Here is a 67,211-nt window from a genome sequence, read left to right as displayed (position 1 = left end):
ATCAATAAGTTCATTAAGGGTTTTTTTTTTATTGCTGTATGAAGAAATAATTGAAGTGGAGGTGGTTCACCCTGCACTTTTTGCAAAATACATAATTAGGAATACATAGATTCTAACTACTTGGCCCCGCTTTTTTTTTCCTTTTTTTTTTTCTATTTACCAATGAAGTGGTACCACCAAATGCTGTTAAGGGTTTACTTGTCAGGCGATAATACCAGAGGGCTTTTTGTTATTGTTATTGTTTTTGTTTTTGTTGTTTTTTGTTATGTTTTTTTCCTTCAGGTGAAGAAATTCGGAAGTGCATTTCAAAATTGCGCCGAAGGGTTTTTTTAATGTTATTTTATTATTTTTTCCCTTGTGAGCTGATGAAACCCGGAAGTGGCACCAGAAATATGAATTGCCCCCTCCCCCCCCCCCCGCCCCACACACACACTTTTAAAAACGCGGCGCCGGCCCTGACTATTAGGCAAAGGCTATACTATAATAGGTGTTACTCGTTGTTGAACCGTTTTTACAAACCCCAAAGAATTCAAGTTTAGATTCAGAATTAGATAATATTAGACCTGTTTCCTTTTGAACACTCATCTTCCACGGCAGCAAAACCAACAATAAGTCTCCCTGTTACAGCACTGATGTGTTACCAACACCAAACGAGAGGTCACCCTTTTTACCCTTCAAAACTTAACCCTTTATAAATATTTTCCCATGCAACAGTGCAGGCGCGTGGACCGTTATCTACAGGCCTAAGCAGGAGGTTCATCACCCGCTATTATATAAAAGTAACGATGGTAGTTAACTGTTTTGATTATAAGAATGATATTGTAGTGATGATCGATAAAGCAGCTATACTAGACACTATATAATCATAATATATCTGCAATGAATATCATTCTAATTATATTTTTGTACATTTTTGAAAAAAAAATAAAGGTAAAAAACTTATGTTCAACCATCGAAATTATTTATAAGCACCTAACATAATTCAGTAACACGAAACAAATCGAGCATGCCTTCTGTATTATAGGCCTATTACACTTAGGCCTATAGAGATGGTGATCATAGAATCATCTTCAAGGATGAGATCACTTCGAGGAAAAGCTCGTAGGGGTGCCAAGTATCGCATGATCTTCTTTGTTACGAAATCGGTCATTTCGTCCCAACGAATTGACAATTTTGTAATAATTTCATGACGAAATTGTCTTTTTCCCCCGATGATGAGTGACCAGGGCTGGCCCCTTGTTTTTGAAAGTGTGTGTGTGTGTGTGTGTGGAGGGGGGGGGGTGAGTCAGGGGGCAGTTTATTATTTTGGTGCCACCAGGAAAAAAAATATAGCCTTCAGCGAAATTTTCTGGTGCCGTCAGGATAAGAAAAAATATAATTATATATACATTATATATATATATATATATATATATATATATATATAGAGAGAGAGAGAGAGAGAGAGAGATAGATACATACATATAATTGTTGAGATTTAGCCAAGTAGGTTTGCTTTTTTGAGATTTATAGCCAATGAATTTTCCTATTTTATTTTATATTAATCAATATTACGATCAGAAGCAAAGATAGGAGAGTGAACTTATAATGTGAAGATTTGAATTGAGTTGAAGATGTATTGTATCAAGGTACCGTTATTGGCAATAAGGCGTGAAGAGATGATTATTTTAAGCCACATTCACAGTTAATTTGTATTTCCTGATAAATACTATATGGTGACTGCAATTTCGAATAGCTAGCTTATGTTCTAGATGAGAGAATTTGAAATTTAGAATTACAATCAAAAGAAAGCATTGTAGTACAGGATTGTAATAATAATTTCAATTTGATTTATCCAGCTAATCATAACTGAGTCTTGGGCCTAGCCAAGGCTTCAGTGTTCCACGAGACTGGCGTCTAAGAATCTGTAAAAGACTGATACTGCTGTTAAGCCCTATTGAGTAATAATTTGGAAGTTTTACAGAATATCTTATGCAAGAATTTATTATATTACCACAAACATATGAAATATTTATTCTAAGTTTGTTTTCAACTTCGGATGAAGTACAATATGTACCTGAAAGTGAACTGTTTATCAAAATTTCGAACCAATGTGTTTTGTTGTGCTATATGTATCAGCACAGTTGTATTGTAAGTAATGGTAATATCTGATTCATGGGAAAATGTAATGTATGCAGTAATTTATTATTCAGTTGGTTATGATTATACATTAATATACCTATTTTGTGTATATAATTATGATGACAGTCTGCATTTTTGTTTCCGTAGTTGTTGTTTCATTTATAATAATTACTAGCGTTTCATGACCTTCAATCATAAATCTTGGTGTTTACAGTACAGAGATTGACATTGAGATAAAAGTTATTTGTAAATGTTAAACTTTGTTTTCTAGTTATTGTCCATTAGGCATTGTCACAGAGGTATACAGAGTTAGGATGTTAGTGAATAACTGAGGATACTGAGTAGCTGAGTATTTTATCACTTCACAATAAACTGAACGTAAAAGCAATAGGCTGAGTTAATTTCATTTTTGATGATTTAAATTCAGAAATAGGGAATTATGTATGCTTACCTCAGATTGCTATCAATTCAAAAGTACGAAATTGTGTGTACTGACCAGAAATGTAACCGTAATGTATCATGATGTACTTAATGATTGTTCCTTCCTGTTTTCCAGGGCTTTTCGCGACTATAATGCTTCATTACTAAATGAGCAAACTACGAAAACATCGTTTGTCTGCTGCCCTCATAGTTATTTTGTCCTACCCACGACATTTACTCCCCAATTTTAGGTCAAAATTCTCATCATTTGAAACAGCTTTTAATTGCACCTTTTATTAAGAGGGTTTACATAGTTTCCAAATATAATGCTATTGATTCAGTAAATGCAAAAAGGCCAGTTTTAGTTCAGTTTCAACTTCAGTCTGATTTTAGTTCTAAATATTTCAACAGTCAAGTACAAGATAACATGACGGATACCCCCCCCCAATAATATGACCCTATTGACAGCAGAACATCAAATTTATTATCAACGACGACTGATCCATCGAACAATATATCGAAAGGGAACATGCAGCAGAATGTTGTGTGAAAATGTGCTTGGGTCTTTCAATGGTACTGAGTTATTAGAAAATGTGTATTGACATTTTTGTTACATTCGCGATGATTATGAATTGCGATTCGAGTAAGTTAAAACACAAATTAATCATTCTGTTGTGTGAGACATAATTATTATCAATTTCATCTGTATAATAACAATGTGACCGTGAATCACAAAACCGACAAAAAGTCGAGCGCCCTGATATAAATTGTATATATATATATATATATGTATATACATATATATGTCTATTATGTTGAAGCAGGTAAGGAGATGCCCTCACCGACACAAGTGGTCCACACCAACCACTTCCGCCCTATCCAACTACTTCCAATCTCCGCTCGCGGCCTACCATTGCTCCCAACTATACACTCCCGGATGTACACCACAATCAACGCACTCCAACAACAATAGAGCACCTGGATTCTGGGTCTCATCAACAACCGCAACCTTACGCAACACTTCGCACACCAGCAGACGACGCCAGCAGTCAGCTCGCTTCTGCCGACGATCTCCACGTAGATCCGCATTCTATACATGATACAGATCGCCTCCTCCCAGGTTACGCCTCACATCTGACGAAGGACAGTCATTCTGCCCGAAACGTCAAGTTCTCCGAGTATCTTATACAGTGGACCCCCGTTATAACGAAGTCCTCGGGACCGGCAGTTTTCTTTCGTTTTATATAATCATATCGAAATTTTGTTATAACCGAACAAGTAAACAATGCAAATACGCGGTGTTGTTAACGTTGCGGCCTGGATCTTTACTTCGTCGTAACCGGAATTTCGTTATAATCATGTTCGGTATGACGGGAGTGCACTATCGTTATTCTTAAAACTAGAGTTCTCGCTTAATTAGTGCTCTTGCTCAATCATTATTTTTCACTCCACTTCTTTCTCTCTCTCTCTATACTGTAGTCTGTTTCTCCTCCAGTATCTTTTTTATTTCTTGCTTCCTTACAACCCAACCAAAACGGTCCTTTTCAGAACCACCTTATTATTACAGTTTCTTTACAGGTTAATTCTGCGGTGTCTCCTCCCTCTCATGACTATACTTTAAAGGGATGGTACAGTTTCGGTTGAGAGGGACTTCACTTTTCCTGCATTTTTTGATGATGATTTCCTTTCTTTGTTTTGTTTAGATAATGAGAAACTTCTTATGAAATATGGAAGAATGTACGATTCTTTGAAGAAATCAAAGCTTATTTGATGAAAATTGGTAATCAAATGACTGAGATATCCAAAACAAAGCGATCCTAATAAAAGATGGGATCCACCTTTTATTAGGACCGCTTTGTTTTTCTTTGTTTTTGTATATCTCAGCCATTTCAAAAACGCCTTCTCTTTCTACTAGCTTTCATTCATTTTTTTTTTCTCTCTCTTTCCTTTGTCTTACTCTATAATAGTCTCATCTCTCCTAGACTTACCTCTTTCCTTCCCGATTTATTCCTCCATTCGTCGTTTTGATTTCGCGTTCCATAGTCCACATCGTTCACCGACTTCGTTTATCCCCCTAATTGGTTTCATGAACCTTCACTTCTCTCTCCTATCTTCATGATTTTCCAACCTTCAAGTTCTCCCTGTACCCCTTCTTTCCATTCGACCTCTTTCCTCCAATGTCCGGTTTAACCTTTCAACCTGATTTTCACTCTATTCTCCCTTGCGACTCTCTACATGACATTGTATATCCCCCTTTCTCCCGTCTCCACTATAATTATGTAACTTCAACTTCCAGCTCGCTTCTGCCCCCCCCCCCACTTGTCACTATTTTCTTCCTTACACGCTCCCTATGCCGCTTCTTTCCTCAGCTTTCCTCTCTCTGAGCTCTTTTTTTTTTCTTTTTTCTTTTTTTTTTTGCCGAGCGACGATCCTGCAAAGGACTACGTACGCAATAAATGATTGAAATTGAAATTGAAATTGATCTAGTTTATTGCCATAAAAACATACAGACGGGTGAAAAGTCCGAAGACTTATAATTCCCGTTTACAAGATACAAATTGTACATTGTAAATACCGTATAATAAAGATGACTTATAATAATACAATGCATAGAATCTCATTTAAAAAGATTAAAATAATAATGGATCGCTACAAACTTTGTTTTTGTCAATCTTTTATTTTTCTTTCTTCCACAAAATAAAACAAATAAAAAAAATAAATTCATGACAAGATAACCCAACAAATGTCATTATAACAACATAGTAGACCGGGGGCCCAGAAGATTTATTCAGCTGAAAAGGGTCACACACTTTTTGATGGTCTCATCATTAGGATGTGGCCAAGGGTCAATAAAATGAATTGCTGGCAAGTCACATCCTGTACCGTAAGCCTAGGGGCCACAAAAAGGGGCTCCGAAAAATGCATTTATTCAGGGGGTCATGGACAAAAGTTGGTGGATATTGTTCCTTTGGGTGTACTGTACCTATCATGAAAACAGCAATGCCAGCTATTCTGTACGGGGCCCCAGACAGTAGCCCCAAAGGGCCCCACCCAAATGGTGTTATTCAGCTGAAAAGGGTCACGGCTACTTTCTTTTGCAATGGAAGTAGTTCCCATCAGAGATATCCAAAACACCAATGCCAGCTATTTTATCCTGTACGGGGCCCCAGACAGTAGCCCCAAAGTGCCCCCCCCCCTCCCCCCTCCCCCCCCCCCCCACATTGATTTTATTCAGCTGAAAAGGGTCACGGCTAATTTCTTTTGCAATGGAAGAAGTACCCATCAGAGATATCCAAAACACCAAGGCCAGTTACTTTATCCTGCACGGGGCCCCAGACAGTAGCCCGAAAGTGCCTCCCCCTCCCCCCTCCCCCCTCCCCACACACACACATTGGTTTTATTCAGCTGAAAAGGGTCACGGCTAATTTCTTTTGCACTGGAAGAAGTATATCAGAGATATCCAAAACACCAAAGCCAGTTATTTTTTCCTGTACGGGTCCCCAGACAGTAGCCACAAAGTGCCCCACCCATATACTGTTAATCAGCTGGAAATGGTCTTGACAAATTTGTTTGCAAAGGAATTACTACCTACTGAACAGAGATATCCCAAACACCAAAGCAAATCGTCTTATCCTCTACGGGGCCCTATATAGGATAAAGTAGCCCAGAAATACCACCTCATACGATTTTTTTTTTTAAAGAGCTGAAAAGAGTCATGACTAATTTCTTTTGCAATGGAATTAGTACACAACAGCGGATATAATGAATAAACCCAGTTATTTTATCCTGTAATGGGGCCTTAGTATTGTGGTCCAGATTCCCCCCCCCCCCCGCACATAATACGATCTTATGTAGCTGAAAACAGCCATGGCTAATTTCTTTTGAGATGGAAGTAGGCCCTGAATAGTACACACCAGATATATACACAAAACACCAATGCATTTGCGTGTGTGTGTATGTCAGACTATGCTTAAATACAGTACATGCGTACTTCTTGAGAGACACTCCAGTACAAATCAGTTTCGTGCTTGTGAAATCATAAACGTGTCAGCTGTATCGATGGCATTTAATGGTGTAGTGCGAACCAGGCACAAACCATCAGACTGTAACCGAAGCTGTCGTATTCGGGTGGTCAATGGATATCCTGACGTTCAAATGGACGAAGATATCGCCATGACATCTTCCAAATTATTCAAAACTATCTTGGAAATATCAGAACAAGGATTAGACCCCTGTAATGTCCCATTAAAAAAAAAAAAAATCGTTTTTTTTTAAATTCTCTGAAACTTAAGGACGTGCAATCATTCATGCCCGTCATGATATATACGAACATACTGTTTTTATCCCCTCACAATTTTTGTGTGCGCTATATACGATGACGAGCTTTTCTTGATACGTGTAATTCAATACTCGTTACCTTAAAGACAGTATTTCCTAGTTGTCTTGTATTTCTCTTTCACAAGCTCGCTCATTAGATGCGTCGCGCATTCGTCATAATTAATGGCCCTTTTTTTTTTTTTTTTTGCTCCAAGAGCTAGAAGGTTGTTCAACTAATCTCTCTTCATCTTTAAAACCTATATTACGTTTATTAAAAAACAAAAGTACATTTCAAATTGCCACAGGTATGTGTCAGTGGCAGATCGGGGGGGGGGGGGGGAGGCGCACCGGGCGCCCCCTCTTTATTTTTGGTTAAAACAAAAGAAATAAAATGCAAAAAAAAAATGGGGGGGGGGGACATGTACCCCCTTAATTTTGCAAAGGCGCATTCCCTCTACGGAATTAATGAATCCGCCCCTGTGTGTCAATGCAATCCTTGCCAGACTAATATTATCATACAGCGGAATTCAGTCAAGACATGGAGATGTTTTTTTTTTTAAAAGACCTCACTACGCTACTCAAGAACAACATGGGAAATTTGAAGACATAGGCCTACTTTCCACTTGCAGAAGAAGAGAGAGCTCGTTGATGAGGACTACAATATTGTACTGCATATCAGGTCGCAAAGGTGTCACAAAAGAAGTTGATAGAGCAACGTCATGCGAGACAAAAATTATGTAACACTAATTCGTGTACAAGAGCCTCCTTAATATAGCTGGAGATATGTCTCTTCCTACATGAGAAGGTCCCATCTCGCTGTGTTCGGAAGTGTCATTCTAACGTGTCTATCTGGTAAATTTTCGGTATGAAATTATTACGTTAGCATATTTCCATTATGCAGTACAATGTATGTTGTTATATTACACTATGAGACTAAAATGACGCCAAAATCGTGTTTACATAATTTGATACTTTAAAAACACATTTTGTGACATGAGTTGCTCTGATGCTTATCTATACGTTTGAAGCTTTTCCTATGCGAAATGAATGTCAAAACCACAGAAAATGATTAATAGAAGGCTAAGACTCATGATGTAAGTGAAGAGACTGCAATTGAGTTGCAAGTATCAGCAAGTAGTAGTGATTAAAATCAGCACCTGAAGTTGGAGTAGATCTCTCAATAGTTTTTAACAGGAAATCCGTGCTCTTGGGTACAAGCCTTTCCATAGTTTGAAACAAATCATGCTTTTGTTTTTGTTTTTACGACAAGGCAGTAACAACGAGTTAAAAGCAAATATGATTATGCATGTAGATGCATTGTATGAACGAAGTAGAAAAAAAAAGTTATGTAGATTTATTTTTGTTTTTCTAAGTACGTACAATGTATATAAATGTGGGACAATTTGTGTGAGAAAAGTCCGATTCTGAGTTTCAAAAAATGGTACAATTCAAAACAGCTTTACACATATGGACATGAACTCTACTTTGAATAGATTGTGATTATTTATGAGTATTATTATCATTATCATTCTTTAGTTGACTAATATACAGACAATACCATACAAAAGTAGAAAATACAATACAAATACATGTAGACTACGTGATCAGTAATGCATACATTCAATTAGTTATACATGCAAACAACAAATATGAACAACACTTCGTTTATATTTTGCCATATATTGTACCACAATGTAAACCAGCCATGTTTCCCTGTAAATCCCTGTTAATGATAAGTAGGCCTATAGGTGATCTCCGTTACGCTGAATTTTTACCGATTTCACATTATCGTCGAAATTGTGTTCTTTTCCAGTAACAAATCATACTGCAAGATAATCAGAAGTGTCATCAATGATGAATAAAATTTAGCGCACATTATACCACATAATAAAACTTGCATTATAACATATGCCTTATTGATGATATGGATACCAACACTGTGTCGTAAGCTTGTAACAATTGATACTATGAAATAAATGTGTAACTGTTTAAAAAAGAAAAAAGTACATAGGTAACTCTATTTCCATATCCAAAAGTGGATATAAACATATAGTAGAACAGCTCTGATATGGTATTTGAAAAAAAAAATGGATATAAGAATACAATGGCCTTTGCCTATACAAAGTGATTTACACATTGTGCGGCGCAAGTAAATAACTCATTGTTATGAAGGGACTGTGAGATGGGAGTATTAGAAAAGATTGAGAACGGCTGTTTCCGTCACATCTTTTTTTATATATATATAAAAAAAAAATCAAAAAATTACTTATTCCGTTGTTTTACGTGTTTAGTTCGGATGCTGTGATGTATGCTCTACGTAGTATCTTAGGATGTGCATACTTTTGCTGCAGCATGACCAATGTCAATAATATCATGCACGAAAGCAAGATATGAGGGGTGAAGGTTGAGGTGTAAATTTTTTTCAATTTGTCTCCCTCTACAAAAATGAAATTATTTTGTACGATCGCAACTGCTGATCTATAGGAGAGAATGACCATGATGACAGGCTCGAGTCCCTTGGTTACTTCTTTCAGACATGTTTGTCAAATTATAGACCAGCAGGGAAACAATTTGAAGAAAATTCACATCTCAATATCATTCACGTCATGTCTTTATAACGGAGTTGGTGTTTGGTTAGATCTTGTTTTTCCGAATTTTTGCATATGCTATATAGAAGTCGGGTTCCTGCATTGTAAATCCCAGCAGAAGTGAACATTGCGTAGAAGAGTATTTAGGCCTATAGGACGTTTAATGTGCTTTAGAGGAATTCAACATTGGCTGCATGAATTATGATAAGGGTATCAAACACCGTTCCTATATCCACGAAGACCATGATGCCTAGTTATTTTCGTCTTCCTTGATGTTGAAGTATGCCAGCTGATTGTCGTCATCGCTCTGGTTGCCGTCATCGCTCTGGTTGCCGGCATCGTCGTCGTTTGGCGCTGAGAGGTTGTTGACCTGTTCCTCCAGGTCACTCAGGTCAAGGTCTCGGATCGTGAATGGCACCTCTTTCCATTTCTTTAAGAGCATCTTGCGTCCCTGTTGGTTTATCAATGTGAAGTTCTTGACAGCAATGAGAGGCAGTTTATGTCCTCTGCAGACCACCATGGTCCCCCATTTCTTTTGGCACTTGCCGCAGAAGATCTCCTGACGGTGTTCCATTCCGTCGAGAATCTTCACCTTCTCATAATCCTTACGCTGGATGCACTGAAGGAATTGATCGTTGCAGACCACGTGATGGGTACCTCTGAATGATCTAATGTCATCAGAAGTGCAAGCCATGGTCAAACACTTGATGCAGTGGAACTTGATGGACATATCGACTCGCCTAGCAGTCTTGGCTTCCAGACTTTTCTTTTTCATCAAGCGTTCCTTCTGGTCTTCTCTCTGCTCCTCTCGTATCTAAGAGAGACAAGACACAATTACGGTTAGAAATAACATCAGACTATATACATGCTTTCGAGGACTCGCTCGCACTATCCGATAGCTTTGGAAATATTAATGCAGTTTAAATTTAGGTATACATAGTTTTGTGAAGGCGTTCGTTTGTTATTTCTTAATTTCTATAGGGTTTTACTGTGACAATAGGGCCAGACCATGACAGTGGTCCATGACATCGTTATTCCGAAGTGATTGCCATGATAACTCTAAAAAGTCCTCATCATTACGACCCTACGAATGTGTATGGGCGAATGACTATCGATTGAGCTGAAAGGAACACCAATTTACAGTGGGGTAAATGGTAAATTAGTAACATGTGCCGTCATTTTTGCTAAAATTATATATACATATATAATTTACATAATATATACATATTTATATATATACATATACATAACTCTCTCTCTCTTTCTCTCTCTCTCTCTATCATTATACATATCCGTTGGATATACATGTACTAGTATAGTTTGTTGAGGATTGATCGCCCTGCAGCGTGAAACCGTCGGTATATAGCGGATAAGACGCCAAAGCACAGGTATGCCTATAGGCCCTACAGATATCGAATCTATGATTGTTGTGTGTGTGCGTGCTTGCGTATGTGTTTAAAAGCCACAATGGGGGAAGGGGTAGAGAGAGTTAGTATAGATGAGGAAAGCATGTATAGTTGTATTGCGTAGCATATAGAGACTTCATGTAGGTCTACGTGAATGGAAATGTATATGTTTATTCCTTCATTACTGGAGGCAAAACGACGCAAAGTATTAACACGTGGCCTGTTTCCGAAATAAATTCTATACCCATTAATACGCTGTCCTGCATCATTTTTACAGGATTTCCATTAATTTTGATTTTCAACAGAGAGTGTGCTTATAAGAAAGAAGTTGGTCTAACAAAAGATGCTTTGGTATCTTTAAATCCGTTCGGCTACATGATACTTTAACCTCCGACAACTGTTCATATTCTTATCATTCGGATGAATCATTCTGTATCATTATGTCTCTACCCTATCACCATGAATGTTATCTATATGATATCTGGCCTGTCTTCGTAGGATATGACATTTGTTCACACATCGATATAACACTGTCACTATACCTTTTGTCTGAATTTCAAAATAAAGTTTGAAATTTGAAACTGTCGATTTACTTTCATGTAGCAGGTTAGCGACTGTTGACAAAAATAAAGAAGAAATTAATCCTTTGGTAAAATCTTGCTGCGCCCGTTTGCATCCAATAGTCTTATTGGCCACTTTTCTCAAAATAATCATAGCTGCCGGTTTTATGTCATTTTCGTTTTTAGTTGTCTTATCATGTCTTATTTTCATAAAGAGTATAATTTTGTAGTTTATCCGTTCTTTTGTAAATTTTCTTTTGAGCAAGACCCATACGAGAACGCAACCGATATGAAAACATATATATTTTGCGTTATCTACAACATACACTTAAATTTGAGAGGAGCAGTCAAGCGGGAAGGGGAAAGGGAGGTGAGAACAAACAGAGTAAGTGAGCGAGATAAAGAGAGAACTTACCCGCCTGGCTAACACTTTCCGATCCATTTTGGCCAGGTTCTGAACCGACTCTTTCATCATGGCGACCCGCATGATGTTTTGTAGTTCCCGATACTCAAGCTGGAGATCAGCATTGACTACAAGGTACGACTTGCCGTTGAACGCTCGACTTCGACCTGTGGGTCACATGTTCAGAATTCGGAGAAATTATATACGTATCACCAAAAGAAAACAAAAACCTACAAAAACCAAAGTGACGTCAACGGATTTTATCTATTATTGCCTTCAAATAAATTGTTCTACATATACTGTGTATTGAACCAGGCCTACGTGTATATTCAGTCATTTTGATGTACATTATACACTTTTTATAAGCCTATGGATTTAATGGTGGGAGCTAAGTGATTTCGGTGAAGTTTACTATGATTTCACGTTTTTCATTTTCTTTTTGAAAAGGCATGCCAAAATTTTCTACAAACTTGGCAGGTATGTTCGCCATCACTTGGCCATTGTGATAGAATATACAAATAGATACGATTCACCCCCTTGACCACGCCCCTCCCCAGTTTGCTATATATGTATGCTTTTCTTCTTCACCTATGTGCAGGTCATAGTCTGCAGGAATGCGTGGAAGGTTAACTTGCGATGCTCAGGTGAGCGCTAGACACCCATGTCTCTTGTTTTGTAAACGATCAATAGAACACTTGTGAGGTGATGATGTAATCAGCTCACCAATTTGCGCATTTATACTGCTCGAGAACTTTTTTGACATAAATATTAGAATCTTTAGAATATCGCAACTTCCTTATTTTCAATCTGAATTTGAAAAAAAAATTGTCATGCTTTTGCTTTTAAATTGCTTGCATTTTTTAAAGTTATTTCAGGTCCAAAATTGTCCTTTAACGTTTTCAAAAATGATTCAATGCAAGTTAAGTTCGTGTTAGGATAGATTCTTAGATTGCAATTTTCTTTTTTCAATTTCAATAACAGCAAACAAACGAACAAACAAACAAACAAACCACAAGAAAAAACAAACAAACAAACAAACGTGGCGCATATTTGGAGGCATGTCCGTCGAATTGGCACTGATAGGTTTTATAGAAGCAGTCAATGGTCCACGGGCAGCGGAATGGGGGGGGGGGGGGCAAAAATGGCTTTCAGAGTGCCGAAGATCCGGAACAGCAACATCAACAACAAAATAATAGTGTAGAACCAAATTACTTGCCAACCACGATCGTTGAAGAAAGACTGATTATGAATCGATTATCCTGATAACATGCAATTACAATCACAACGCGAAAGAAAAAAAAAATGGAAGAAGTCATTTAAGTTTCCATTCTGAAACGCATTCAATCACAAATTTTTACGATCGTATCTCGAGTCGTCCAATTACCCTTTGTCTGCACGTGTCCTACGTCACTGGTCACGTAGTTGTATCTGACTACAACGTTGCACTTCTGGATATCGAGACCTTCTTCTGCTACTGACGTAGAAACGACGATTTTCTTTTCTCCTTCACTGAACATCTTGAGCAATTCAGCCTGTGCGTTAGAAGTCATTCCTGTTGGAAAGACAAACAGACAAAACGACGTGGTCTACAGAAGTACCTGTAGGAAGCCTAGAGCAGTAATGACAGCAAGAAAGTATGATATAAAATGAATATGAAAGTTTTTGAAATTTATTTTCAGAAAGTTAAGAAAGGAGAGAAAAAAAATCAAAGCAGATCAGTCCAGGGTGTATTGTACGGTTTAGCAATTTTAGTGAGGAGTGACATGAGGAGAACATATACAGAAATTGTAAACATTAACCTTTAGAATGTAAATATTTTTAGCTCACTCATAAGAATTCAAATATACCGTGCAGTATTTCTCCGAGTTGTCTGCCGTACTTCGCTATGAAATGGGAGTAGCCTGCGTGTTTTCGACAAGGATTACTAACATGCGAAAGTACTAAGTGTAATATGATGTCCCGAAATAGTGACCACTTTTGTTTGTCCATAATATGTGCGGTTAACGAGAATGAATCTGATGTGCTTTAATAAGAGAACATGATTACGCACCTTGATCACCACTTCCGATAAGGAAACCAGCCTTGAACTGCTGCAAGAACGGTTCTTCATTCAGCCATTTGACCAGAGCCATAGCTGACTGGCGAGTCTTGGTGAAGATGATGGTCAGAGATTCCGGCTCAAGGCGGTATTCGTGCTTTAGCCTTCTCCCCAGCTCGGCCAGCACGGGGTTGCTGCTGCTGCTCTGACGCAGCTCGGAATACTGCCGCAATTCGGGGAGAGCGTCTGTGAAAAATAATAACTCTGTGAAACCTCATTTACTTTGCTGAAAAAAAAGGCTGAGGGATAACACCAAATTATACATAAACAGGCAAAACACAGACACACAGACATGTGACACACACGCACACACACGCACAAACTCACACACATTCAAGAATCCATTGTTGTCATATTACCTTAGAAAAATAGTAATAGTGAACTGTCTTTCCACACCGAACTTCCCATATCACAATTCTCTCGAATAATTATGATATCATATAACATTCTGGCTGTAGAAAATGCCAACCTCTATATATGGCTTCTTTGTAGCAATTGTTGCAGTATACAAACAACAAAGAGCAAAATAGAGTACTACTAGTAAACCTTAAATCTTAGCTGGTCTTTTGTTCTTGTTATCTTCGTAATTATCTTTATTGGCTTAATTATCTGTACAGTACTATACATTGTGACTATACAACATGATGGAAACTTCAAAATGATGTGGGTCCTACCTCTAAACTGCTTGGCTAGAATCACATCAGTCAGGCCCGAAGCTATTTCTCGTTCTGAAGTGGCTAGGAACTCCTCCATGTAGTCAATGGCGTCAGTGGTACGCACATCACGGTTAATGAACAGGCAGTTGTTGTATTTCTGTATATACCATGTGCACAAATGACAAACCTTTAATATTCAAGATACAAATGACAAACCTTTAATATTCAAGATGATAATTATCATCACAGAGTGAAGTCAAGTCACAATCTTTCTCATTTCATTAGTTTTGTCCATACATTAAGGAGCTTTTCCCGACATAAAAGTGAGTGAATTAAAGCGAATCTTGATGGGAATACAAAAATTCTGCCCCTGCAATATCAATAGATTGACACGGAAGCACGCAACTTTGTCATCCTTGATGTAATAATTATTATAAACGCAATAACTACATTCATCATAGGCTATCTGCAGGTGACGAAGTTGAAATACATGTGATAGCACATGCATCAACACGTAACCCATGTTGGTATATCGGTGTATTGGTAAATTGGTGTGATGTTGGTATATTGGTAAATAATTGGTATAATGTTGGTATATTGGTATGTTGGGCCCTATATTGGTATATTGGTATATTGGTACGTTTGGCATGTTGGTACGTTGGTATATTTTGGTATGCTGGTATGTTGGCATATTGGTACATTGGTGTTTTGGTATATTGTTGGACATCGTAATGTGAGGTAGAGATTTCTTCCTTATATTAATTGAGAGTTTATGGGATCTTTTTTGTTTTGTTTAGTTTAGTTTTTTCATTCCATTAAACAACAGGAGTTGAAAATTTCCAGTACTTTTTGTCAAAAACAACAGCTACACAATGTATTTCATTTATTGACAAATTGCCCTACATCGACCTAAATAAGCGATGAATTGACTACTGATCAATTCAGTGCTTATTTACGTCGATGTATAGGGCAATTTGTCAATCAGTTGCAATGAAAACATCTCGACAGAAGAATTTCATGAATTTGAATATTTCATTTATGTTGTGTTCGCGTGCTAAAAACAGAGATTATGTACTGGATTAAACGTCAACTACAAGTTTATACAATAGGCCTACATGTAATTCTTTCTCTCGGTGTTTTTTTTTTTTTCAAGCAGCATCATTGCTTTAAAAGTCTGAAGAAATTTTCTCACCCTGAGGAACTCTACGTAGGTGAGAAGTTTCTGACACTCTTCGCCATCGTTCACTCGAAGTCTGATTTGCTTGGTGAAATCGACCACCCAGTTCTCGTAGTGTGGCTGGCCTCGCTTTGAGCGTGCTGTTGTCGAGGTGCTGTCAGCAGTCAGAAGTCGCGAGCCCTCTACGGTAGCCATCAAGGAAATACACATTTTCAAAGGATCAGTCAAGTGGCGTCAACGAAACCTATATTCTGCTACATTGTGTACCAGTATACCTTGTGAGACGAGGGACCTTCCGGTTTAAGTGTACAAAATTACATGTTGGCCTACTATTTATCACTGGAAATATTCATTTGAAGTTTCTGACATCCAGCTTTGCACCACAATGATTCCTGCTTGTGAGAGTGTCTTACATTTTATTTTATTTCATTCATTCATTCATTCATTCATTCATTCATTCATTCATTCATTCATTCATTCATTCTTTCATTCATTTCATTTAACCACGGTACTAACATCAGCCACGGCTGTTTTTCAGTCAGTCCGTGCAATAAAAACAAGTATACATAACGGGATTCATCATCATAGATACAAAGCAAATATAAACTACATAAAACTACACAAGTCCATCAACATAATATCGTAGGCAAGACACAAAACAGGCAAGACTATCAAATTACAAAATAGAATAACATTTCCATTAAAATCATAAAATTCTTAAAATGATTAATTAAATAATTACTTGCTTAATAAAAACAATAAAATAAGATAAAACACAAAATTACCGAAATAATATCTAACACACACAGTAAAACTATTGATAACAGATTGCTGTAAAACGTACACTGCACATCCCCTCTAACTACCCTAACCTACGCATATACACACACACACACACACACAACTGCAACCCACCCGCCCCTGCATATATATTCAAAACAAATAAAACATATAATCACAAATATTATCTGAACACAAAAAATTCCTTTGCTCTTGCTAAAACACTTTCATCCTCATTTACTCGCCTTTTAAACTCACCCAAATTTGCTACCTTAATATCATCTCTCAAATTATTCCACAGTTTTGTCCCATAATAAGAAATACTCCTTCGTTTCAACTCCGTGCGAATCCGTTCTTCTGAGTTTATACAATAAAATACCATGGTGGACAGTATCGAAGGCTTTTTTTTTTCAAATCTAAGGTCACCATTCCTACCAATCTGCCCTCGTCTATAGAATCTGACCAGTTTGCCGTCACGTTCAATAGAGCTGTTTCAGTCGAATGTTTCGGTCTAAAGCCAAACTGACTTTCACTCAATATAGATTCTTCAATCAAATATCTGTAAAACTGGTTACATACTAATTTCTCCATAATCTTAGCAAAAATGGGTAAAACAGATATAGGTCTATAATTCCCGATGTCACTCTTATCCCCTCCTTTGTGGATCGGGGTTACCCGTGACAATTTCCATTCTCTGGGAAATGAGCCATGCATTATGGACATATCGAAAATGTGAGTAAGAGGTCTGACAATGTAACTTGCTACGGGCTTTATTAGGGATGCTGGGATTGTGTCTAAACCACTTGATTTATTTTCCTGTAAACCATTCAACATATCCAACACTTCTTGTTCAGTTATTTCTTTGAAATCAAATTCATTATTACTCTCGTTTTCTTCTTCATCATCATCTTCATTATCATCATCATTATTGTAGCCATCATTCATTTCTTCTCCTTACATAATTACTTGATTAATAAAAACCTTCAAGTCTGAACTGAAGACTTATCTTTTCCAGCAACTTTGTGGATGATGTTTGACACTTTGTGGGAGCTGGGCGCCTTTGAATGTTTCAACATATAAATGGCGCTATATAAATGCTGTTTCATCATCATCATCATCATCCTTCATGTCTGCTGTGAAAATCATCATCGGTTGAGATAGTTTCCTGTATTTGTTTGCCTATGTTTGTAAAATATAAATTCATCTTTTCTGCTATCACATTTTTTTCATCAATTTCAATTCCATTTTCCCCAATCTGATTAATGGCACAAGTTTTGTTTTTCTGTGGGAGTATACGGCTGTACATACTCTGTGGGAGTACATACTGCAGTGCTTACATTTCATTTCATTACGGAGATAAAATTATGTGAATAGTATCACAGACTTTGCAATAGATATTCTCGACAAAAAGGTAACATTGTTCCCGTATTACAGCCTCCTTTATCATTACTATGTAGGCCTAATATGCCTCCCTAGAAATAGCATGGTGAATGATTACAACTCTCGTTACGGTAACCGCGAGAATTCAAATGACACTGTACTCAAATATTACTCTATAGTATCGTTACGACACGTGTTCTGTTTCAGTATGCATAAAGTCAATATAAGCCTTGTGTCTTACTTCTCCGTTAAATCCGGTTTGTACAAGACCAGTACGTAATAGGGCGTACTCCTGTTATAACGAACATGGATATAACGAAATTTTGGCTACAACGGAGCAGAATTCAGGGGCCAGAATTATCAGTTACATATCTTCATACATTTTATTTTTGTCAGATATACAGGAATTTTGATATAAACGAAAGAAAACTACCAGTCCCTAGGACTTCATTATAACGACAGTCGCCTGTACATTAAAGCTGACCTTCCGATTCAGCAATCCTGTTCTCGATGTCAGCCATGATGTCAGAAATTTTCCTGAAGAAAGGATCTCTGCCGGAGCGTCCTGGAACTATCCTCTGAACTGTAATAGATACAGATTAAAAGAAAACCAATTAGCGGCATTCTCGTTCATGTATGATCGCTAGGACACGATAGGATAGAATTTGACCAGTAGTTTCCAAACATGCGAAAAACAAAAGAAGCAAAGCAAATTGTATGCATGGTATGAAAGTCCTGTAGTTTCAGACAGGGTACACGAACTTGAAAGTTACCAGTAGTAAGTCATTTAAACCAAGATTCGTCGATTTTTACTTTTTTTGTTCTACATACTGTCTATTTGTTGTTTGTTTCACTGCGGGTCAAAATAACTAATTCTTTTTCTGCTGCGACGACACATTCCTGTGCAGATTAACGTGAAGAGAGACGAGAGAGGAAGAAATAGGATTAGGCGCTTGATTTGACAGTTTGTGATGTCTACATGTTATGAAAGCCTTTTTTACACTTTCATTCATTCATTCATTCATTTATTTCCATATCAAAACTTAACATCTACAAATATCAAAACACAATTGCCTTGGTACATTTACACATTTTGAATGGAGGGATCATAGAAAGCACACACGAGGCTTGTTGGAAATGATCCCCTACAAACAATTATCAATACATTTCCACTAAACAATTATTACACAAATTCAATTGATAAAACAAAGGTCAAAGATACAATGAAAAGAGAAGAAAAGAGGCAGAGGTGGAAACTATGCATACTTATACTTACAGTTTCAGATACATTTCATCAAAAATATATTTTTTATAAAGCCTTTTAAATTGACGTAAGGTCTTACTACTCTTGACTGTTGGAGGAAGAGTATTCCAAAGAATAGGGACATGGTAAAAAAATGGAGGATTGGGTTTTTGAAATCCGGTTTAATGGTGTGTGAAAATTTAGAGCATTCCTGGTAATTGTGTATAGAACAATTCAAAGTGAAATGGTTGTGAAATACTTCAGAAAGAACATTGTTGGAAACTTTAAAAATAAAAATCATACTTTCCAAAGAAATAAATTCTTGAACAGGTAAAATTTTCATCGTAAGAAATAATGGCTTACTGGGAGCTAAATATGAAGAGTTAGTTATCAAACGAATACTGCGTCTCTGTAATTTATGAATACGATCAATATTTTTCTTTGTAGTAAAACCCCAAACAATACTACAATATTTTATGTGAACTGAAACAAACGAATAATACAGCATCTTTAAAATATTTTGTGGAAGAAATTGTAATTTGTACAGAACACCAATACTTTTCGATATTGTTGAACATATATGATTCACATGAGAATTCCAGGATAATTTATCATCAATCACACTCAATAAAAGCACCCCAAAATTGTGTTTCTTAACCCCGTATTTTCTCTGACCCAGGACTATCGTTAGTCCCGTACCAATTTTTTTCAGCTTTTTACACTCCCCAATAAATCCCGTACTAAGCTCTTGTCCTGGGCTAAGGAGAAAACTGATCTTTTTACACTCGTATTTCTTAGTCCCGTACTTTCTTTCCAAACCACATGAATATTCATGATTACGCTGTGTACTGTACAAGTACACGCACGCACCGGCAGTACTTGATTACCTCGTTTCTGATTGGTCAGTGGGGGTCGGACTTCGTCTCCGTCGCTTAGCCCCGGATTATTTTTTCGTTCTGTTTACACTCGCTTGCTTGGCACCGCATTTGCGGGGTTAGCACCGCAATTTGGGGTGCTAACGCTGCTTTTTTGCAGGGTCAGATAGTACGGGATTATCGGTGGCGCTAGCCCACTTTGGCAAAAACAAGCGTAAACAGAAACTGGGCTAAGGAAAGTCCGGTACCAACGGTGGGGCTGAGGGGCCTTAGCCCCACCGTTGGTACTTGACTAAGCAAAATTTTGCAAGTGTAAAAAGCCCTGAATTGTGGTCAGTGGGCATCAGACGAGTGTGCATAAATCGAATGGGTGTCAGTGGCTGGTTATATCGTTATGCTACTTGTATTTATTTTTTTCCGTGTACACAGCACGACGGTTGAACATAATATTCAAGTTCATCTTTCTAAGTAAACATGATTTTCACCAAGCAAATATTCATGTTGCAATATTCTCACACGATAAGCATCGCGTTAATTTAAATTTAACTAAATCTGTTTCAAGATCAGAAGAATGTGAATTACAAGTGACGAATGTCACGTATTCAGACTACGATCAGTATCGGGTATAGCCTTTCGCCAAGGTCCTCTCGCCGTATGGTAGTAAGAGAATGTGGGCGAACGAAGCGATCACAGCTGAGTTGGACAGCCTATCGCTGTCGCGCTCGGCTGGGCTCGCTTCGCTCGCCCGTTATGGCCATCATACATCAAGAGGTCCTTGACAAAAGGCTACATATGCCAAAAAAAATTCAATCTTGCGTGAATACTCAATCTTGAGTGATACAAGCCATTAAAACCAAAACGACGACAATAACAACAACGTAATTACTCAGTTCTGAGTGATACACGCCATTAAAACCAAAACAACAACAACAACAACAAAGTATGGGTGAAGGGCCCTAGAGGGCGCCCTACTCACTTTGTCTTGGACCTTCGTCTTGCTCATCGAAAGTCACCTCGTTAGTTTCTTGAGGTATAATGGCGTCCAGGTTGGCGCACAGCTTTATGATATGCTCTTCTGCTTCCTTCAGGTTCTTTGCGTTTCCAACACCAGGAGAAGCCGTTAGGCCTAGAATCTGGCCACGATAAGAATGTTTCATAAGACTGAAATAAGATTCATTTCAATTAAATTAATTTAAATTAAATTAAATTCATCTTGGATTTATGCTTCTTCCACAGACCATGGTATCAAAAGAAAGTACGAATGGGTACAGTCGATCGTACCAGCACACGAGCGAAATAAATCAGTCAGTTGGACGTTTTCTTTGCAATTTCCCATAACATTACAGTGGACCTTCATAGTTCGAGATAATCTATACAAGCATCAGATAAACAAAATGGTGACAGTCTCATTAAAATCGATCATAGACTATGAAAGTTAAGGAATTTTTGGTTCAAGTGTCATATTTGATTGAATAGAAGTTTATATACCCTGTATAAAATGCAAGTTTTCTATAGCTGATAGTGATGCTGTATAAAATGTCAAAATAACCACAATCTGAAATACAGCAGTATGGCAAGTAAAAAACTCTCAACGTCTTTTTCCTTCTTTATCTCTCGTTTGACAGGAACTGACCTGAGGTCTTTGAGCCGTCGGTTGATTCAGTTTCAGGTCACGGTAAAGAGCCATGAGCACATTGTACGGGTTCAATTTCTGCAGAATGTCAAAACATTGATAGAAATGATCGGACATTGGAAACCAGTTTACATTGACTGATCGGACGACGGTTAACAGATTATGTTAAGTGATACAAAAACAATCGATCAGAAGTGAAATGTTAAACTTCGTTTTGGTAGTCTTGTTTAGTTGAACTCTGCGACAAGCCTGGAAAAACACACATTAAAGACGAAGTAGGTGGGGCTTTTTGGTTTTCTCTTTTAACCAGATGAACAGATGACATACAGATAGAAGAGAGGGCCATTAGGGCCGGCCGAAGAACAATGCTATCACTATAGCGAGGCTGCACTTCTTGGAGGTCACGTAGGAGATGGGCTAGGGATAACGAACCTGACAATGATGGCATTCGTCCAAGACGAGTAGATCGATTTGAGACAGACTGACCCCCGACGTGCTATTCTTCAGTGCGTTGACCAGGATCTGTGCTGTTAGCACGATAATGTCATTGCTGTCAATGACAGTGTCCAGCGGTGCCCCAGCAATCTCTTCCCCACTCACACCGGCCACCCTGCACTTACCACGAAGATACTTGAGACAGCGCTCCTTCTGCTGTGTTACAAGGGGGACCTACAAGAAGAAAGTGTGGAACTTTACTCGAATTGGAAAATGCCTATGAACAAAAGAGCCAATGCTGCACCTCTCTATTGTGCCAATCAATTTTTGTCTGGAGTCAGAATTCACTCATTAGAACTTGAATATACCACTCCATACAACCACTTTTTTTAAGTGCCTCGAATGATTCTGAGTCAGACACGTAGACTTTACTGCCTCATTATGTCTTATTTCATATGATAGATAGTATATTGGTATGAAAACAAAAGAAATGGTAGAGCTCTGTATAATGTATACCCATGTTCCTTACCGCTTCTGACAACGAGATCTATGTGGACAGACGGACGAACGTGTAACCCAAAAGCATAATGCTTCTAGCACCCTTCAGAACACACACACACACACACACACACACACACACACACACACAAATAATAATAATAACTCATTGCTATATGAAGGAGAAAATACGTCATAGGCATGATAGCTAGTGAAAAACAGTATACTGAATTAAGGATAGACATAAATCTATGCTTATGTTCGCTACATTATGCGAGTGGATTTTTGTAATAATTGATCTAATTACATACTTTGTTCACAACAAAGACTGTCTTCTTGTTTCCATGACTGCTGCTCGCACCAAGTTCACTGTCTGACGAATGTAAAAACAGTCGCTGGATCACAGCAATGGCAACTTCAGTCTTGCCCTTGCCCGTCGGGAGTACAACCAGTGAGTTCTCACCACGAAGAGATTGAGCCGCGACCTTCTCCTGGTAAGGCCTCAGTATGAGTTCCTGGGGTCCCTCATTGACAGCAGTGTCCACATCCACTGTCTTCTCGTCAACTACCTCTTCTGTCTCGGTTGTTTCCATGGGGATTTCTTCATCTGCTGTGCAAGAAATGTGAATTGATATGATTAGATTCGATTATAATTACAAAAGCTTTGCTGGTTTCTGCATAATCATGATGCACAAAAACGAATTTATCTTTCCGTTAATCTCAAGTTTATACTACAATTACAAGAACAATGCGAAACAATCGACGCTTTATCATATGACAGAACGGCAACAACATTTATTTTTTCCGTTTGAAATGCTTACAGTCCTATAGTATAGATAATCCAATCATTGTTTACAATGTCCGAAGTACTTGCTGGTGACTTGCTCAAAAGAAGAGATATAGGAAAGAACGAAAGGAAAAGATTTTCCGACTTCGTTAAAAAAAAAGATAAAGGGAAGGAGTGATTTTTGCGTCTGTGCTGTGTGCTCTTTCTTGGCAAATTTGATACCAATCTATTCACCACTACGCACCCATGATAACTTGTACCAAAGTGTGTATATTCATCCCTCTGAAAATAGATTTAGGATAGCATTTGTCAATACCCCTTGATCTGGTTGGTATAACCGCACAGTCCATCATAGCTGGCACCTCAAAAGTGTAAATTGTTGTAAGACTATTTCGCAAAAATATAACCATGTGATTCAAACCATTCGCGTGAAACAAATTCTAACTTGTCGCATAATTCATCTTGGAAGTGCGCACAGAATAATTACTGCAGGATCACTAGTTAGTTAGCAAACATGACAAAAAAAGAAGGTCTAATTAACAGTTTGCCAAGAAAGTGGAAAACGTACGCGAGGATTCTGTTGCCACACTCATATAAAGTGTAATAACCTCGGGAAGAAATCAGGAAGAAAAAGTGATAAAGTGAAGGTTAAGTATTAAAAAATTGCGATGGCTTTACTTTGATCAGAGTCTGTATCCTCTATCCCAAGAGCAAAGTTCTTCATCTGAAGTAGCTCTCGAGCGAGATCCTTTGACCCACTCTCATCAAGTCCCTTCACAAGGCGGTCAAAGAAATCTTCGTCTTTTCGCTGAAGTCTCAACATGAGCTCCGTGCAGGCAGCAATAGGTCCGTAGTTCTCATTCTAACATTCGTTGAGAAAAGTGACGGGAGAACAAAATTACTTTTGTATTCTTAATGATGTTTGTGTCTGATGTGACATTGAATGAAGAGAAGTTTGCAGAATTCAATATGTAACATGATTAATATATGTATATATACATATACATAACAAAGAGTAGAGGCAGGAGTGGAACCACTACAGTTAAACATCTACAAAGAGAGCAATAAACAGAGAGAGAGAGAGAGAGAGAGAGAGAGGAAAAATAAATAAAATAGCTAATCATCTTTAATGGCCCCAAACTTTGGAATTCTGTAAATACTGACATACAACGAAAATCCAGTGGATGTTCCAAACAAAGTCAAACTTTGTGACAACTCATAAAAATTCCAGCCATTATTTTGCAGAAAGGGCTAGCAAATCAATAGGTTATCGTTCACGGAAGCATAATTATTTTCACTCTTTGTGCATGTGCGTTCCCAAATGATGGTATATCTATAGAACTCAGTAATAACAATTCCACAGGGTTTACCAGACCCCCTTTTTAATCCTTGAACATAGCAGTAACTCAGAATATTCAGAGTCTGAGGGAAAATGATAGGTCTATAAAAATATAAAAACGTATACATTTCGTACTTTCAATCAGGTTTTCTATTCACATGCCTTTTTAATGAGCAGAGCAAATGCAAAATAATGTAAAGACTGTAAATTGTGGTGCGCGGTAACAAAAAGGAGTTACGAAGACATTCACGATAGTTACAAAAAGAAAATAAGTAATTGATGCGGAGAACCAGAACAGTCCGCGTTATGTAATGTAATAGCAGTTAGAGAGTTGCATATTTGCGCATTCATGACTACTTAAGAATATCAAATTAACATTCATTAACATTCAATTTTTTGCAGTAAATCATCGCAGATGTTTTATGTATGTGCCCTATTCATCTTCATAAGCATCCATGATAAGTTGAGAGATGAAAAATATCATTTCTTCTCAGATATGTTAAGATTATGTTGTGCTGAAAGCCCGCTGAAACTTATTTTTTTGTTTCTCTTTTCTGCAGATGGCATAGTGTTACCTTTCGTCGAATTCTTTCGATGTCATTTGAATTCAAACAGGATCCTTCTAGATGCTTCATTACTCTCATTGTGCTCATGTCTTTCAGCTTATCCAGGTAAACCTTCATGAGGTACTGGTAGTTTTCTCTTCTCTTCGAGGTCAAATTCGATGTCCCTTCAAGATGGTGGCGAAGATATTCATTATCTGGGAGGGGAAGCATCACGTAGCCATGGTGACAGATGAATCGAATGGATCGACATGTTTTCAAAGCATTAGTCACATAATTTTTCTAGAATGATTTATCATCCATAATTACTGCTTATGCGTGTTGAGGTAAGTATTGTCATCGTATTTGCGCTAACTGTTTACATTATTTTCGTAAGAATTCCTTGTGTTGATATAACACACCTTAAAAGGGCATTCCAGACGATTCATGTAATTTCATACATTTCGCATACATAAATTGATTGTTGCATGTATAGATTTGTGGAATCTATTGTGATCCTTGAGGCGATAAACCATTTGAAAAACCCTAAATATGATTCACTGCAACAAGGATGATGACATAGGGAGCTCACATATTCCAGTAATATATCAGCGTCATTCCATTACAATACCAGTTGCTGAACAAGATCACTTGTACAAAATTTATGCATGCTTTCTTCTTTTGTTCTGCTTCCTTGAGCACGTAACCATGTATGCTTATGTGAAGCTGCTATGTCATCATCCGCATTTACTGTGATTTGTTATGGTTCTTTTTTAAACATTGTTATTCCTCATCCCAATTACTTTCAATTCTAAAACTCTGTACGAAGTATGATATTATTTATAGACGTTCAGATGCAAAAGTCTAAAACAATGATTTAAGTCAAGCGCAAGATGCATGTTATGTCACACGAATCTTTTTCTTTCACCATTTATTTTTCATATCATTCTTCTTCTTTTTTTAATTTTACCATTATGTACTCCAAATTGCGGTAATATAATATATATACAAGCACACCTAATCATATTCGAAGAGACGAGTCCTTATTCAAAGGATATAAACACATAAGATTGTCATGATGCTGAGAATTGCAAGAGAAGTATAAGTGCCCGCAGTTAGTGACTTCATGGTTAGTGGTTTTGAAACGGCTGAGATATTTAAAAACATAGTAAAACAACGTGGTCCTAATAATAGGTGGGACCCATCTTTTATTGGGAAATCTTTGTTTTACGAACATCTCAGCCATTTTGGTACCAAATTCATCAAATAACCTTTGAATTTCTCCTAAACCCTTATGGAACAGTCATAGTGTTGCCACATAATAAAACACACTGTGATTCACAGTGTGATACACAGTGTGTTGTGTCACACTATGGTTACCTGTGAAATTTGGACATGAGTTGTGGTAATGCTGTGTTATTATCACACTGTGGAAAATCACAGGGTAGATACTGCGGTAGGTAACACAGTATGTCAAACTGAGACATCCCATACTGTGTTATCTACCACGGTCTTTCACTCTGTTTTATCAACCACAGGAGAAAAAAAAAATCTGGGACAATCAATATCCATATACATGTATATCAAAAATTACCTAATAGGCGAGTGATGAATTTCAGGAAAAACATGTCCCTACCTGTACAACCTGTCCTTCTCCTAATATATAACCTATAAAACAATTGAGTATATGAATATAAGAACGACCCAAGTCCAATTTTTGGCCAAATTCAGTTTTTCATGGGAAATTGTAACTTATGCATGGACTCATCTTGTGTGTAAATGATAAATCCTAATTACCCCCGGAAGTGCCTGAAATGAATGAGTTAAATCTTATATTAATGTAAGAATGAAGGACTTGGGTCATTCTTACATTCATATAATAGCGCCCTCTCTCATCCTTCTCCCATCTCTATAGCAGAATATCATGTATATGAATCAAAGAACGACCCAAGTCCATATGAATCAAAGAACGACCCAAGTCCACCACACAAAATGGCCTCTCCACAATTAATGTAAATGTTAATTGTCATAATAATATATGTTCTAATTTGTATATACAATGTTGCCTTCCCATCACAGTTAAATAGAATATTATTGGACAAATAAAAAAAATATGAAGTTTTTTTTAGTTTACTCGAAATGATCCTCCATGGACTTGGGTTGTTCTTATATTCATATACTCAATTCCTTGTATTTGATACGGTCTACTACCATTCTATTCCTAAATAGATCTATGATAATCATCCTATTCCTAAGTTAGTCATCGGGTGTATCAGTACTCATATATACATGTATAAGCCATCTATTCGTAATGCATTAAGGCATGGTTACTAACTAGACAATCCTTTATTATCAAGATATGAAATAATTACACTTTCATAACAAAATTTATGACATTGGGAATATCATAACATTATTAGACAATCTTTGATAAAGTTCAAAGTAAATCCCATCATAAATGATATTAAATTAGAAGTGTTTTATGTATTTTCGAAAATTTTGGTTGCTTTTTATGAACATTTATGAGCTATGTAAAAATTTGTGCCACAGGGTTACCACAGGAGTACCACAAGAATACCACAGGAATACCACAGAAATGCCACATAAAGTATCACATACTGTACCTCAGCACTCCCACTTAATAGGTAACACTGTAGGAGCATAGGTCAGGTTAGATACTGCTTAAATCAATTGATGTAATTCACATCATAACTCATCTATCACTTAATTGTGGAATATGTATGTGGTTTTGTTTGTGTGTTGTTTTTTATTCCAGTTGGTGCTGCTGCGCGATACTCCTGTGAGGTACTGCTGTGTGGTACATTGTATTGTTTTGTGATAGTCCTGTGCTAAAGTATATCAAGAAACAACAAACAAACACAAGAATACCCTGTGGTATTTTTCTGTGGTACTTTCGTATTTTGTGCAGTTTTGCCTTATTGTGTTAGTGCTGTGTGGTATTAAGTATTGCTGTGTGGTATTAAGTATTGCTATGTGCTGCTGCTGTTCGATATACTGTACTATGTGGTTTTGGTTGTGGTACTCATGTGTGGTACTGCTGTTTGGTATTGTCTTGTGGTAGTCCTGTGGTATATGTGACAAAATACCATGGGAATACCCATGGTTTTTTCTCTGGTTTTGTTGTTTGGTATACTTCTGTTTGTTATATATTGCAATGTGGAACTGCTGTGCGATACTATGTGGTTTTGCTGTGTGGTACTCATGTGTGGTACTGTTGTGTGGTATAGTCCTGCGATATATGTCCCAAAATACCACAGGAGTACCCTGTGTCCCATTCAAATTATAAATGAATGTTTTGGCCAGCAATATTGTTATCATAATTCTAATGACATACCCCATCGCCATTCACTTGTAGGTCGGTCTATATTGCGACATATCCGCAGCACTACATTTTAACATGCTGCAACATGTGACATGTTCTGTGATTACTTTGTGGAAAGCTGTTGTACATGGGTGAGAAACCACATAATCTAGAATTTCACACTGTGGCAATTCGGTGGACACATACATATTGCAATATGTGACACATTGTGGTTTTTGTGTGCATGGTAAGCGCTGTAACAACTGTGATTACCATGTGACTTTCAGTGAGGAACCACAATAGACTAGAATTCCACACTGTAGCAACTCTGTTGGCACACAAATTTTACATATTACAGTATGTGACACACTGTGTCACTACATATATAGTAAGCTGTGGTAACTGTGTATGACTATGTGAGTTGTATGTGGTGAACCACATAGTTTGTAATTTCACACTGTGGCAACACTGTGAACACACTATATTCACATATTTTACATATAGTTAACTATGTGAACACAGTGTGGTAACACTATGAAATTTCTATGAGATTAGCATGTGGTAAGTCGCATAGTTTTAAATACACACTGTGCCTTTACGTGAACACATCTTTTCCACGGACTGAAATATGAAGCACACTGTGACTATTATGTGGTAGCTGTGGTAACTGTATACTACTGTGTGGCTAGTAGGAGATAAACCACATAGTCCATCGTTTCACACTGTGACATCTCTGTGGAGGCACTATTCCCATAAACTGCAATATGTGACACACTGTGGCTATCATGTGGTATACTGCATGTGACCATAATGATAAGTATGTGGTTAACCACATAGTCTGAAAATTCATACAATGACAACTCTATGAACACACCATGCCCACATACTGCAGCATATGACACACTGTGACCATTATGTGGTAAATGTGGTAACTGTGTATGACTATGTGAGATGTGGTGAACCACATAATTTGTAATTTCCCACTGTGGCAACAGTGCGAACACACTATATTCACAAGTGTTACACATAGTTAACTATGTGAACACATTGTGGTAACACTTGTGTTTGTTCCATAAGGGAATCGTATGCTCTTTCATATTTCATAATATATAAGTGGTTTCTAATTATCTTATTAGATATTATAATAATTTGACAAAAATGTCAAAACCTGAATCCCCATCTCAACAAGAACTATTTTATATACCTTTAAAGTTACGACGCATGTACGAGAGATTAGAAAAAAAGCAATTTCAATTTTTGAGTAGTAGTGACAAGCGTTCATGCACATTGATATGGTATAAAATCGTTCAAAAAGTCAGTTGACTTTCCTTTCACTCAAAGGGTGCTCATTCTCTATACGGGAGTAAAATTGTAAGCATTATTTTATGTTCTTATAGCAAGTTTCTATGACTGGTTTGATACGCATGAACAGAATGATTTGGGATAGATTATCACCTATAAACCAAAACCAAAAAACCCCAACACACTATAACATATATATATATATATATATATATACAGTACAGAAACGTAATAAGAAAATTGGTCTGCTCGGCATCTTGATGATAATAAGTTAACGAATGAAGAGTGTGACCTTGCCTTTCAGTATTTGAGAGCTATGCTCCGTTTTTTAAGATCTTCAAGATCTAGGATTTATTACTTTTTTACGGCGTTCTTCTTCTACTAATTCGTTAACTATATATATATATATATATATATATATATATATATATATTGTGTGAGTGTGCGTGTGTATGTGTGTCAGTCATGAAAATATGTATCAATATGATCTCGTGTTTAGTTTGTACATGAAGTCCAAAAGCTTCTAATCGGTTATAGGTAACACAAAGTTGAGAAAACAGACAAATTTTGGGCACCAAAGAAGTAAGAATACGAGATAGAATACTCTGGGTTTGTTTCTCTGGTGTATTTCTATCCAGGGAAGTTGACTCTGCACGGCATGTATGGCTCAGTACACGATCAGGGAGGTTTCGTCTCTACTCCCTGGTATGATTTTTACCATGTGCATTAATTCAAATGTGGCAACTTGGTAGTGTTGTAAAATATTTTAAGTATGAAGTTGCCGTATTATGTAATTTATTTAGCCTATATATAGTGACACTGACAAGAAATTTCATATTATCCACGTTTAAAACAATGCTGTTTGAAATAGATACTATATTTGTATAATTCAATGTCTCTCCATGGAAATGCAGCAGCATATCATGTGAATACGAATACAGACCAAAATACGTATATACATAAATAGATGAATCCATACTTGTGATGAATAAATGTATAGCTAAAGAGATATTGTACACTGCAAAAAGTCCGGTGTTAAATAGTGAACACCGAGCTGGTGTTAAATTTTAGGTGCTCATTTATGATGTTAAATCAACACCTCCGGGTGTCATTTCCAAACTTTAAACTGTTTTTTGAAGAGTTTCTTAGTAACTGCACTTCTTTTTGATTTCTAATTTAAACAAGACTATCAAGAATTTTACATTAAAATACTAGATCTTTGAAAAATGTGAAAATATATTTACACCACAGTAACACCAGCTGGTGTGGTCTCTTATTGAAGCTGGACGGGTGTTAAACCATTGATATTAACACCAACAAATATCAAATCAACACCATGTGGTGTCATGTTTGAATTAACACCAGTACAGTGTCAAAATAACACCAGGTACAGTGTCAAATTAACACCACGAAGTGTCAGGTGAACATTTTTCAACACCATCACAGTGTATTTTCTACACCTGTGGGTGTGGTCCTCTATTGAAGTTTGATCGGTGTTAGATTTAACACCCGTGGTGTCAAATCTAACACCGATATTTTTACAGTGTACTAAAATGTTGAGAAGAAAGAAACGATACTAACTGTATTTCGCTAAAATTAGAGGATTTTCTCACTATGCATGCACAAAAAGGTCATGAATTCATGCTGATTGAAAGTTTACCAGATCTGTTAAGAGCTTCCATGAAGGCCTGGAAGATTCCTCGTTTATCCTCCACCTTCTCCAACATGTCTAGGAACTCCTGCACCAGGTCGCGACGAGGAGTGTCACCGTTAAGGCATCGTTGCTGCAGCGCCTCTATGTCGGCTGGTGTAAAGGAAAATAGTGTAAAACAAACAAACGTCAAGGGATGGTACAGTTTTATCCGTTGAGATGAGGTTCTATCATCTTTTGATGATGATTTTTTGAGATAATGAGAAACCTCTAGATGAAATTTGAAAGGGTATACAATTCTAAGAGGAATTAAAATCTTATTTGATGAAAATTAGTTTTGAAATGGCTGAGATAGTCAAAACAAAGCAATTCTAATAAAAGTAGGACCCCCTTTTATTAGGATTTCTTTGCTTTACTTTGTTTCTGGATTCACATATACATATATATATATATACATATATATATATATATATATATATGATTGATATATATATATATATATATATATATATATATATATATATATAATCTATATATAGATATATTGTAACATTACCGGGACCGTTGTGTATCGATGTCGGGACTCTCCTGTCTTGGCATACAAAGGACTCAATTCTCTCTCATATATCACCGCATTCGTACGTACCAGAAATCACAAATAGATACACCGGTTGTTGCCACGGTAATTGAATTGTATATGGCACAAACATTTTACTTGCCTTTATTCTCGGAGATGGACGAATAAAACATAGGAAAGTATATCACGGAGTTGCCCACAGCCCTTCACAATCTCACCGACTGCTCGTATACGGACTACCTACACACTGTCCTTTCCTGGCCGTGGCTAGGACGCAACTGACCATTTTGTCAGTTCCCGTACAGACTCTTATTCATACCGCGCGCGTCTAAACGCACGCCCCGTCCATGCCCATACACACTAATACAACGTGCGTACACGCACTATGAGACTGTTACAGCGTGACATCACTTTGTTACAATATTTATAATCTATATATAGAATATATATACATATACATGCATATAATAAATAGATATAGATATTGATGTTTAATCGACAATATTTTGGGGTTCTTTTGTTAACCAAGTGCATTCCCGAATCACAATGGCGATATAATGCACACATTGAAATTTTTTGGCTCACACTGATCCCATATTTTATCGCCTAAAAACTCTAAAGGCCCATGATATACATTTATACCTAACTGCCATATTTATGTATAAACACATTCGAAATTTATTACCATTTTTCCATAATGCCCTAGTAACCAATGAACATATTCACCCATGCCCTACCCGTCGTTCCCATGATTTTCGTTTAAGCAATCCAAAGCTTTTACTTGCTCAAGAGTCGATTAGACATCACGGTCCGGATAGATGAACACTCTTCCTGAGGAGTTGAAACAGTGTGCCTCCTTGATTTCATTCAAAGCAAACTTAAAGAAGCATATTTTACTACAGTATATTTCAAATACGAATTAAGCACGAATAATCTATAAGACTTATGTTGGTCTCCCGATAGCAACATCGCATGTCGTTCCCTCCTCCAGCAAACCAATTGTGCTATTCTAAATTCCAGCCTATCTGCCCCTGTGCACTTTCAAGCACTTGCACGCACATTCACCACCATCACACATCACAGTTTATTTTCCCCTGCTATCTTCGCAGCAGAATTTGTATTGTTACGAATCTAGTACGTCCTTACCTTTTCCTCGGGCCGGCCATCTTTTCAAGCAATGCTTACAATGGCGGCCCTCTGCATTATCGCTTCTTAAACATAATATTGTTATTGTAATCCCTGCTGCGTAGACATGTATACTGTAATATCATAATACATCATTAATTTCCTTTTATATTGTTGTTTATGCAAGTCAAACGACTCTGTTTCAAATATACTTTGCATGTTTCCCATGTTCATGATTATGTAATTTATGTATATATTGATTTGCAGAAAATAAAGTATCTATCAAACAAAACAAAATAATATATGTATATATATATTTAGGGGGTGGGGAGTCGGGTTCAAGTAATTCAAACGGCAATCGCCCTCCACCTCAATTTTCATTCATTCTTTTATTTTTCATTTCCAACTGAAATATATAGATATGTTACAGAACAGTACAAGTACATAGATTTCATAATTTACGAAATAAAGTATAAGTTTACAAAAAAAATTAAGTGTACGCAAATGTTGGAAATGGGGAGGAATGCAAAAAAGTTGGGCTTGTATAATAGGGTGCATTTTCCCCACACGTAATACAAGAAATTATAATATGGTCGATTGACTGATATACATTGAAAATGGATAAAACAAAGAAACTAACACAAAAAGACTTATAACTAACATAACTAATCCGAAACAAAAACCCTGAACAAATCCCTATATACTAAGTCGCTGTCATGCCGGAAGAGAGAAGAAACAAAGAGAGACAGAGAGAGAGAGAGAGGGGGGAGAGTGTGTGTGTGTGTGTGTGCGTGTATGTGTGTGAGAGAGAGAGAGAGAGAGAGAGAGAGGGAGAGAGAAACTTATTACGTGGAGTGAAGATACATTTGTAAATACAAAAAATAAATAGAAGAACAATCTAAGACGAGAGGTAGTGGATGGATGCAACGGCTTAGCTGTGATTTCAACAGAATATAAGGTTGGATTCTACACTTCTTTGCAACCAATAAAGAATCAACACAATTTTTCAATTTTATGAGATTAATATACAAAATGTTAATTATCATAATAATAATCAGATGAATTGTTATAACTATTCAAAATATTTTTCTTCAGATTATTCTTAAAAGAGCTTAAAGTTCGGGATGCCCTTAAACAGTTAGAAAAATTGTTCCAATATTTATGTCCAGAAAATGTAAATATAGATTGTGTAAACATAGTTCTAGTTAAAGGCAGATGGAATTCATCAGAGTGACGGGTGGGATATTTATGGAACGAGCGGTTTCTCGCAAACATGTTGGTGAAAACAGTCGGCAACAAATTATCAGTATAGTAGTATAGTATATAGTATATAGTATATACATAAATTATTCGAAGAGCTTTTTTTTTTTTTTTTTTTTTTTTTTTGAGACGGGACAGTCTGTCGAGATAGGTTGGATGTGTGTTCCCCCAAGCTATGATACCATAATCAAAACAAGGTAATACGTTAATTAAAGTTGAATATAACATTAAAAGGGTGGGAGTGGGGAAACATTAATAACACCAATATTTCGAGATATTGCGCGACAAATACTATGATCAATACGTGACTTCCAAGAAAGTTTATTATGAATAACTAAACCTAAAAACTTCATTGATGAAACTTCATCTATAACTATATCATCTATTTTTATATTATTAGGGAGACTATTCAAAGTATTACTAAATAATATACACTTAGTTTTAAGAAGATTTAAAGACAACTTATCTGACCTTATCCAATTTGACAATTTCTTTAATTCAGAATTTCACAAATCCACCAAAATATGAGGATCTGAATGAGAAAGAAAAACATTAGAGTCATCAGCAAATAATACAAAATATGAAATATTAGAAGCATTTGTTATATTATTTATATACAAAACAAACTAAAGAGGTCCCAGTAAACTACCCTGAGGAACACCACATTTGACAGATTGGTTGCAGGAGTTTTAACCAGATAAAAAATACTGTTTACGATCTGAAACGTAACTCCTGAACCACTCCAAGGCCTTACCACGTATACCACAGTGACCTAATTTATGAAGTAAATTGATCAATGGTGTCGAAGGCCTTGGAGAGGTCCAGGAAGACACCAACTGTGTGATGAGCCCTATCTACTGCTTTAGCTACTTTTTCAATAAAGGAGAGAATTGCTTGAGAAGTGCTATGTCCTTTGCGGAAACCGAATTGTGAATTAGAAATAATATAATAAAAATCAAGAAATTTGAGGAGTCTAGAATAAACAACTTTTTCTAACAATTTGGAAAACGATAACAATGAAATTGGTCTATAATTACTAATATCTTCCTTGTTACCTTTCTTAAATATTGGGATTACTTTGGCAATTTTCATTCGTAATGGAACAACTCCATTACTTGATGACAAATTAAAAATATAGGTTAAAGGTGTAACAATATACTCATTTATATTTTTCAATATGACGTTATCAATACAATCAGGTCCCGAACTTTTTTTCACTTTCCAACCTCATAATGATATCTTTTACCTCATAACTAGTAATCGGATAAAAAAAGAATGAATTTGAATTAGGTGAATGGAGAAATTCATATAATTTCTTTTGACATATAGGAATTTTATTGGCTAGATCATGTCCAATCTGAGAAAAATAAAAGTTTAAGGCATCTGCAATCGACGCAAGGTCTGTTATTTCCTTATCATCAGAAACAACTCTTGTAAATACAAAATTTATCATTTTCTTTATTCATAGCACTGTTTATTATTAAAGAGAGCCAAAAATCCTAATTTCTGCAGTTTTTAATTAGTGAAATCATCGCGATGTCGCCGGGTGACAGTAGGGTAATAATAGTTTATTAACGCATGTTAACCTACTTAATCGATGTTCAGAAAAAGAAACAAACGCATTTTTAGTTTGAATAGACCTGGATTTGTTCATTATCTTTTTTCACAAATAATGATTTGAATATGAATGTGTATGATTAAAGCAGAAATGATTAGTGAAATCATCGTGATCCCGCCGGGTGACAGTAGCGTAAAAATAGTTTATTAACGCATGATAACCTACTTAATCGATGTTCAGAAAAAGAAACAAACGCATTTATTAGTTTGAATAGACCTGGATTTGTTCATTATCATTTCACAAATAATGATTTAAATATGAATGTGTATGATTAAAGCAGAAATAATTAGTGAAATAATCGCGATCCCTCCGGGTAACAGTAGCGTAAAAATAGTTGAATAACGCATGTTAACCTACTTAATCGGTGTTCAGAAAAAAAAAAAAAACCAAAACACGCATTTATCAGTTTGAATAGATCTGGATTTGTTCATTATCATTCAACAAATGATAATTTAAATATGAGTGTGTATCATTAAAGCAGAAATATTTAGTGAAATAATCGCGATCCCGCCGGGTGACAGTATAGCGTAAAAATAGTTGAATAACGCATGTTAACCTACTTAATCGGTGTTCGGAAAAAGACACAAACGCATTCAACAGTTCAAGAACGGATGTATGCAAAACGCGAAGAGATTTTCGGAAGAAAATAAAGAACGCATTTTTGATCCCTTCGGGCGCAACATGAAATTATCGAATTTCCGCTGGGCACCAGCGGTAACTCGACAGTAATTTATGGTAAACAACGCATGTATGTTACTCTAAAATTATCGCGATCTCGCCAGGTGACAGTAGCGTAAAAATAGTTGAATGACGCATGCTAACCTAAATCAGAAAAAGAAACAAACGCATTTATTAGTTTGAATAGATGTGGGTTTGTTCATTATCACAATTTTAACACTGTATTTCACAATGATTTTCTTTCTTTCAGAATGGTCTTCCAGGTACAGATTTGCGTAAAAAGGATCTCAACCTTCCACATTCAATCCTGTCGCATATTTTTCAACAACGGATGTACAAAACGCGAAGAGATTTTCGGAAGAAAATAAAGAACGCATTTTTAATCCCTTCGGACGCAACGATCATACATTGTACAAGATTACAGCCGAATTGATTCATGAAATCATCGCATTCCCGCGGGGCACAAACAGCGTAAAAATACCTCCCAAGTTACGGTAATGAACGCCTGTATGTTACTCTATTTGCGCTGGTGTTTAGAAAAATATCTGCGAGGAGTTTATTACGAAAACGGTCTTAATACGAGAAACCACAAATTTGACAAACTATTTTTCCCTTGTTGATAAGAGAAAACAAATACCATTTTAACAAATATCTTGAAAAAAAAAAGAAGATTTTCCCTGACTTTCCAGAAGAAATAAATGGATTCCCTGACTTTCCCTGACTTTTTGCTTCTGGAAAAAGTATTTTTGAATTCTTGACTTGTACGAGTCCTGGTAACTATTCACAGCCCTGTCGCTGTACAGAAGTCGCGACGGCGCGCGGCGCGGCCTCTGAGATCTGGTCGGGCTATTAAACGACAGAAGTGAACTAACTAGTGTAGAAAACTGCGTGAAAACAAAAGGGAAAACTCTCTCTCTCTCCCTCTCTCTCGATCTCACTCGAACATGGCGAGGCATATCGCTTCATTCGTGTAAATTCAAAAACAACATGAGAAAACAAACAAACAAACAAACAAAAAATCCATGCGACAGTTTAGTGCGTGCAAACCGGTAATCGTATAAGGGGAGTGTTCCTGTTTGGAACTGCAGACTATATATTCCACTTATCCGCTGATAGCGGACCGCAACGCGGAAGAACGCATTACAGTGCGATTATCATATTTTGGTTTATTTAGCACATGAGTGTTCCTTTTTTTTTCCTCTAATAGTATGTTTTGCACACATCTATCTTAGTTGAAAATGGACATAACTAAATGATAAGCAATAGTTGTTATAATCGTGTAATAATGTATTGGCTTTTCACAGATTAGTTTGGATGAATCCGTACTTTCCCATTCACTTTACTTCAGGAGAGGATGGATCAGATCTGTCATAGTTAACCTGTCAGACTGACATTGTTGAAATACAAATTAATCCTCACCTTTCTCAGGACCCGTGAACATCTGAGACATGTAGGGCAGGACATCGTTGGGGTCCAAAACCTCCAACAATACTGGTTTGTAGACTACCGTTACTACTTGGATGTTCCGTTCTCCGTCCTGCTCTCCTCCTTCCAAATCAGCCATACTTCAAGTTGATTCCGCGTATCTTTTCCGTAGACGGTCGTGTATTACAGTGCTAAAACCTCAGCCTTGCTCACACCGAATGACTTGGCCAAGTTTGTGGCTCAGTAAGATTGTTCCTCTGGTTTTCTCCTATATATAGACACTGGGATGCCTCTCTCTACTCAGTCAAAATAGTATTTCTAGGCACTGCTGGTATAATATAGTTTGCACGAGTTCGTATAATTCCACTCGAGGTTCCCTCCCCCCCCCCCTTATTTTCTACAATAGCAAAGGAGCTGGTAAATGTCATCATGTTGTCGGTTGGTTCAACAACTGCAATGTACATAAGTTAAGCCAATCAGTTGTAGCGAACTATACTGTCTGTGCAGCTAGTAGCCGCTTTTTGGGATTCCCACAGCTGTAGATGACGTGGGGAAAATGGCAATTCCCCACGCTTACTATATTTCGCAAGAGCACACAGATCGCTCAAAGCATTACGACACAGGTGAAATAGCCGCTGCACTCTACGAGTCAACAATGCAATCATGGAATGAGTCACATGGAATATAGACCATATAACGCAACTGCAGCATAATCAATGAGAAAAGTTTTCATTTTTTATATTTGTTTTTGATTATGGGGAAGATACAACTTATCGCTGCCTCTCTCCCTCCGTCTTTCTCCCTCTCCCTCATCTCTTTTTCCTCCCTATTACGGAGTCAGACTGAATTAAAACACAGTCCTGCTGTGGCATATTCATTTATTTATTTTTTTTTTTACACGAATTCGACATGAATATTGTTTGATAGAGGGTACTGCTCTTACACCATTTGATATACCTGATTTGTTTTGTTTTGTTTCTTCGACGTGTCGGTTTTAAGATAATATCTCCTGCATATCTCCAGTAAGATTTATGTCGGGGAAGAGATTTCGCTGGCTGAATTGATTTTGTAGGATACCACTGAGCTTACATAATTTATGGCTCGCCAGTGCAGTGACACTTAATTAGCTTATCCTTGAAGATGAGGATCACCGTCTGAACTTAACTAAAACACTTCATGTGCAAGTGGAGCTAAAGACAAAAGTAGAATATGTTGAATTGCTAATTAGCAGGACTGGAAAGGAAAGAGGTTACAAAAAAAAAAAAACACACATCAAAGATCTAACGGAAAAAAAAAGTCCATGAAAATGATGGCAACTATGAATGCATTGTAGTCGCTCACTATTGATATGCTGTACTAGACCTAAAACACAAGAGCAGGTACAGTGACAGAGATGTATAATCTATTGACATTCCTGCGCCGACATGGCTTGAAAATGATGTTTTACGTTAAAAAAAATGTACATAAGGCAATAAAAGAAAACCGTTTCTCACAAATTAAAGAGTGGAACGATCTGCCAAATTATTGATATTAGGAAGAGTAGGACATTCTCTAGGTTCAAGAAAAAAAAATCCTTGAAAATTATGGCAAATGAGCAGTACGATATTCGATAGGTTCAAGGTTCAATAATTAAAACAAAGTTCTAACAAATTCAAAGTGAACTAAGTTTTAGACACCATTGCCATTGAATATTTTACAAAAGAGTGATTTTCTGACCAAAGATTATGAGCCTAAACAACACACATTCTTGTGTGTTCTATGTGGTGTGGATGCATGTATGTGTGTGCGTTCGTGTGTTTGTGGTCTTCATTTTCTTATCTCTTTGCATAATAAATTCTAATGATGTTCATGATAGGCCTACTCTCATTGATATGCTGTAAATTTAAAGAGATGATACTCTATATTGGTTGAGATGAGTATTCAGCTTTTAACTTTTTGCGAGATAGGCCTACTATAGAAACCCCCTTATCTAATGTTAAAGAGCAAGCAATAAGAGAAATTCAAAGTTTATTTGATTAAAAAAAAAAAATCAATTTTGAAATGGTTGATGTCAAAAAATAAAATAAAACAAAGCAATCATAAGGAAAGGTGGGTCCCACATTTTATTAGGATCGCTTTGTTTTGGATATCTCAGGCATTTCAAAGCCAATTGTTATTAATTGCAATCATTTTGAATTCATGCTCTTTCATATTTCATGAGGTTTCTCTTTATCTTAAAATGTAACTTTGACAATTATCCTGCATGTTTGTTTTGTTTTTTATTGTACTGTATTATTTTGTATTAGTTCAGTCGTTGTTTTGTTTCCTGTATCCTGTTTCTATCATAATGTATTGTTGATTTTGTAACGGCCTCTAATCTTAGTTCTGTTTTAAGTACATTTTGATATATATATATATATATATATATATATATATATATATATTTTCAAGCCCTACCCTAGGCTTTTGCATGATTTCCTCCATTGACTCACACATCTATGCAAATATTTTATATGTGATTTTACGAAATGAATAAATTGAATTTAATTGAATTGAAAATTGAATTGAAAATCATAGAACGTTGGGAAACCTGAAGCCCTGTCTCAACAAACTTATGAATATAGGTGATATCATCCCTCTAACTCGTCTAATGTATGGACTTGTGTAGCATTTTGGTATTTGATGAATAGTCTCGTGACTGGTCTGATTGATAATTGACAGATGACTTAGTTTTTGTCACTTGGCATTATAGTGACTGTTGTCCACTGTGCAACCGAATCCCAGCTCTAATTGTATTTTGTATGGAGTGCCCTCACAAACCCTGGCTTCTGAAGGGGCCCTTCAAAATCGTAATTTTGTAACTCGTGAATTTTATCTAACGTTGATTTATGTAATATCTGATATATCCTTGATTTTTGGTTTTCAATAAATTGGTTTTCAATAAATTGAAATTGAAAATGAATTGAAACATGAAAGTATAAGGGCGCAACCCATAGAGTATAACAGTGAAAATTTATACTATGGGGCGCATCTTGAAGCGGCCTATTATTATGCTCAATCGCCATGAAATCAATGTCACATAACATCATGTCAACCAGTCTGCCTATAGGCTGACGAGCAAAAAAAAAAACAAAAACAAAACAAAAACAAAAACAAAAAAGGGGTCCCACGTCCCCACATTTAAAGGACAAGTCCACTTTCATATACATGGTTTGAGTGAATGCAGCAGTATTTGTACAACACAATCCCATCAGTGAAAGTTTGGGGAAAGTCGGACAATATTAATGTTCAACAGTTATGAATTTTTAAAGTATCTGCTCAGTCACTGCTAGATGATAAGACTACTACAATGTATGATGTCACATGTGTAGGCCCTACAACGATATAAGGAAGATATAAAGAGAATTTTCATAAAATATTACTTTTTGCAAAAAGTGCACATATCCTCAACACGTTACTGACGTATGTTAAGCCAAGGGTAATATTATTCCCCTTGCCTTCTGAAAGAGGGAAGTTAAGTGTTCCTTTTTTATGCGAAAAAAAAAGAAATATCCTGAATTTTCCTTTTACTTTCTTTATACCGTCGTACCCAAACAACATCTCAAGCTGTAGTAGTCTTCTCATTCAGCAGTGACTGAGCAGAAACTTCAAAAATTTCATAGTTTTTAAACGTATTGTCCGATTTTCCTCAAACTCTTGCTGATGACATTGTGTTCTATCAATATTGCTGCATTTTACTTCACTCAATTCACATGTCTATAAAGGTGAACTTGTCCTTAAAGGACAAGTTCACCTTCATAGACATGTGGGTTGAGTGAATGCAGCAATATTAGTAGAACACATCAGTGAGAGTTTGACGAAAATCGGACAGTCCGTTCAAAAGTTATGAATTCTTGAAGTTTCTGCTCAGTCACGGCTGGATGAGAAGACTACTATAGCTTGTGATGTCACATGTGTACAACGATATAAGGAAAGAATAAAGAAAAATCAACATATTTTTCACTTTTCTCGCATAACAAGAGAATACTCGTCTTCTCTCTTTCAGAAGGCAGGGGGAATGATATTACCCTTAACGTACGTCAGTAACAAGTGGAAAAAATGTGCACTTTATTCAAAAAGTAAAGTTTTGTGAAATTCTCCTATATCGTTGTACGCATGTGACATCATACACTGTAGTAGTCTTCTCAGCCAGCAATAACTGCGCAGTTACTTTAAAAATTCATAACTCTTGAACGGAATTGTCCGATTTTCCCCAAATTTTCACTGATGTGTTCAATATTGTTGCATTCACTCAGTCCACATGTATTATGAAGGTGAACTTGTCCTTTAAACATGCTGTCCAATCGGCTAACAAGGGAAAAAAAGGACATAAGAAATAAGAGAAAATAAAAATAGGTTCTAGAAATAAATTGTAGTAAAACAACGCCTTCACAACTTTTTATTGTCAATTTCGTCGACAAATCACGGTATCACCTGACAAAGTAACTAACAAACCTAAGATACATGTACCACCATAGAGTTGGATACAGCTCTATGGATACCACAGTACACTAAACACGTAGAGATTTCCTTCCAAAATATGCTAGAATTATATACCACAAACAGACAAATTATGCCTAGCATAGGACCTAATGCTAGGCGCTGAAGCGTCTAAAATCATGCCAGAAAGCATAATATGCCAACTCTGACAACATAGGCAACAACACTGAGTACCAAATTAATGGTACCACGGGTAACCAAAAATTTTCCGTGTCAGTTATTCACTCCGAGGTATTACAGTAATTGTCTCTTAAATTGGCAACAAAGGTACTGGGGAACTTTATTCGATAACTTCAGTTTTCAAGCTTACGTTATCATAATCTTATAAAAAAATCTTAATAAGCACCTTTTTATCATTAAATAATATAAATAAATAATAAAAAAATATTTGTAAGGAAAAATGTAATCAAAATTGTATTCAAAACCAGAATAATAAAAACTTTGAATAGTAACATACTGGGCGAGCCTATAGCTTGGTGCATAGCAACATGTTGTATATACCGTGCACATTGATCCTGTGCATGTACTGCGTGTACGTACGATACGTACATGCCGCCCTATTTGGATACACAGTGGACTCGACTACGGCTCACACTGTCGCAGTACAGGGGACCCTCGGTACATAACTAAGCCACTACCAGACGCACTGCTGTTTCTTAATCAGCAAGTTACTTGTGCATTTCCGTTTTAAAATCAAGATGAGTACCCACGATGAAGAAGAAGAAACTGGACCTTCTGTAGACTCCAACGATCCAGAAGAACGGATAGCTGCAAGGAGGCTTCGCATAGCCAAACGAATCGAGATCGCGAGAAGGTAGGCAGCCGGCAGTATACTTGGGTGACCCGCACCTCGTCATAGTTAATGTTTGCCCATAATTGAATCACATTTCGCCCCTGAAATTCTTTGAAATCCAACTCACATACAGGAAAAATGCTGAAAATTCCAATGGAATCACAAGTTCATTGATCGATATTGAAAATTCGCAGCTATCATCGGAGGCGAACGATGCGAAAAAGTTGCGCGCTAAGGAAGGGGCCCGCAACTCGTCACCCGCTCTCCCATAGACTTAGCACGTAAAAGACGTGTGCGGGTGACCGTGATGTTCCCATAGACATACACATAAAAGATGCGTGCGGGTGACATATAACACGTATTCCTATAGCCCTACTAAAATTTCAGATTTTCGCGAAAAACTGTTTGGTTTTCACCACAATTTGCTTGGTTGTGGTAGCCCTGCCAAGTTGCAAGCGTACAGAACACAGTCCCGGGCATACATTTTTGTTCAGTGCGCTCAAAACGATTTTAAGTGGGGTGACGGTATTCGGGCCCCTGACGAGGTGCGGGCACCTGGCTATACCGCAGCAGTGCAGCTTTGCAGTGTCACGTCACGGGGCTGAAGGACGTTAACTGCACTCAAATGACTGTGTTGTTTTGTCCTTATCTTTCAAACGTGTGCTGAATTCACACCTAAATTTACTAAATTCACTTGTTCTAGTAGATTCTATGGACCAGGATCTAAAGATAACTCAACTGTACGAATAATTTTCAAGGTCCATCTTACTAGAGTTCTAAATCTGGAGTAGCGGCTACGTACAAAATAACCCTAACCCCGGGCCCGGCGGTACAGGTTGGGCCGGGGTCGCTGGTGCAGTTACTAACGTTTGAAGTTGTAGAATCCCATCTCGTGCCTAACTCCACCCTAGTCGAGGCTAGTACGGTAGGGCCTACCGGTCTAAATGTAAGTGATTGATATTTATTACATGGCCTGTAATACAATAGAAACCATACGAGAAAGTTAGTTCCTATTATGGGACTAAAAGTTTACAACAGTAACGTTACAAGTTGTTGATGTGTGTACCGGTACAGTGGTTGAAATTGAAATTGAAGACCCTACTTTATTGTCATAAATAGAGTAAAACAACCAATTTTCGGCAGGCCTCCAAAATCTGGACACTTGACTTATCACTTATCACGATTGAGCCAGCAAATTCTACTGTCACAACACATGCATATCACATCGTTTCACATGCTGGCACACTCGTTCACCACAGGAAGTGCCCGAGTCGCCTCCAAAAATCCATCTAGACCCTCTAAAATCCCAAATTTTGCCGTCGGAAACACAGATTCGCTGCCACTTTTCCAAAGCACGCGCAAATTATATCTAGGTCCCTTGTAAAGAATCGGGGTCACCGAAAAAAGCGCTAAAAATTGAAAAATTACGCCGTTCCGTTGTGAGAATTGTGTCCGAATTTTGGGGAATTGACAAGGTGATAATATTTGGGGATTCTGTGAAATTTTATGATGTACAGTATTTAACAAAATTAATGTTGGGAAAAAGTAGGTTGATATATTTACATGTAACATACATTATTATAGAGTGTTATTTGAGTTGAACAAATGTTGTAAAAAAGCTTAAGTGTCCGAAAATTGGTGGTTTTACTCTAATTCCTATCGGGAGTGCAAACTATCACACACAGACAGAAGCAGCACACACATTTTTCTACTAACTTCTGCCAACTTGCCATATCTACATTGTACATTATGTATGTTCTACGGTACGGTCATTGGGTAAATTGTAACTTCTGGGTCCAGATTTTAAGTTAACTTTGTTTACCAAAGAGTGATATTATGTCACATATTGTGTATGACTATGAGATGGCTAACTTTTCACTTTCAGCTTGTACAATGTCAGTGTGCAGCGTAACATCAGAGTCAATCTCGATATCGACGCTTCCCAAATATGATTGTGAATTTGGCTCAAATTTATGTGAATGACAGGAAGTATGCTATCTGAGTGTGATATCGAGTGGAGAACCTGGAAAGTAGGAATTAGTCTCTACACAGTTTTATAAGCATTCATGCGTGGCTACAGTACAGGTTACTCTGTATCATGTATGGAGACTCTTTCAATTTAGCATGACAAAAAATAATCTTTGATCTCTTTCTGGAGCTTGTAGAAATTGAAGCGGAAACAAATTGTGTACTGAGGATAAGAGGTCAACATTTGTGTGGATTATGTCTTGGTTGCTGCAAGAATTGTTGAGAAAATTGCTGTACACAAATGGAATCATCTCCACAAAAGGAGGCAGAAGTACTCACAGTTGTGAAATTTTGACACAGATAATGTATCAGTACCACAAGAATATGAGTTATAGTGATTCTCTCTCTTTCTTTGATTGATTAACATGTCTAGAAAAAAAAATGTTTACAAAGGTTTGTAGTTCTTGCTTTGATACTGGGTTGACATAAGTGTAGAAAATGACTGATGACTCTTTGGTTACTGGGAGTTGTCTGTCAATTTTCATGACTAATATTGATTTCATTTCTCATCAGGGAAAAGCTTGGTGAAGATCCCAGTGCAAAGAAGAAAGAGGACAAAGAAGAACAAAGCAAAAGCAGAAAGCAAATCGAAGAAAGCAGACAGGTGAAAATTTTTGTACTGTATGTTTGTCTCTAATGCCATCCTGGCATAAATGATAACATTCATACATACAATGTACATGTACAGTATGTACAATGAACTGTAGCTACTTGTGGATAGAGGCAATTCTTGTTGATCCCCATGCAATGTCTTACTCTTAGAAACCTGAATATTGCACTTCTTGTCAACCACTTGCCACCAGTAATATTTTCCATTATTTGCAAAGTATAGGTGACTGCTGAAAGATTAGGGCACTGCTGCAAACCAGTTAAAAGTACTGTAGAGAGCTTTCAAAATGCTGTCATACATACTAGTCCTGGTAGCTTGTGTAGTAAATGATGCGCTGTAGCATTGTAATTTCCTGTGTAGCAGAGGATGCAGTGTACACTGTAGCATTGTGATGGCTATTGTCTAAGACACTTTTAAACTTTGCTGGCTCAGCTCTATAAAATTGATCTTCAAATTAATGAAGAAATACTCAAGCATACTTATAAATATTTTATTAAGTTTATGCTTTTGTCAAGATATTATATGTAAAGTACTTCTGCAAATATGAAGAGAAAGAAAAAAATCACCGTGGTTCTAAACCATTAACGTTTGACATGGCTAATTCTCTTGATAGCACTCAGATTTTTTCAGAAAAAAAAAAAAATTGAAGATACTAAGTGATTTCTAACATGAAGTGAATGCTCTTTTCATAAACATACTTTTTACATGAATACTAAACAGCCTTTTTTTCACACTTTTGTTATTACAAAATTTAGCAGTTAAGAAGCCAGGTAGGCCTATTCAATTATGGCATGAAAAGCACTCATCGTGGACATCACATACCAAAATGCCATTGAATAAAGTTTATCAGTACATTACTTGTAGTTACTCTCTGCAACTCATTATAAGATGAGAATTACCAAAACCCTCTCCATTGTTTATCAGCTACAGCTGTATGTAGGATTGCACTAAGACTTCTTGGGAATATTGTAGACAGACCTGGGATAAAACTAAAAGCAAAATTACATAAAGTCTTGTAAGGAAATGTCCCCCAGAGTAGTTAAGTAGAGAATTTGATTCATTATTACAAAATATGATTACGCAGTACTCTCCTATTCTTCCTTGTAATGTTAATGAGATTTATTGTGTCAATGTAGAGAGTGACCAAACTTCAAGGCCATGGGACTGAGCTGGTTACCAATGTCAGAGTGGCAGCAGACTCTAGGGAGGCACAGAGACGGACTGAAGAAGAGGAATCTCAGAGACAAAGGTGGGTACAAGTTGTGATAGTTGTTACAAGCTACTGAAATCCTTGTGTCTGATTGGCTGAGAGCAAATTTGTCACAGAAATTTGGCAGTTGTCACTGATAACAAGTTTTATAAAACGGGACCCTGGGTCAGAACAGCAAAAAAAAAAAAAATAAAAAAAAAATAAAAAAATAAAAAAATAAAAAAAAAAATAAATAAATAAATAAATAATTAAATAAATAAATAAATAAATAAATAATAAATAAATAAATATACACATTGTTACATGCAATATGATGTACACCTTTAGTATCACCCATCACCACACTTTCTCAAGAAAGTTGAAGATATCAAACACAAGAAAAGTGAAAATTAGAAAAGTTTTTTTTTTTTTTTCTTCAAAGTTGATATTCTGATGTCATTGCTACATCTTTATGGAATTTCTAGATTACCGGTAGTGTATATTAGTGAAGCATTTGTCATTGGTGTTTTGAGTTGATGGAATGATGATGTGTTTTTTTTTTTTTCACTACCTAATATCTTTTATATGTTGCCATGTACAGTATAAAATCTTGTGATTTGACAGTAGTCTTGATTTAATATGACTACACATACGTAGCATCTATATTATCTTGTGATTTCACAAAGATGTAGTCTTGATTTGATGTGACTGAACATGCCATGCATATTATCTTGTGATTTCACAGAGATGTAGTCTTGATTTGATGTGACTGAACATGCCATGTATATTATCTTGTGATTTCACAAAGATGTAGTCTTGATTTGATGTGACTGAACATGCCATGCATATTATCTTGTGATTTCACAGAGATGTAGTCTTGATTTGATGTGACTGAGCATGCCATGTACATCATCTTGTCATTTCACAGGGATGAGAAGCTAGAGGCAGAGGCCAAGGCTGGTCTGGAGCGTTTTGAAGAGATCACCAAGCGTTGGGAACAAGCCAATGGACGTGATATTCCTCAGGAGCTGCATGAGATCTTGATGCAGCAAAAAGCTCTTTGTGATGGGATGATAGATGAGAAAAATAAACTCATCAATGACTTTCAGATGGTGAGATGATTTGCTACACTTGTGTTGAGGCTTTAGTGGAAAATATGTGTGTATGTATGTCATAATTCAATGTTTTGTTTATTTGTTTTTTCCTTTTGAGTCTTCTGTAGATTTCTAGGTTCATCATTCTAACACTTCTAGATCGGTTGTAGTATTCTAAAATCATAAATCATTTCTTACTAAAAGCTCTCAACCAATTAACCATTCCATTGTTGGAGCTGATATTCAGTGACAAAGCAGCACCTGAGAACAGCCAACTGTCATATAATGTAATAAACCTGTAAGGCTAAGCTTTCACTCTTACTCTTGAAATTTTGTTATTACTCTCGAAATTATATTGCATGACTTATTAATTCTGCAAATGTCTTTACAAGATGAGTCTCCTTTATTCTGGCAAGGAACTGGTGCTGAATATATCTCTTTTGTTGAGGAAAGAACATGTACCAGTACTGATTCAGGCATTATGATGCAAAGCCTAGCTACTACAAATAATTGCTTTGCAGCAGCTTATTTTTTTCTGTGTCATATCTCATTTACCTTTTCTAGGAGTTGGAAGTATTAACCACCTGCAAAGTTTATTTATTTATTCATTTATGTATTTATCTATTTATTCATTTATTATTATTATTATTACCATTATTTATTTATTTTTTAGGAGCTGAAATCTCAAGATGATCAATATGTGAAGGACCTGAAGAAGCAGGCAGAAGATGTGGATCTCATGATAGAAAGAATGGAGGAACAGGTGAAGAATCTCACCAAGGCTTATCGGGATGAAATCAAGCAGATTGAGGTAAGAGCTTGGAAAGGTTTATTCATAACACAAAACTCCACTGATCTTATATGCTAATGATACTCAAGAGGTACATGATGCAGTGATAGTGCATGAATAAATACGACTGAGGAACAGATATTTCTCTGAACATGACCCAACATTCCTAATACACCTTAGATATTAGAAGTTGCTTGTTGTATGAACATTATGTGGATGTAAATGGACATAGCTCTTTGTGTCTACTGAGAAGCTTGTACTGTAATGGATTTGTGTTTGTTTGCACTGTGCTTCTTTTGTTTTGTTTCGTTTCGTTATGTAGAAAAAATATATAATGCATTATCTTAATACTGATCTTCAAATGAAACAAACTTTGTGTGCAGAAAGCCTTTGAGACAGAGCGAGAGGAGCTTCTAGAAAACAACAAGCGCAAATGGGAGCAGTCCATGTCAGGCCGTAGAGACCAAGAACTGGATTACATGCACCAGAGAGAGAAGCGGGTGGATGAGTACGAGCAACAGATTCAACATTTAAGGATCCAGGATGCCGAAGAGTACAATATGGTCAAAATCAAGCTTGAAACTGATGTCCAGGTGAGTTTTAACTGGCTTCATAATATGCTGGAATCCTATTGTCAAGTCTATGTCTACTAGGAATAGAAGGTTTCCACCTGTATTCAGGAGTATTAGTACACCTGCAGAAACAAACTGTGTTTTCACAATGATCCTGACTCATCCAGGAATAGAACCACCATCTCTCCTATATGTACACAAACTCTATGACAACTTCAAGTCCCTAAAACATCAAGGAGAATTTTCTTATAGAAATTAACCGTGAACACTGTGAAGCAAAAGTAATAGATACCAAAAAGTCCGTCATTAGATACAAATAAAGACAGTTCACAACCTATATGGCACAATATCACCCACCATGGCAGTAGTTTGAATGCCAATATCGGGATTGTTGTGGTCACAATAGCCTTCACGCAGAGTCTGTGCATGTACAGAGATTTTGTAAGAGCCCCCGAACTGATGAGGATAATTAGCTTGTGCTTATTGATTTAAAGAAATGTGTGAAGTATTGAGACTGTGCTGTGCCAATTAGAGAAGTATAATGCAGTGAGGTTTTTGATGAACTTCAAATCAAAGCAAAATCATGCACAAATGAGATATCATTTAAAATTCGGCAGATGCTGCTAAAATTATATATTCAACAACTTTTACTTTTTGGTAGTTTATGTAGTTCAGTTGAAAGCAACTTGCATTGTGAATTTACTGTATACCTTTAGAATCACTTTAATCAAAAGTGATTCCCGCAGTGATTACAAAGGTTGATGGGGGTAACCAGATTGATTATGTGGACAAGCAGTCTATGCAGCAGGTCAAGAATTAAGAATTAGTGTGATGTCATCCAACTGTCTGATTGTCTTTTCTCTATGTGTAGGTGCTAGAACAGCAGCTACAACAGATGAAAGCAACATACCAGCTGAACCAGGAGAAACTGGAGTATAACTTCCAAGTCTTGAAGAAGAGGGACGAGGAAAACACCATCACAAAGTCACAGCAAAAACGCAAAATTACAAGGTAAGTAAGAATTATTGGTTGATGATTCTGTGAAGGGTTTTCTTACACTGTGAAGGACTTGCGTGGATATACAGTAGTAATAGCATAAAAAGCAGAATCAACCTTAGTTTTTAAGTGCTGTATAATAAATATCTGAAGCTACGCCAAAAATAATGCAGATTCCCATCAGTGAGGATTATGTGTAGTTGTGAGTTGCCATCATTCTAAATTTTAGTTAACCTTTACCTCGCTGTCTCCGCTTGTGTGGAGTAAGATTTCAAGTTCAAACAAAAATTAACAAAACCTGTCCAAATATCACAATGACATACAATATTACATGTACAAGCTGCGCTTTATACCTAGAAGTAAAATAAACTGCTCAAAAGGAATGTGTGAGGCTGTTCTACTTGATCTTTGATATGAATAATGCAGGGACTAGAACTGTTTTTAGAAGAGAACAAATTCATTGTTCTTGTCAAAGTTCCACCCTGCTGATCTTTCCTGATAAGGTTTTCCATCAATATCTAACATGGTACTACTCAGTTTGTTTTCGCAGCCATGAGAAAGCAAAGCTGAGGTTATAAATATTGAATGAACTTGGTATCAAGTAAGCATGTTTTGCTGATAAAAGTATAATTCAACAGAAAATAAACAGGTGCAGGTAAAAGGTGTCTGTAGTTTTCCATGGAAATAAAGCATTTCTTTGCTGAAGGCTGATTGTCTAAGATTTTGAATGACCATTGTTCCCATGACTTCAGACTGCAGGATGTATTAAACAACCTGAAAGTGAAGCTAGCCAAGCAGGAGAAGCAGTACAAGGAGGAGAACCAAGGGTTGGCTGATGATTACAAGAGAATCACTGAACAGTTCAAAGAACTCCAGAAGAAGTCAAAGTAAGATTTTAACATTGCAGACCATCTCTACTGAGATTACATGTTAAATTGTGTACGAGTCTTGGTAGTTCATCTGAAGACAGTTTTAGCCTTAGATTTACACAGTAATCCATAAGTGTAACCTTTACACAAACACTCAGTAAGTTTGTGTGTGTCCATAAAAATGTAGAGTAAGGCTGAATATTTGAATTTGATCACAGGTGAAATCTGACTATCTGTGCAAAATCTCTATGTAAGGCTAGATATTTACACAAAATGTTTAAATTGATATTCATAGTGGCATAAAGTCTGAAAGTAGAACTGGGTTTTGAATTTCATGATATACATCTTAAATCGGGGACCTTGTGATTGATAGTCTTGTATCTTATCCTCTTAACCACCAAAGCTCCTCTCTTCAAAATCAGGATATATTTTTTCACTCTTTACTGTTGTCTTGAAGCACTGCTGAAATCTGTTCAAATCTTACAATGGGCCTTGATCTCAGGATCATGTATCTCAAGGCCACCGCACACTATACGACTTTGGTCGCACGACTGAGAAACTTTGGATCTGAAATAAGCAAGTGTGTTTATTCTGAGACTATATGCTTTATGTAAGATCCGATGTCTCATACGTGTGACTGAAAGTTGTATACTGTGCGAAGGCCTTAAGCTAACTGAGCTAAACTTTGATCCAAAACGTGCACCTGTGTAAAACTGGCTGAAATGTTCTCTTTTTTGTTAATGATGTGTAGAAGGGCAAAGATTATTCAGTGAGATAGAATGAGCTGGGTACAAGATTTAAAACAACAACAACAACAACAACAAAAGAAACAAATTATACTGCAAGAGGAACCCAAACCAATCTTGCTTTCCACAGCAAAATGCATGTATTTATCAAAAAATTAAAACCACTGTTTACCAGTAGGAGCATTGATTAAAAAAATATTCGAGTTATCTCATTTGATGCATATAATTATATAGTAGTTCACAAAACGTCCTACCATATAAACATTTTGCAATAAAGCCACAAATCTAAGGAAATTTCACTAATTTTCTCAATAAATAAAATTGTAGACAGTTTATTGTAGAAACGGTTTTGATAAAGCTATTGTTCACAATGTGTATATTTAACAATACTTATATTAATCATACTGATTAACATTTTTACATTGATTGATTCTATCCCTAACTCATATTTTGAAGCACTAAATCTTTTTTGTTTGTTTTTTTCATCTGCAAATGGTAAATAGTGGCTTTAACCCTATTCTAACTGGGCTATTTGAGACCAAGTTTTTACTGAGGGGGGGTCAATTTGACCCCCCCTTCAGATCTCGGTTGCCGATCATGCGATCGCCGCGAAATTTTGCCTGAAGATAGAGCTGGATGTCAACTACAAGAAAACATGGTCATACAATAGAAAAATATTGCCTTTCTATTTTGAATAAATTAATCATGCAAATTTGTGCATGAAATCATATTTTCACCTATAACTCCATTAAAAAGACTGGAGGATTGCTAAATTTTTGTGTCAGAATTCCTCAAGACACATCAAACAATTTTCTTGTAAAAAATTAGCACAATCGAAATTAATTTCTTTTGTTTTTTATTGATTTGTTAATTTCTTATGTATTTTATTGTTTTTTCGACCTTTTGTTTTCAATTGTTTTTTTTGCCAAAATTTGTTGCAGGCACTTTTTCAGGCCTATCTACACTAGAATTGATTAATTTCAATGGTTAAAAGTTGAAATAATCTAATTTATATCAATTTAACCAAAAAACACAATTTGCATTGGATTTGCACACGATATCATGAATTTGAGCTGTTTTTTGGTTGACATGCATATGCAAAACATTACGTAACTTCAAAACGGTGTACCCGGACGTCGCAAATTTGGTCTCAAAATATGCGGGAGACTTCAATGAAAAAAGTCGTAAAACGACGCGGCAAAATCTTTGCGCGTTGCGAAATCGTGGCGCGAAACGTCGAGGGGGGGGGGTCAATTTGACCCCCCCCCCCCAGTTAGAATAGGGTTAAGCTGAATGAAATATTTTATGCTACTAATCACTAGTTGGATGTAGACAATTATGAAGGGTATATCTTCACTGTCTCTTGTCTATTCTCTATCAGGCATTTTCAGGCCACAGACACAAAGAAATTTCATGACATTTGGGTCATGAATGAACAAGAAGTCAAGGAGCTGGCAGCAAAATTGATGGAACAGGACAGAATCATCTCAGAACAACAACTTGGGTTACCATGGAAACCAGGCGTTGAACTGTGAGTTTGGTTCTTTTACTTATGAATTGTAATAAGTATTTTTTATTCTCTGATTTCTATTTTGATTGGAAGAGTCAAAAGTGTTTGGTTTGTAGGGGTTGCTAGTGTTCTCTTAATGAGGGATTTTGGAAAATGCCTGAAGTACAAGTAAATAGCTGATTGATACAGAAAAGTTGAGCTTCAAATATACAGTGGACTACCTGGTAGCTTTGAGCATATATTGACCATTGAGATTCAATGGTAGCATGCAATGCTGACAGCTTTGATCGTAACATTCGATGCAGAGAATTCATGGAGAATGAAGGCCCACTGACTACTGAGAGGAGTAAGAAGAAACCTGTGTCTGCTCACGAGGTCTTAAAGGAGGTGATGTCAGAAGGAAGTCAGAGAGATATAGAAGGTGGCAGTATGACTGGATCAGAGAGGAACCAACCACAGGGAGAAGAGGAGTGGGGTGAGGATGGCTCCCCCAGGGAACCAGAGGGGGAAGGGGAGGAAGGCAGTGGCAACGAGGTCAACAAACTTTCAGTGAAAACTGTCAAGCAGATCCTGGAGCTCATCTGTGATGAATCGGTGAGTAACAGAGAAAAAAAAAAATATTTTTGAGGGATCAGTGAGGAACACAGAGAAAAGTGATTTTTTTTTTTTTTTTTTTGATGGATCAGTGAATAAGACAGAGAACAGTGATCTTTGAGGGATCACTAGCACAAGAGAGAGAAAAAATGTTTTTAGTGGATCAGTAGTTAACATAGAGAAAAGAAATCTTTGATGGATCAGTAAGTTACATGAGGGAAGGCTGATTTGTGATTAAGTAGTGAATGACTGAGTAACTCCTTTGTTTTGACTTCGCTTGGAACACTAAGAACCAATATCGCTGTTGAAGTGAGATTTTTGTTCTTCTTGAAATGTGATGAAATGCAATTTTGATGACAACTATGATAATTTTTCTGTTGATTTTTTTTTTTGATTGACTTTGTTGCATGCCACAACGGAGTTCAGTAACATTTTCCATGGAGGAGTGTTCCCAGACAAAGATATTCAGTTATTCACTGGAAGCATGGCAGTAGCAGTATAAGATTCAGCAAGCACTTGACACCTTATACAGTCATGATTTAAAGAAAATCTTTGACTTGTGTTTATCTGTAATATGATAGTCTTGTCTTTTACAGCACTCCTCTTCTTCATGTCATGTAACAAAATTATGTACTACGTGCTTACTAGAAAAATGTGTGTGTTAGTCTTATGCAAAGGTTTGCATGCATGGTAGGCATGTTCTCTGTTGTAAATGAAGCTGTGGCTTACATTGGGTTTAATCAATGTTTTCATGCATGATGATCAAAGTACATAAGATGCTAAATGTTCTTCACTAATTGCAGTGGCCTGACATGAATGTCTCTATTTGTATTGTGTAAAAGATGGATTCTTGGATAAGGGTAATGTGACACAAAGGTCATGAGGTCATGTGAGAATAAAAGAAGGGGTCAGGAGGTCATATGTTCCTTTGTAGGGGTTATGAAAAAAAAAATACATTGATGGACTTGGTCATGATGGTAAGCTTGTGATAAACCCAAAGCTTTATGTAACCTTCTTTTTCAGGGTTTCCTGGTGGAAGCAAAATTGAATAAACTACTGGCACCGCTGGAGAAGGATGAACGTTGTCTCATGAAACTTGATGCCATCTTTGCTGTGAGTTTCTTTGAGTGGTGTGCTCTTTTCTTGATTTGCCCACTCCAATTGATATATTTAATGAGTTATTGAAATGCAGTCATGCTAATAGCTGTTTTTCCTACTTTGTTATAGTGCATGAGAATGTCACTAGTAATAATAATAATGGTAATAACCAATATTTGTATATAGCGCCTTTCTATATAGACTCAAAGCGCTTTGACAATTTCAATGAAATATAAGAAATCAACAATATTTACTCAGCAAAACAAACTAGAGAAAGAATGAAAATAAATTGTTAATGAAGGGCATGGTGAAGGAAAATGTGCATCAGTTGTTTTGAGGTGTAAGTTTTAGGTCGATTTAGAAATAGGGTACTTCAAGAACAAGGAACTGGTGAAAATATGTTTTTAGCTTAAACACATGTATGCCTTGATAATTTTTAGTCATTATTGTGATGAATCCAGAAGTAAGCTCTTAGTTGAAACTCTTTTTCTTTTCTTTTTTTAAGTGTGTACTATGTGTAGGGCATAACCTTTGGGTGTGATCAGTGAAACAAATGCATCAATTGATCACTATAGTATGTCTAGTAAGAATGTCAAGAAATTATGGGGGGGGGGGTATTTTTCCCTAGGCTGTGGTAATTAATATGAAGAAAGCTAATTTGATGTCACATGTACAACAGTTTATGCAATCATTGTCTTGTATTTTCCCACACCTAGGCCCTTGGTATCGAGACTGAAGATGACATTCACAAGCTGGCATCTTACTTTTTGACGTTCATGCACAACAAAGACCAGGAATCAGTGGGAGAGGAGGTAAGATCACTGATGGTATCATACTAAGACCTGCCTTTTAACTAGTGAGCTACTAAACAAGTAAAATATTGCAAATATGACTACAGTCTTACAAAGAACAGAAAGATGTGTATGTATTATTTTCATCCTACTCCAATGCAGCCAGCTAAAATGGCTGGAAGCTGACTGGTGGTCTGCCAGAGATCAGCTTGTATTCTTTTCATTTGATTTTGGTATAAAACAAATCTAGATGTACAGTAAACCTCGCTTAAGTCGACATCGCATAAGTCGACAACTCGCTTAAGTCGACACGATAAAAAAGTCCCGATTTTTGCCTTTGTTATTCCTTGAAAAATTTTTCGTCTTAGTCGACATTTATAAGTCGACAACTCGCGTAAGTCGACCTGATTTTTGAGTGCCAACTGAGCTGAAATACGTGTTAATTCCCTCGTCTAAGTCGACATAATTTTTTTCGCTCAAAATCTTATCGTCATTCTCTGAAAAAGAATTGTTTCCCCGCTCCGATTCGCAGCATTTCTACTCGGTAATTCGCTAGTGTACGGCGCGGTAGCGATCGCGCCATGCGTCCATTGTCTTGTACGCCAGAATAGAAAGGGCATACACTCATTAACATTGGAGAATTACATGTAGTACCCAAAGCAGTTCACTTTCCCCCTTTTCTCCTCGTTATTCTCTAAACGCACACATTTTAATTTGTACACCTATAAGTCCTAGTAGAGAATCATTATCAGAACATGAAATAGGTGTTTCCGTTTATCCGAATATTCTATTCAAACGTTAATTATTCTGAAGCGGAAATAGAAACCTGGGCCCGTTTAAATTGATTAAAATGCAACTATTTTATGTAATCAAATGCAACTAAAAATTTAATGCAGATGTATCAAATCAACTTTGCACATAAACGCAAGTGCGTTTGATAACCAGAGTGAAACTAGAAAATAGTTGTACGAACCTGAAACTCAATTGCGTTTAAACGCAACTCTAAAAATCAAATGAAGTCCATTAAATCACGCGCAACGCTGTATTCAAAAGCGCAGTTGCAGAGAAGACTTTCGGTTTTCGTAAGAAACTAGAAACTGCGTTTAAAGGCATCTCTTAACATCTACGGACGTGCGTTATTATTGAAAAGTCTTGCATTACTTTTTATTTCGTACGCAAAATTAGAAATTAAACGCAACTCCGAAAATCAAATGCAACTGCAAGTCCATCATATCACACGGAACGCTGAAAAGACTTGCGTTTGATAATCATATACGAAACTAGAAAATTGTAGGGAACTTTTTTTTAAACTCAATTGCGTTTAAACGCGATTCTAAAAATCAAATGCAAGTCCATCAAATCACACGCAACGCTATATTTAAACGCAAGAGCGTTGCAGAGAAGACTTGCAGTTTTTGTACGAAACTGTAAGAAACTGCGTTTAAACGCATCTCTAAACATCTACGGAAGTGCGTTATCGTTGAAAGGATTTGCATTATTTTTCATTTCGTACGCAAAATTAGAAATCAAACGCAACCTTGAAAATCAAATGCCAGTCCATCAAATCACACGGAACGCTGATAAGACTTGCGTTTGATAATTATCCGAAACTAGAAATTGAAAGAAACTTAAACTCAGTTGCGCTTAAACGCAATTCTAAAAATCCAAAGCAAGTCCATCAAATCACCAGCAACGCTGTATTTAAAACGCAAGGCCGTTGCAGAAAAGACTTGCGGTTTTTGTACGAAACTAGAAACTGCGTTTAAAGGCATAAAAAATCTATACGGAAGTGAGTTATTGTTGAAAAGACTTGCATTATTTTTTATTTCGTAACGGAACTTTCGCCGTGACCGAACTTAGTCTGCACTAGTTGGGGAAAGACATCGCAACATTTACACGTTTCAAACTACCGAAACGCATGCTGCTCACGAAATGTCAATGAAAAAATAGTAGCAAAGTACTTGTTGCAGTTCGCTATGCCGAAGGTTTAAATCTCAGTCCAATGTTAAATTAGTCCGACGATAGAAAGAGATTTGTTTTTACGAAGGTTAGTAATCCGAAAGATGCCGTTTTCAGATTAACAAACTTTTCTTCTTCTTTTTATTTCAGACTGGCCCGCGCCGTACAGAGCGGTAATTGTTGCGAATCGGAGCGCGAGAACAATTCATTTTCAGAGTATGGCATTAGAAATTTAAGCAAAACAAATATAGCGAATTAGGGAAGGAAAATAACACATCCTATTTCAACTCAGTCGGCACTGAAAAATTGTCTCGACAGATTCATACGAATTCACACGCATATCTTCGCAGCAACGCACTTGAATTTAAATCGTAAAGTTGCATGCAATTTGGGGAATATGCGTTTGATTTTTCAAATCAAATTTAAAACGTATATAGTGTCTAGAAACGGGCCCAGGTTTTCGATCCCGCTCTCTCAAAATCTCTCTAGAGATTTGGGAATTGTGCGTTGCCGTTACTAATCCGCGCGAGATTTATGCATGAACTAAAACATAATTGTTGCTAATTTCAGTAGGTGTGTTTTGGCAGCAAAAGGAGTAAGATTTGGGTAGCGATTCGCATCGTGATCTTACTCTGTATAGGGGAAATTAGTTTTCATTTATAAGTCGACAAAATGTCGACTTACGCGTAAGTCGACTTTCGCGTAAGTCGACGTGTTTTTCTCAGTCCCGATAATGTCGACTTACGCGAGGTTGACTGTATCTCCAGCTTGAAGAATCTCATTCTTGGGATAAATGTAGATTTTTAGGTCAGCTGAGTATATTATGGCAAAGTAGCAGCATTCTTTATGGACAGTGTGATGTATGATGCTCAGCATTACTCTTAATTTGATTTACTTTGGCCATTATATATGAAGTTGTATTCAGTTATGGTTCTCTTGCCTGTTTAAATAGGGATGTCTATATTGCTGCAATTGTTATTATTTGTGCAAATTCTTCATTTGTTCACTGTTTATTTACATGTACTTAAAAAAACAAAACAAACATGTTGTAAAGAGGATATATTATGTAGTATGAGTATGAATGTATATAATGGTAGATATGTAAATGAGATCTTATGTGTCATGACAGGCTGGTGTGAACCCTGAGACGGAGGAAGGCGAGTCAGGTGGTGTGTCTGAAAACCAGGATGATATGGACCATGGCAAAGACAAGGAGACAGCTATCAGGGTAAGGAGTCTACACCAGCTTTAGATTCATCCTATTCTTTTTACTTGTCTGTAAACATGATTAGAATACAGCTTAGGTTTCCACTGATTCCAATTCAGCAGAGTCTGTCATGATGGACAGTGAAAATCTTTGAATTCAACCTCATAGTGGTTGTCACAAGATAATAAAGTGATTGATCAAAGAACCAAAAGTTGTCTCTTGCTTTCAAAAAGTATCACATGTAGAAAAAAAAAGAAGAAAGTCCACTGAATCCAAAAAGGAGACTTCAAACACATGTTTTGTGCAAGCAATCATCTGGGGATATGTTTGCTTTGTATCCTAAGTTACGCAGAACAGAAACTATCCGAACAGAAACAAAACAGAAGACATAACTCTTGGTGTCTACTCAAAATAGATTTGAAGTGTGAATGCCTCAGTGTCACCCAATTCGACCTGAAGGTTTAAAGGTTATGAGGCCGGTGAGTTGATGATGCTTTTCTGTAATTTCACACGTGAACTCTTTTCATATGAGATTGAAGGTGATATTAAAGGCACACTTGTTGTTTCTTGCTTGTGCTAGGATCCTGTGGATGCAGAGGTTGCTGAAATAACAGGCCAAGCTGAAAAGGACCAGGACCAAGGTGAAGTAGAATCCATCAAGTCTACCAAGTCTGATGTGCTGGAACTCATCCATCCCAATGACACTATCAAGGCTCTCAGGATGTTTGTAGAAGAAAACAGAAAACCCACCAAGTGAGTTCAGACCCTGTTACCACCAACTCTAGGCTGTATCATTGTCAGACTTAAATTGTTTGTGCAGACCCTGTCACCATCAGCTGTAGGACACAAACTGTGTGGGCTATACTGCTCAGTGTAGCATCTGAAGATAGAAGCTGATATCAGCACATTGTGCATCAAATCATGGAAAGCAGCCTTGGCCCCAGTATTGAGGAATTCTGTTTATAGTCCCTCTAGGTCTCCAGACTACTCTAGGTGATTTCCAGCAGGATCAAGATGAAATGAGTCTGTTTTATCAACTTTGTATTGAATAATGCTTCTTATTTTAATTTGCATTCTGCTTTCCAATGCAGAAAAGAGCCTGCTTCATGTCATTGACTTACCTGACATGATGTGAAAATGAAATCAGGGCCCCGTTTCATCAAACTTGTTATCAGTGACAAGTTTTTATAGTTGTTATAAGCTACTGAAATCCTTGTGTCTGATTGGTTAGAGCGTGTTTGTCAGAGAAATTTGGCAATTGTCACCGATAACAAGTTTTATGAGACGAGACCCTGAAGTCATGCTTACAGAATATCAGTCTGATTTCATTGTGACTGACTTTCCATATGGCTTAGCTATGTATATGTTCAAGGAAGAAAAGTTATGATAGGTGAGCAATTTGACAGAGTGGGTCTTGTGATATGGTGATGATGAAGATGATCCACAGCATTTGTTCACTGTCATTATACTGTTGTGGAAACATTCAAAGGCACAGACTCCTCCAAGAGAGTTAGCAATTGAATGCCTGGTGAAAAATGTGATCGAATAGTTGTCTGGCAGGTTATTGTAATCTGGATTATGAAAATCTGTTTAGTTCCATACAGGCCACTCCCACCTTATAGTGAAATAAAACAGAATTATGAGTAGTTTTCAGGATTTGATGAGATTGATATATTTTCATAACACCTTACTTTGTACCATGTTGGTTGATAATATGATTAAATGTTAACAACACTTGCTGCATCTTGTTTTTCACCTCCAGGGAAAAAGTGAAATACCAGACATTCCGTATAATCTCTGGTGAAGAGAGAGATGACAGGTAAGAATTGATAAGGAAAGAGTACATGTAGTCATACATGCAATATCAGTTATGAAAAGGTCATTTGGACCAGCAGTTTTCTCCCTTTTTACTGGATTTTTACTCCATTGTACGGCTGTAACAACATTTTCTTATTACCATGTTCTGTAGCGGGAGTGCACTGTATACCGCAGTGCAAGCAGGATGTGTGTATTTCCCGAAGAGTCTCAACTATCAGCCTCAGACCTAATAATCAAATCAGTTTGGAGTGATAGTCGTTGAAGTAATCTGCATATTGTTTGAAAATGGTGCACTCAAACACAAGCTTGTTCTCCTTGGGCAGTGTGCAATATCCTGTGAATATGATTTGACCTAGCTATTTTAGAGCAGGATTTCTGGCTTTTTACTTTTTTTAGTTTCAGTAGAGAACACTCACATGGTGTGGAATCAATAATATGTCTCTATCAATAATGCCAATAGAAGTGTGTGCTGTCTTTTTATTGAACAATTACAGTAAATCACAAACCGCTGTTGATTAATTTGTGTAGTAGTGTTTTCTGGCAGACGTCTATGATACAATGTAATTTGTTTGACCCATAGGCTTTCCTTCCTATTTCATTTCGTTTCATCTATTACGTTTCCACACAAATCATACAGTGTTGTGTTTACAACATCCATCAATGACAATGTAAAGTGACACATAAATATAAGTTATAAGTTCAGTATATACAAAAGCATTTACATAGCACAAAATCAATTGAAATTATTGTCAAGGGTACATTTATGACGGATAGGTGAAATTGTGTGTGGAGGGAACCTACATAGAAGCAGATGCTTGTAGGAGTAGGTTCCCTGAAAGAAAATCGACACAGCACTCACACACACACTCTGCACGCACGCAAGTACACCTGGACAAGCATGCGTGCACTCACACACACGCACACACACACGCACACACGCAACAAGAGAATAGAAAAAAAATCGATCATTAAGAAGAGATAACATCATTGTCATTTACTGGTTCATAGTACTATTATAGAAGAGAAAATGTTTTGAATTTAGCTTGTGAGTTGAATGATACTCAATGCTTTCTTTACAATTTTGTTTTTCCTTTTCCATTTTTAATACTCAGTGAGGATGCTGATTACTGGAAGATGTTTCCATCTGTGATTTCAGAGAAGCAAGAGAAAGTTTGGACAGCCCTGATTGAAGGGTTTGAGAAGTACAGGTGAGATTTGGTCTTCTTTCCTTTCCTCTAATATTGCCTTAAGGTTATCCAAACTTACAATGAACTCCTTTCCAGGTGAAAATGAGCATTTCACAGCAGCAAAGCAAGTTTATGAATGGTCGAGATGGTTGACAAGGGGGAGACTTGTGACTGTGCATTCAACGTGTCTCGATGGTTCAATCAGTCCATTCACTTATTCATTTTATTTTATTTTTGTATAATTCATTTTTTTTTCTTTTCTGTCTTTTACCCAACATATTGCAAAGATGTTTCTTACAGTTTGTGTGGAATGTTTGACTACACTTGGTTTTTGCTTTTACATATTTCAATTGTCACTTGAAAATGACTGGAGGTAGCTGAATGGAAACATTGTATGTGTGACCTCACAAAAATCTTAAACTTATTTGATTTAAACTAATAAGGCCAAAGAAAGAAGAACACAAAGAAGATCAAAGGCAGATGGCTAACATTTAATGCAACAGATGAAGTACATTAAAAAGCTTATGAAGCATTTACTGACAAAATATTGGAAAGACCTTTTAGAATTCTCTGTCAAAATGCATTTCGCTCCTGACTTGGTTTGCACAAACTGACAGAGAATGGTACCTAATGTATAATTTCAAAGCCAGCCATGTGTCAAAAGTGAAAATTGAGCCCTTAGATTGTCAAATTTATAAGTTAGCTCTATCATTTCGGATTAATAGTTTATGCATCGATGTTTACCTCATAGAACAACATCTCTTTTGAATCAAAGCCATTGTTGCTGTAAACTTCAATGAGTAGATACAACATAGTAGCTAATAGTATCATGATGTGAAATATTGACATGTGGTCACTAAGACTTTACAGCAGTTAATTAATCAGTGAAGACTAGTCCCAAAGTATACTTTAGCAGGTGTCTGTGGGAAATGTGTGTTGTGGTGAAATCAGCTTGTCCTGACTATGTTTTAAAATGCAAACTTGTATCCTTGTGTTTTATGGTAGTGATGTCCTCCATGAGAGAGCCAAGTTAATCACAGAGACTGATGGACTCCGACAACAGAATGCAGAGCTTCGTATGCTGCTCCATCAGTACATCAACTCCAGGGTGAACCAGGAGCTAGAGATTCCTCCAACTAGGATCCTCAACCTTGATGTACCTCAGTAGGGAGGAGGGAGGGAGGGACTGATAGGAGGGACCAGTTGGAGGGGGAGGGGGGAGGGACCAGTGGGAGGGACCGGTGGGAGGGGGAAGGGGGAGGGACCAGTGGGAGGGACCGGTGGGAGGGGGAAGGGGGAGGGACCATTGGGAGTGGGAGGGGGAGGGGGGACTACCTTGGGAGGGAGAACCATCTTTCTGCTGTGATTGATGTGAGATATCCATGACTGTAGACTGTCAAGCAAACATTTCCCCAAGTGTGCCAGATCTCACGTGATAGAATTGTAACATTCTTATCACAAGCAGTATGTCAGCTGGTTTATTTATTTCTACACAAGAACACTCACTGCATTCATTGATTAGAATTCATGCATTTTTCATCCAGGTGATGAGAATGACATGAGGCTAGTGTCTGGACAGGAGCGCATGCCATGTTGTAAACTTAGACATACAGGGAACCTCAACCTCTCCTCCAGGTCCAGATACATGTATTGATTTGAAGTGTTTTTTAAAATCACATACATTATTACTAAACACAATTTTATACTTCACAAAGACAGTAGCTGATGGTATTCACAGTACACAGACATTTTTTCCTTGACTGCCACATCACTGTATTAAAGTGATTGTATAATGATACAGCATTCCTACTTGTGCATTGCATGAAAGTGATAATAATTTCAGTGACTCACATTCCACTCTTGATTTATGCCTCATTTGTTGTTGCAGAAAAACAAAGGTCAGTGCCATAGTAAATCCATATTGACATTGTATAAGGGTTTCTTGCATGTAAACTGACTCAAATACTGCACACATAATTATCGAACTTTCCCATGTTATCATCAAGTGCCTGTAATGACGGCGCCCTACTTTTGCCCAAGAAACAACCAAAAAGAGCAATAAATGATGAAACAGACTTTACTAGTAAAGATATAATTTGATTCTACTACTGGAAGGGTTCACAGTGTGACGAGGACTGTGTGGAAAGAAATTGTGTTCAGGCGTATTGTATCATCAGAAATTCATAATCATCATACAGTGTAGCTATTAAGGTTGACAGAAAATGTAACTGAATTGAACATAGGAGTTCGAAATACCAAGAAAAAAAGTGCAGCATGTGTATGAACTAGAGCACATGTGAAAGGGTTATTTAGTGGATTGCTCCACTTAATCAGAGATTTATCAATAATGCCTTACCAAGCCTGTTTTCCTGTTAAGATGTCTTGCATGGAAAAGGAAGTGGACAATGATGCTTACACAAGGACAGAGTAACAAACACACACATGCACCAATACAGACACGCACATATAGTACCATACATATCTATTGAGTTTATGTAGATTTGGCATATACAAGTATAATCATATGTGTATGTCTGTGTTTGTGCTTGTACACCTTGTATGTGTGTATCTTTCTGTCCACTAAAGGCATGGGATGAATATTCATGGATTAATATCAAACCAAAAGTCAAATGTTGCTTCCAGTGTGCATGAGGTACTGTAGTCATCTTTAACTGATTAAATAATAAATGGTGAAACACTACTCTTTTTTGAACACTGGTTTTTCTTGCATGGCTATGGTATTCAAACAATAATGGTAAATGGTAGTGATTTCCGTACAGCTGTTTTAATGTGTATAAAACTACATAGAGACACAGGCACCATTTTATTGTATATAATTTGTGTAAATAGTATTATGTGTATGTATCACAGTAGATCGTATATAATTTTGAAGAGCCCTATACATGGAGGTAATTTAACTTTCATGTCTATGATATGTGTATAAAACCAAGTGTGAGGTACATTTAAGTTGTGAATTAAATGAAATAACTGACCAAGGTACGAGAGGTTTGGTATCATGCATTTTTTATTGCACTATTCTCCAATAAAGTCACTATCCACAATGTGTGTGTAGGCATTTACATGTGGTTGGATGTGCATTGTGGGTGGACGAGTGTACGAGTGTACACATGTTTGCAGTCAGGGGCAGATCCAGGGAGGACCGCAACCAGCGCACGCCCCCCCCCTTTATTTTTTGTTGAAACAAAAGAAATAAAAAGAAAAAATGGGGGAGGGGTGCGTGGGCCCCCCTCCCCTTTAATTTTGTAAACGCGCCCCCTCTTTACGGAATTCCTGGATCCGCCCCTGGCAGTAAACACATAAATACCATGCACTGTGATCCTCGAGTTGAAATCATGGACTCTGAGGTGACAGGGTTTACAGCAGACAAGATTAATTTTACACAGTGGCATATAAGACCGATAATACCACTTGTCATGCGCTATGGAGTCAAAAAATGCCAGCAGTGATTGAAAAACTTGAGACCCCATTACCCATAGGAGACATGATTCCAAGTTTTACCAAAATGACCCATGTACGTGAATATCAGAGAAGATAAGAAAAACTTGTCATCCTCACAAACTTTTAGCCTCGTCTCATGAACACACGTGATTGGACGGGCACCAGGTGAACAACTTGTATTCTACAAAAACAAGGTACAGTTTTACAGAATGTGCCTTAATCAGTAAAGAGTCTCCTTCAAAATTTCATCTTGAGTTAATCCTTTCTTTATTCATGACCTAAAACCAAGATTTCCTGACAATGATATTTTAGGAGTAAAGGGTGACATTAGTGTGGCTTCACTTATTTTTTTTTTCTTTTGTAGTGAACGCCAGCAGATTTCTGGCTTGAAAAAGGAAAAAATAAAAGAAGAGAGATTAAATACAAGAAAGAATGGGTAAAAAGTACAAATAGGTGTTGACTTCTTTGTAGTCATGCATGTTAACATTCCAAAAGGAAAGTGGAATAAACGTGTGCATTCAGTACGAGGACAGAATCACGAAGGGGGATACATATTTCTTGATACAATGTATATCAATATCCTCTTATTTGACACTATTTACGACATATGTTTTCGTGGAGCTTAGAGATGACAATAACCAAGGCTTGGCATTGGCTGTGGCCCGGTGGCCCGAGGCTACCAAATTTCCAAAACGTTATTATTATTTCTTTTTTATAGGCCCAATCGGGCAACTAGGATTCGAAATGGATTGTTATTTTTTTTTCGTTCTTTTTATTTTGGACCACTTATAGTGGCCCGAACGGGTTACCGGAAAAAAAAAATAGTGTTGAGCCTTGCAATAACATTTACAAAATCTACCTTCGGTAAAACGAGTCTGATGGCCCCATTTCATAAAACTTGTTATTAGTGACAAGTTGTGATAGTTGTTATAGGCTACGGAAATCCTTGCATCTGGTTGGCTGAGAGCAAATTTGTCACAGAAATGTGGCAGGTGTCATTGATAACAAGTTTTATGAAACGGGACCGGAGTCATCTAGTTTGTCCTTGAACACATAATATGACTACAATAACGAATAACACCATCACATTATCACGGACAGAACATCTAAGCCTACGCTTTATTCAAAAATAATTCAAGTCAATACGCTATCAACTACGGGTAAGAG

At 36.9% G+C, this 67,211-nt stretch overlaps 2 protein-coding genes across 2 annotated transcripts; one reads left to right on the top strand and one right to left on the bottom strand.

Annotated features, from left to right (window-relative positions):
- Positions 1-9,696: 9,696 nt before the first annotated feature.
- On the bottom strand, positions 9,697-38,355 carry LOC140239467 (ATP-dependent RNA helicase DHX58-like). The gene is made up of 15 exons (XM_072319301.1): positions 38,211-38,355; positions 31,543-31,686; positions 25,292-25,476; positions 24,056-24,239; positions 22,902-23,200; positions 22,090-22,326; positions 21,658-21,735; positions 21,001-21,157; positions 18,391-18,489; positions 15,762-15,928; positions 14,588-14,726; positions 13,866-14,099; positions 13,200-13,367; positions 11,828-11,982; positions 9,697-10,260 (listed from the first exon to the last, which is right to left on the bottom strand). Exons 1-15 carry the CDS (start codon positions 38,353-38,355, stop codon positions 9,697-9,699), a joined length of 2,955 nt encoding a protein of 984 aa, XP_072175402.1.
- Positions 38,356-43,342: 4,987 nt separating this feature from the next.
- Positions 43,343-63,771, top strand: LOC140239468 (dynein regulatory complex protein 1-like). Its single transcript, XM_072319302.1, has 17 exons — positions 43,343-43,548; positions 46,069-46,159; positions 47,302-47,414; positions 48,283-48,466; positions 49,122-49,259; positions 49,622-49,831; positions 50,682-50,821; positions 51,559-51,693; positions 53,803-53,952; positions 54,237-54,525; positions 55,549-55,638; positions 56,340-56,435; positions 59,503-59,601; positions 60,161-60,333; positions 61,343-61,399; positions 62,511-62,606; positions 63,591-63,771. Exons 1-17 carry the CDS (start codon positions 43,433-43,435, stop codon positions 63,751-63,753), a joined length of 2,340 nt encoding a protein of 779 aa, XP_072175403.1. The 5' UTR covers positions 43,343-43,432; the 3' UTR covers positions 63,754-63,771.
- Positions 63,772-67,211: the final 3,440 nt, after the last annotated feature.

The sequence above is a fragment of the Diadema setosum genome, chromosome 16, assembly GCF_964275005.1.
Source record: "Diadema setosum chromosome 16, eeDiaSeto1, whole genome shotgun sequence".
NCBI classification, from domain to species: Eukaryota; Metazoa; Echinodermata; class Echinoidea; order Diadematoida; family Diadematidae; genus Diadema; species Diadema setosum.
The sequence above is the reverse complement of the archived record's forward strand: the minus strand, read 5'-3'. Positions and strand labels throughout refer to the sequence as shown.

Excerpts from the sequence above, each read along its gene's own strand:
- LOC140239467 (XM_072319301.1), bottom strand. The coding sequence starts at position 38,355 with ATGGCTGATTTGGAAGGAGGAGAGCAGGACGGAGAACGGAACATCCAA. Across the intron at positions 24,240-25,291 it reads TCGAAAGAATTCGACGAAAG|AATGAGAACTACGGACCTAT; the intron begins GTAACACTATGC and ends AACGAATGTTAG. Across the intron at positions 14,100-14,587 it reads TCTAGCCAAGCAGTTTAGAG|ACGCTCTCCCCGAATTGCGG; the intron begins GTAGGACCCACA and ends TATTTTTCACAG.
- LOC140239468 (XM_072319302.1), top strand. The coding sequence starts at position 43,433 with ATGAGTACCCACGATGAAGAAGAAGAAACTGGACCTTCTGTAGACTCC. Across the intron at positions 60,334-61,342 it reads GAAAACAGAAAACCCACCAA|GGAAAAAGTGAAATACCAGA; the intron begins GTGAGTTCAGAC and ends TTTCACCTCCAG. Across the intron at positions 61,400-62,510 it reads GGTGAAGAGAGAGATGACAG|TGAGGATGCTGATTACTGGA; the intron begins GTAAGAATTGAT and ends TTTAATACTCAG.